The following is a 72,089-nucleotide window of genomic DNA, read 5'->3' as shown; positions in this document are numbered from 1 at the left end:
GAGTCAGACCTCTGGGATTCCGGGTACCGTAGCCCGACTAACCAGTGTCGGGCCAGACAGCCTCCCCTAGCCCGTTAGCGGAGGACTCAGCTAGGAAGGCTAGCTAGGGGTGAATTCCCAGTTGTACGGGTGAGGGGGCCGATACATCCCTCTAGTACTGTAAGCCCTTTGTATAAATAAATACGTGTGCCTTACCCCGTTGTCCACGCGTCTTCAACAACACTTCATCTGGCGTCAGAAGTACCAAGAACATGGACACGCGCCAAACAGCTCGAGCCAGGGAACAGCGGGCGGAGGACGCCGCCGAAATTGCCGAGCCCGAGATGGCTCTACTAGACGACGTGCAGCCGGGGCCGGATGCGGGCTTACCGGAGCATCGCCATGAAGAGGAGCAGCGGGGAGACGACCTGAGGCTGGCTCATGAGAGGCTGGCGGAACTGCTCTACGCCGCTGCCGCTGCGCTGGGGGACATCACACGGCTGGCGGCTGGTGGTCCACCGCGGGGCGAGAGGAACCGGCGTGTGGAGCGTCTTCCCGCCATTTCTGAAGATTTAAATTTTGAAATTCCCGCCATCGACGCAGCGACCGCTAGGGGCGTGGCCAACCTCAACCTGGGGTCCGACATCGGCCGCGCTGGGGCTGCTGCATCAACGACGGAGGAGGGCGCGTCATCAAAGCTGCGACAGGCGATGCCATCTGCCATTCGCGCCGAGACGCAGCCGAGTCGGGGAGGCAGCAGTCCACGGGACTCCACGGCAGCCGCTGCGCTACACCAAAGGCTGCCCCCGCTTAAAGAATTCGTGGGCGCAGAGGGCGACTGGAGCGGCTTTCAAAGACGCTTCCTGGCCCACCAGGAGATGGCTAAATGGACGGACGAAGAAGCTCTCAGCGCCCTGCCGGCGCTCCTGGACGGCGACGCGCTTGCCGCCCTAACATCGGCACCCAAGGAAAGGCGCTCCACGTTACCGATGGCGCTGCAGCTGCTGGGAGGGGTCTACGGACCGTCGGCGGAATGCAGACAAGAGTTCTACGACCGCAAGCGGGGAGAGAAGGAGTCGCCCCTAGCGTACCGAACGAGCCTCCTGGCGATGGCCAAGTCGGCCTTCCCCCGGATGGATGACGACGGCATCGACGCTATGGTAACGGAGAAGATACTCCTCCTGGCCGACGATCTAGACATCGCTGTCGTCGCACAGGAGGACGCGGAAATGACATCGCTCCAGGCGGCGCGGCTCCTCCACGCAAACCTCCTGTTGCTTCGACGCAAAGCCAGCAGGGCATCGGCGGGGCGTGCGGTGGCTGCAGCCACCCTTCCGACGGAGGAACTCTACGCCGTCGACCACCGACGGCAACAGGCGACGAGTGCACGGCCGGGCCAGGACGGGTCAGGCCGTTCCGACCACTCGTCACCTCCGACATCGCTCCCGCGGTGTTATAACTGCGGCGTCCGGGGCCACGTCGCCTCGGGGTGCCGCTCTCCTCGTCAGCGCGGGACGACACCTCACCGGGACGACGGGCCTCATCCCAAGCTCCACCGTCAAAAACCGGCGAGTCGCGGCACCCCACACGTTTGGCCCACACACACACCCGTCACGCACTCAAACACCGCGACGAGAGGGGGGCCGGTATCACGCACCATCGCACCATCACGCACCACTCCGGGTACCCATATCGAACCCGGCCAGTGGTCCGTGCTGGCCGATCGTGTGGTTGCCGCATCGTCGGGGTCGTCGGCCGTTGTAGGATATATCGACGGGGTGGAAGTGCGCATCCTGGTCGATACGGGGGCATCGGCGACTATTATTTCGGAATTAATTTACAATATTCTCCCTGTCCGGAGCCGTCCTTTGATGCCTGTTAACGTACCATTCTATGCGGCTAACGGGGGCTCACTTGGCATCATCGGACAAATTCGTGCCCAAATTTGTATTGGGGAAATTAAATTGTCTGGGCCGATTTTTGTTTCGTCCTCGCTGGCGGTTCCGTGCCTGCTGGGGACGGACTTCCTGGCCAAAATGCCGATTGTAATTTTGATCGACCAGGGGTGCATAGAGCTTCCATCGGGCAGACGCATGGCGTTCCTGCCATCACCAGTTGCGACTCGGACGGCGTTCGCGACGGTGCCGGCGTTCGTGGAGAGAACGGTACGCGTTCCTCCGGGAACGCAAATGTTGGTGCCCTTGAAGCTTCGGCGGCCCCTCGTTAAGGGTGCCGGGGCGCAAGGGGTACTGTTGGGACCGTCTAGGGCCGGGGTTAGTGGACCTGATTTACTACCGGCCCAGACCATAGTGAGAGGGGATAGTGAACCCTTCATCGCGGTCCTAAACGTGGGCTCGCAGACGGTGGTGCTCCCACAGGGGACCGTGCTTGCTCACGCAACGCCGGTGCCGTGTGAGGAGCCCGCCGTAAATTCCGTCAACACTGTCCCTGCGTCGCGACCACGTTCGGACAGCGATGAAGGGTGGCTCGAGGCGCTTTGTGCGGGATCGACGGACCTGTCCGATTCAGAGCGTCAACAACTTAAAACGCTATTGCGAGAATTTTCCGACGTTTTTAGTCGAGATAAATATGATTTGGGCTGCACTCACTTGCTGCGTCACCATATTGACACGGGTGACAGCGCGCCAATTCGCCAAAATCCGTTTCGGTTGAGTCCCGCCGAAAAGGAACATGTCAAATCGGCTGTTGATGACATGTTAGCCGCGGACATCATTTCTCCTTCCACCAGCCCTTGGGGAGCGCCGATCGTCCTGGTTAAAAAGCAGGACGGTTCGTTGCGGTTTTGCGTTGACTTCCGGCGTCTTAATAAAATTTCGGTTGCCGACGCATACCCGCTCCCTCGGATGGATGAATCGCTTGACGCTTTGGCGGGAGCGCGATTCTTTTCCACACTCGATTTACTTTCGGGATTCTGGCAGCTTCCTCTGGATGATGAGTCTAAGCCTAAAACTGCTTTTCGTACACCGCACGGCTTGTTTCAATTCAACAGGTTGCCGATGGGCTTGCACTCAGCGCCGGCAACTTTCCAGCGTTTGATGGAATTGGTTTTGGCTGGACTGCAATGGGAGTCGTGCCTCATTTATTTGGATGACGTTATCGTCTTTAGTAAAACTTTTGATGACCATCTCCAGAGGTTGCGGGCAGTTTTCCTAAAGATGCGGGCTGCTAATTTGAAATTTAAGCCCCAAAAATGCCATTTGTTGCGTGATTCGGTGCGTTATTTGGGGCACATCGTGGGACGCTCGGGTATTGCTACCGATCCCGCCAAAACGCAGTGTGTCAGCTCCTGGCCGACTCCCACTACAGTGGGAGAGGTCAGGAGTTTTATTGGGTTCGCGTCGTATTATCGACGGTTTGTTGCTGATTTTGCAACAATTGCAAAACCCCTGCACGCTCTAACATCTAAAGGGGTTCGTTTCCACTGGGGTCAAGAGGAGGAGGCTGCGTTCCGCTCCCTTCGGGACGCCCTGGTGAAAGCCCCTCCCTTGATCTACCCTGATTTTTCGAAACCCTTTTTGCTCGACACCGATGCGAGCAACACGGGTATTGGGGGTGTGCTTTCCCAGGTGGTTGATGGCGTTGAACGGGTGGTCGCATACGGTAGTCGGGTGTTGTCTCCTGCGGAGCAGAGATATTGTGTTACCCGTAGAGAACTGTTGGCAATTGTTTTTTTCATCCAACAATACCGCCCATATCTGTACGGTCGGCATTTCACCGTCCGCACAGATCATGCGGCACTACAGTATGCCCTGCGAGTTCAACAACCATCGGGACAGTTGTCTCGATGGTTGGAGGTTCTCCAGGATTTTGATTTTGAGACCACTTACCGTAAGGGCGTTCGCCATACCAACGCGGACGCTCTGTCACGCATGCCAACCGCCTCGGAATGTGCATGCCTCCTGGGGTCGGGACGTTGCAGACCTTCAGGGGACGCATCGGTCCCGATCCTGGCAGCCACCGACGATGACGAGCCACTGGCTGATAATTCTATCGAACAACAGGGAAGGGATTCCCTGTTGGGGTTGCCCGTCACTGAGTGGGGGCGCCTCCAAATGGAGGACACCTCCCTCCTCGGGTGGCGTCGTCGCGTCGGGGGTGCTGGCCGGGTGAAAGGTGATTCGGGTGCATGGGAAATGGTACAGGGTCTGCTCATGCACTGGGACGCAAAATCACAGCGACATCGGCTGGTCGTCCCTTCGGAAGTTGCGAGGCAAAGTGGTGTGGGCCGCGCATGAGCGCCTGTTACATCTGGGGACTCTAAAGACCCTCGCACTAATACAGCTAGATTTTTTTTGGCCTGGTATGACAAAGGATGTGGGGGATCTTCTGAGTTCATGCCCGCGGTGTGCGCAGCGGAAACCGCCGGCGCGGGAGTCTAACCCGCCTTTACAATCGATCAAGGTGTCCAGGATAAATGAGCTGGTCGCACTGGACATCTTGGGCCCATTTCCCGCCACCCCCAGGGGCAATAAGTATTTGCTGACAGGTGTCGAGTATTTTACGCGCTGGCCCATGGCCTGGCCCCTTGCCAACCAGTCGGCAGCAGCCATCGTGGACGCCTTTGTTCAGGGATACGTCCTGGACAAAGGTGCCCCGGAACGGCTGCTGACCGACCAGGGTAAAAATTTTTCCAGCAAATTACTTAAACAAGTCTGTGACCTCTTAGGCACAAAGAAAATTCGGACCTCCCCGTATCACCCACAGACTGACGGAATGGTCGAGCGCCTGCATCGCACCATTTCGTCAATGATGGCACAGCAGGTCTCAGATTCCCAGACTGATTGGGACCTGCATATTCAGGGGGTCTTGGCGGCATATCGGATGGCACCTCATGCGGCTACGGGGTTTTCCCCCTTTTACCTTATGTACGGTCGCGAACCCGACCCGCCTGTTCGCGCCCAGCTGCAGATCCCCGACCAGCAAGGTAAAACAAAATTGGCTGACCACGTCAAATTTAATTTGGCTAAGTTAACAGAGGCACGGGATGCTGCGAGGTTAAACTCGGACCTCCGTCAAAAGGCGAACGAGCGCCTCAGGTTGGGTCGAGCGCATGTCATACGGTGGAAACCGGGGGACAGGGCATGGTTGCACTGTCCCCAAGTACCCCTGGCTACCTCCCCAAAGCTGGCGCGACCGTGGCGGGGGCCTGTGGAAGTGGTCGAGGTCCTGCGACCACAGTGCGTGCGCATTCGTTGGGGGAAGCGGCGATGGTTCGTGCACCCCTCTCGGTTGAAACCTTTCGTCGCGGCACACAAACCCACTTCACACATGCATGGCCAGACGTGTGGGGGGTCGACCGACTCACTAGGTCCGTCCCCACCGCGCTCACCTAATGCCTTGCCGGCCGTGCCACCTCCAGGTGCATCGAGACTGACGGGCTCACGCCCGACCACCCCTTCTGGGGATACCAACAGTCACGAGGCATCAGAGGAGACCCCGCTCCCGGACGGACGATTGCCACCTGACGGTCCGCCACCCGGGGTTCCCCCGTGTGAGGGGCCCGCCGCAAGGACACGCGCAAAAATGCGCAAACTGTTGTGAAACCGCAAGGACACGCGCAAAAATGCGCAGACTGTTGAGGAACCGCAAGATTTGTATATATATGTTGTGTTCATTGTGTGTTGTGTGGGAGGGGGGGTGTCCCCTGCCCATTGGTGTGCATTGTGGCTTCGCTACATATTGTATATAGCTCGTTCTTACGGTATCCGTATTTATTCGGGGGGGGGGGGTGCGTCGGATTGTTCCCTTTCAGGGTTGAGGGTTTTGTTGTTGTCATTGTCGTTGTTGTTGTTGTTACTGTTGGTTCCTTCAAGTTAGCGTTCAAAACGTTTTTTTAAGGCACACGCGGGGATCCAGGGGTTGAATAACCTTTATTGAAAGTTGTTGCAGCCGGGACGGCTGCGAGCTGTACAGGGGGGGGTGATGTAGGGCTGTTACAGAGGGTCTGTTTGTGTAGGGCTGTTTACATAGGGGCTAATGGAAAACAGACACAGTGGGCGGGGTCTCCGTGAGCACACGGGGTGGTGCCCGCAACGACGTCCGTACTGGACGGCGTGAGGTGGGGTTTCGATCCTCTAACGGGGTATAAAAAGGGTTGAGCCAGAGAGCTCGGGGCTCAGTCTGAGAGTAGTTAAGAGAAGAGAGAAGACCAGCCAGATAGGCCCTGGACTCCCCCTGGGACGCCGCCCTTGTAAGGGCAGTGCAGGCTGGAGCCAGTGGCGTGGTCCCGGAACCAGAGTCAGACCTCTGGGATTCCGGGTACCGTAGCCCGACTAACCAGTGTCGGGCCAGACAGCCTCCCCTAGCCCGTTAGCGGAGGACTCAGCTAGGAAGGCTAGCTAGGGGTGAATTCCCAGTTGTACGGGTGAGGGGGCCGATACATCCCTCTAGTACTGTAAGCCCTTTGTATAAATAAATACGTGTGCCTTACCCCGTTGTCCACGCGTCTTCAACAACACTTCACCTGTACAGTCGGTAGCGCGTTCTCCGCTTGTGGCAGAGGTTCGCGGTTCGAATACAGCGGGCCGTCCTGGTTATTACTGCGGGTGGTGTACTGACTGCAATAATAATAGTAACTAATAGGGTTCTTCTCATTTTTTCTGGCAACAAAACTGACACCTTTTTCAAGGAATCATGCTTACATTAATCACAATACTTGCAGTAAAATGCCAACTGCAAGTGTTGTGGTTAATGTAAGCATGATTCCTTGCAAAAGGTGTCAGTTTTGTTGCCAGAAAAAAGGAGAGAACCCCTATTAGTATATTTTGGTACTGGCAAAAGAGGTCCCATGATGAAATAATAGTAACACTACATGCTGTCTGCTGCCTTCACAGTGAACGAGAGGATCCCCTGGCATCATTCGCAAGTGTAGGCCATCTTGTGCCGGAGTCAGGGTCCAAATTATCTAACATTTGAATATTTACACCGCAAATGACTCAATTGAAATTACACACAGAAATCATCGCCCCCACCCCCCCCCCCCTACTGGCAGATAAATGTCCCAGATTCACTCTTGCAAATAATAATTAAGAATTACCCAGGTCTCTTTGAGTTGTCACGTGGTTAAGCGAAATAAATTAACCTGAAACGGCAGGTTCCTGAGTATAAATGATGTGCTCCTTCTAAAATACTTCTGGTAACAGAGAAGCATTCGTTTAGCAAGCCTCACTTTAGCTGATGAGAGGCATGAAGGTTGAACCCAATCTAGAGTGTGTACGCTTTAACACATGCTTTTTTTAGTTTTTTTCGGTGAAGTCACGTAGGTAAAAAATTAAAATTAAAATTAATAAAAGTAAAATAAAAATATAACTTTTTATTTTTATTTTATTTTTGATTTTACTTTCATTCATTTTAATTTTAAATTTTTACCTACGTGACTTTACCGAAAAAAATCTAAGAATATGAATCCTTGCAATCACAAAAGCTTCAAATCTAGAATGAACACATGCTGTTGGATAATGTTGGTTGGGAAACGCCCGTTGGCCGGCGGACTGTAAAATACCACTCGTATACGTGGAGGCACAGAACGGAGTTGTGATGAAAGAGCATCACGGTCTTGTACAATTGTAGTGTCAATGATTCGGAGACAAAGTTTGTAGGAGGCAACTTCTTTATTAACAACTTCCACGGTCTCGTACGCACACTCTTCACAGTAGCTCAGCCTAGCCTGTACACAACGCTAGCCGTCTAACACTGACGGCGCTGACTTAGATAGCCAACTACTATCCTTCGTAGCGCGATATCTAGCGGAGACGTTTAAAGACGACGGTGACGAGATGACAACAATGACGACACGAGTCCATTCCCAGAACCGGCAGCCCTGAGCTCTCCGCTCTCGGCTCCTTTTATGCTCCCAGCCTGGCTCCGCCCTGACCGCGCCTCCCTTCTCGAACCCGCCAGCAGGTTCCAGGGGCCTCCAGATGGGGGCCTCCGTGACCCTTGCCCTAGTTCCTCCACTCTGCCAACACGCCGTGCTCACGCTCACCGGCGTGTGCACTGTGTGTCCACCACAGTTGCCACCGTTGTCCACCAGCCGGCGCAATTACACTACACAATCTACAGTGTTGTGAACCCACTGACGTGGCATCACTCCCACTACTCACCATCATCACGAGAGACGCTCACCGCTCTCCTCTGACGAACAAAGTGTCATCCGTGGCAAGCGAAATCACAAACTTGATAAGGAGACGATGCGTCTCCTTCATATATCTGTCTCTCCACATAAAAACAAAATGTAGATTTGTTTGTTTGTTTACACAACCCGTCGGGCGACCACGGCCCTCTGAGGAGTGCATCATTTCAGCAGCGTGGCATCGGTGCAGAGTGACATCCGGGCCGGTTTCGACAGACGGTGCCTCATCGCGCAGCGGAGTCAGGCGTGCCCGTGGGCCAATGTTGGTGAACTGCCAGTTGTTGCAGGCGGCGCCACTGCTCATTGTGGAGGTTCCAAACGACAGCATCATCGACGACCCCACCACTGGTCCGCACGGCTTTGATCTGCCAAGAAAACTACGGCGCACCATGAACTATCTTCAGAATAGCAACTGGGCGCGACGCCACACTTTCCCCAAAAGTGGAGAATCAGAGACAACCCAAAGTGTGACTGCGGCCACGCGAACCAGACAACGGAAGCATATCGCGACCAACTGCATCCTACCGCCTGCTCTTTCCGGCGGGACAGAGCAGTATCAGTCGAGGCTACTCCCGGAGCTATCGCGGGGTTCACAGACTTCAACTTGGACGTGTGATTGGCATAGACTTGCCATACGCCAGAGGAAGGAGACCGTTTTTGACCGAGATCAAAGGGGGTACGTCGGTCCCTGGATTCCTCTGGTCGACCGACGGATGAACTTGCAGACAAATGGAGTTGCTTACGAGTAGACGAGAATGCTGCTGCCCGTCTTACAGACTGGGTGATGTTAAAGTCACGTGACCCTCACCCGGGGCCATCCATAGTGGGGGGGGGGGGGGGATTCGGGGCCCGGGGCAAACCCCTCCGTGTGCCCTCCCCACCCCTCCAAACTGAACCGGATAATATTCCATCTGACACCGTGACGGTGAAGCGTGCTACGCCAACCCCCCCCCCCCCCCCCAAGTGCGGGGCGGTCGCCACGATTTGCCGTGGCACCCTCGGAACGTCTCTGCCCTCACCACTCACCTTTCACCGTTCACCTGACAACAACCATTCACGAGACACCATCCCACTGTGTCGCCATCTTGCCGACACCGAAGGTCAACCGACCAGAAGGAGGGCGTCACCAACTCCACCGGTTTCTCTAAAGATCCTCTCTCGTCCGTGCTTGTCATGTCTTCTTGTTTTAATGTATCATGTAAAGCATGTCTTTTGTGTGTATACATAGAACACACAATGGTGTGCGTTCCCCCTCCAAAACCAAAATGACAGGGCATCAAAAGTAGAACTTTTTACCATTGATTGCTTTCGTGACTTTACCGAGGACCTCAGTAACATCCTGCGTCATCGCTGGAAGTCACGCCAAGCCCTTTTGGACCCATTCGCTAAACCTTAAACAGTGTGAATTCAACCCCGATGTCTGTATGTTGAACTTCTCTCGCACCATCCGTAGCCAACCGTGCTAATCGGAGCTGCGGGGTAAGGACAAGATGAAGCTTGGAGAACTGAATGGAGTTCAAAAGAACTGACAAACAAACACTTTGCAAAGAAGAGCCAACGCAGAAAATCCCCGAGTTTGATCTTCCACGAAGCTCATGGTCCACCCTAAACCACACCCACTGCAACACATCGAGATACCTGATGCACAAATAAAACAAAATTCGTAAAACTCTCGAGTACTGTGCGTCTGTGGTCATCCAGAACGGACGGCACAACGTGTGACGACGCAATGCTCCGATCCACAAATACGGAGACACAATCGAGGCGATGGTACTGCTCCTGACGCGGCCGTCCGGCGTGACCACCTGAAATTGTCGTTGTCGCTCTGCATCTTCATCAGCAGCCATGCGAGAGAAGAAGAAGGGCATCGACCTCGACTCCTCTCATCCAGAGCACGTGGTGCCAACTCCCAAGGGGATGGAGCGGCGGCCCCATAGCATTGTGAAGGGTTGGGGGGTTGAGGGCTGACCCCCCACCCCCATCACCAACCCCCACCTTCTACTGAGGGCTCAGCTCACCTTCTGAAACCGAGTCGTCAAGTCAAAATGTATTTAAGGTACAATATTTAACACCTGTGGCAATTCAACTAAAACACTATAAACCATTTTTGTATTTCGATTTAAAGCTTTCGTGACTGCAGGGATTCATCTTCTTGGTTCTTTCGGTAAAGTCACGTAGAAGGGAAGTAATAAAATAAGGAAAAAATATAATACTAAATAAATAATATGCTAATATAATAATATATTATGTTTTATTTTTATTATTTTATTACTTCCCTTCTACGTGACTTTAGCGAAAGAACCAAGAAGACTATTTTTGTATTTCACCAGGTAAGGCCCACTAAGCTATGTAGGTCTTTTTCAGAAGCAACCTGGCCACAAATGATAGCCAAAACGAAGTGGCTTATTGTGTGGAAATGTATAGCAACCAAATACTCTAAACGCGCGTTGATTCTAAATGTGCAGGGCAAAAACGAAAGACCCGGAGAAAAATCCACGCCACCACGGTGAGAGAGAGAAAACGTGCAAACTCCAAATATACAACAGGCATCAGGGTCGGGATTGGGATCGAACCCATGCTCTCATGTATACCAGGCGAGGAATAGATTTAAAGCTTTCGTGACTGCAGGGATTCATGTTCTTTCGGTAAAGTCACGTAGAAGGGAAATAATAAAATAATACAAACATTTCACGTAATAAAATTCTCACAACGTTTCGGCCAGGTGAAGGACGCTGTCTTTCCGACAGACCTGTTCTTCACCTGAGGACGGCTGCTTGCGTTGTGGCCGAAACGCCGTGAGAGTTTTATTATGTCAAATTTTTAAATATTTTATTATTTCCCTTCGACGCAGTTTTTATTCATACCGCACGTATAGATAGGGAGTGAGAGCCACAGCAGAACGCACCATGCACATCATTGCCGTGGCTCGTATTGTTTATCCCGGGAGCTTCCCTTCCCTGAGTTTGCAACCTCGCACAGCCTCACGCAATAACAGCACGAGCTCAACATAACTTTACTTGCAGCATCACCGTCACGCTCTGTCGCTCGCCGTTGCTTTGCGGCTATGGGAAAGGGGGGGAGGGGTAAAAAAAACACATCTCCACTAGCTTCTTGGTTCTTTCGGTAAAGTCACGTAGAAGGGAAGTAATACAATAATAAAAATAAAACATAATAAAATACAATTCTCACGACGTTTCGGCCACAACGCAAGCAGCCGACCTCAGGTGAAGAACAGGGCTGTCGGAAAGACAGCGTCTGAATGAACACCACCAAGCTTGGCAGCGTATATTTAAGCTGGGTTAGGGGAGGAAGGGCGCCTTGACAAAGGAATTTGCATATCAACATAGGAATTTAGCATATTTATAGAAAATGCAGATATGGGATTAGTCACTACTTGTGGAATGCGTAGGAGGTGGGGGGGGGGGGTCTCAAAGTCATATTATGCCCGTGCATTATGTAGGATATTTTTGTTTTTACCGAGCATGTTGAGACTGATTAAAGAACTTGCATTACACGTTACGCTCTCTCTCCAAGGGGCCGTCGCCTCCCCTATTGGCAGCTGTCTCTGTGCGGCACAAGATGACTCGGCACCATCTGGCTCAGCGACGGGCATTGGCTCTGCCAGTAGTCGGGGTGGGAGATGACTTCTCCGCGAGTAATTTGCGGCCAGATTTTCTTTAAATGTGTTGACAATGTTCAACAGAGATCAACTTTGAGCGGTCATATGCAACTGCGGGAGGGGGGGGGGGGGTAGGGTGGAGGTGGGGCCGGGAGAACGCGGGCAGGAACCCCCCAATACCAGAACAGGGGGAGGAACGCACAAGACTCAGCACGGACAAGCGCCCGAGTCGGGAATCGAACCGGTCCACTCGAGTATTGTTGTTGTGTTGCTGTTGTGTTGTTGTGTTGTTTACGTGTCTGGAGGGAGCGGTCGTGTTGTCGCGCTACGAATTCCGGCGACTCGAGTTCGATGAACGAAGCAAAGTGCCGACTACTCCGAGCATCTTCTCGTGTCCTCTGATCGTAATAAAGAGAAGAGGAGGAGGAGGATGATGATGTTCGCCTGGCGTTCAGCGGTCACTCCTCGCATCCCTCCACCCCCCGAGGCTCTTCTCCACCGTGACCACGGGCGTCATCCTCCCCCTGCTGCTGCTGCTCATGGTGCAGTGGAGCTGGCGTCGGAGGGGAGATTGGGGTGGGTGGGTGGGGGGCAGCGGAGATCGGGGATTCCGTCTTCCCTGATTGTCTCCGGGCGTGATCCAGTTGGGCTGAATGTCGCGCGTGGATCTTGGTCGCCGTGCGAGCCGCTCGCTTCTCGGGATGAGAGAGAAGAGACAGAGAAGAGAGAGAGAGAAGAGAGAGAGAGAGACGCGTGATTCGTGGCGTGCGCTGCTGCGTCTGTGCCACACGCGGCGCTCGCACACCCAAGAGTCGCCGTGGTGGTGGTAGGTGGTGGTGGTAGGTGGTGGTGGTGGTGGGTGGTGGTGGGTGGTGGTGGGTGGTGGGTGGTGGGTGGTGGTGGGGGGTGGTGGTGGTAGGTGGTGGTGGTGGTAGGTGGTGGTGGGTGGTGGTGGGTGGTGGTGGTGGTGGGGGGTGGTGGTGGTAGGTGGTGGTGGTGGTGGTGGGGGGTGGTGGTGGTAGGTGGTGGTGGTGGTGGGGGTGGGTGGTGGTGGAGGGGGTGGGTGGTGGTGGTGGAGGGTAGTGGTGGTGGTAGGTGGTGGTGGTGGTGGGTGGTGGTGGTGGGTGGTGGTGGTGGTGGGTGGTGGTGGGTGGTGGGTGGTGGGTGGTGGTGGTGGGGGGTGGTGGTGGTAGGTGGTGGTGGTGGTAGGTGGTGGTGGGTGGTGGTGGGTGGTGGTGGTGGTGGGTGGTGGTGGTGGTGGGGGGTGGTGGTGGTAGGTGGTGGTGGTGGTGGTGGGGGGTGGTGGTGGTAGGTGGTGGTGGTGGTGGGGGTGGGTGGTGGTGGAGGGGATGGGTGGTGGTGGTGGAGGGTAGTGGTGGTAGGGGGTGGTGGTGGTGGAGGGGGTGGTGGTGGGTGATGGGGGGTGGTGGGTGGTGGTGGAGGGGGTGGTGGTGGTGGAGGGGAGTGTAGGTGGTGGAGGGTGGTGGTGGTGGGGGGGTGGTGGTGGGGGGTGGTGGTGGAGGGGGGTGGTGGTGGAGGGGAGTGGTGGTGGTGGTTGGGAGTGGTGGTGGTGGTGGGTGGTGGTGGGGAGTGATTGTGGTGGGTGGTGGTGGGGAGTGGTGGTGGTAGGTGGTGGAGGGGGTGGTGGTGGAGGGTAGTGGTGGGTGGTGGTGGAGGGTGGTGGTGGTGGGGGGTGGTGGTGGTGGGGAGTGTAGGTGGTGGGGGTAATGGGGGTGGTGGTGGTGGGGGGGGTGGTGGTGGGGAGTGTAGGTGGTGGGGGTAATGGGGGTGGTGCTGGTGGTGGTGGAGGGGGTGGTGGTGGTGGAGGGGGTGGTGGTGGTGGAGGGGGGTGGTGGGTGGTGGTGGTTATGATTCTGTGTAGTGGTTTGGTGAGGATGAGCGATGCTGCCGGACGGCGTTGACCAACACACACGCTGACACACAGTGACACACTCACGCTGACACACACAGTGACACACACAGTGACACACACACGCTGACACGCACAGTGACACACACACACTGACAGACACACACAGTGACACACACACACAGTGACAGTGACACACACACAGTGACACACACACAGTGACACACACACGCAGTGACACACGCACACACACACAGTGACATTCACTGACACACACAGTGACACACACACACAGTGACACACACACAGTGACACACACACACGCAGTGACACACACACAGTGACACACACACACAGTGACACACACACACGCAGTGACACACACACACAGTGACACACACACACACAGTGACACACACACACACAGTGACAGTGACACACACACGCACGCTGACACACACACACACACAGTGACACACACACACAGTGACAGTGACACACAGTGACAGTGACACACACACACACGCTGACACACACACACATAGTGACACACACACACGCTGCCACACACACAGTGACAGTGACACACACAGTGACAGTCACACACACACGCTGACACACACACGCTGACACACACACGGTGACACACTCACACACAGCGACACACACACAGTGACACACACACAGTGACAGTGACACACACACAGTGACAGTCACTCACACACACGGTGACACACTCACACACATACTGACACACACACACACAGTGACACACACGCTGACACACACACAGTGACACACACACACACACAGTGACACACACGCTGACACACACACAGTGACAGTGACACACACACACAGTGACAGTGACACACACACAGTGACAGTGACACACACACACACAGTGACAGTGACACACACACACACAGTGACAGTGACACACACACACAGTGACAGTGACACACACACACAGTGACAGTGACACACACACACACAGTGACAGTGACACACACACACAGCCACTCACACGCGAGACGCTGCGTAGCACAAAAAACGCGAAACCCACCGCCGCCACTCGACTGCGCCCAGAGACGCCGCCGCTGCTGCTGCGCAACGTCCGCTACGGTGGGACACCAACAACGACAACAACAACAACGACAACAACAACAACAAGTCAGCCAAGTTGCGGGCAACTGCGGCGATGCGATGCGGACGATGGCGGTCGCGAGCGTCGCTCCGAGTCGCCTGGAACGCGGCGCGACTCGAGCGAGCGACTCGGAGCGTTGACGCCGAGACGGCGGCGGCGGCTTTGTGAGAGAGCGGCGAGTTTCGTTCAGCAGCGAGGCGGAATAGCCAACGACAACCTGTTGGTGTTGGTGATGTTGGTGTTGATGGTGTTGGTGTTGATGGTGATGATGATGTTGGTGATGATGGTGATGATGGTGGTGATGGTGCTCGCCGGGAGAGGTGAGCAAGTGGCGACACCTCACTGACTAATCCTCACTGTGACACTCACTCACTGTGACACTGACTCACTGTGTCACTGACTCACTGTGTCACTGTGACACTGACTCACTGTGACACTCACTCACTGTGACACTCACTCACTGTGACACTGACCCACTGTGACACTGACTCATACTCACTCTGACATTGACTGTGAGACTGACTCACTGTGACACTGACTCATCCTCACTGTGACACTGACTCACAGTGTCACTGACTCATCCTCACTGTGACACTGACTCACTGTGTCACTGACTCACTGTGACACTGACTCATCCTCACTGTGACACTGACTCACTGTGTCACTGACTCATCCTCACTGTGACACTGACTCACTGTGACACTGACTCACTGTGTCACTGACTCATCCTCACTGTGACACTGACTCACTGTTACACTGACTCATCCTCACTGTGACAGTGACTCACTGTGTCACTGACTCATCCTCACTGTGACACTGACTCACTGTGTCACTGACTCATCCTCACTGTGTCACTCACTCACTGTGACACTGACTCATCCTCACTGTGACACTGACTCACTGTTACACTGACTCATCCTCACTGTGACACTGACTCACTGTGTCACTGACTCACTGTGACACTGACTCATCCTCACTGTGACACTGACTCACTGTGTCACTGACTCATCCTCACTGTGACACTGACTCACTGTGACACTGACTCACTGTGTCACTGACTCATCCTCACTGTGACACTGACTCACTGTTACACTGACTCATCCTCACTGTGACACTGACTCACTGTGACACTGACTCACTGTGTCACTGACTGTGACACTGACTCACTGTGTCACTGACTCATCCTCACTGTGACACTGACTCACTGTGACACTGACTCACTGTGACACTGACTCATCCTCACTGTGACACTGACTCACTGTGTCACTGACTCACTGTGACACTGACTCATCCTCACTGTGACACTGACTCATCCTCACTGTGACACTGACTCACTGTGTCACTGACTCACTGTGTAACTGACTCACTGTGTCACTGACTCATCCTCACTGTGTCACTGACTCACTGTGACACTGACTCACTGTGTCACTGACTCACTGTGACACTGACTCATCCTCACTGTGACACTGACTCACTGTGTCACTGACTCACTGTGTCACTGACTCACTGTGACACTGACTCACTGTGTCACTGACTCACTGTGTCACTGACTCATCCTCACTGTGACACTGACTCACTGTGACACTGACTCACTGTGTTACTGACTCACTGTGACACTGACTCACTGTGACACTGACTCACTGTGTCACTGACTCATCCTCACTGTGACACTCACTCACTGTGACACTGACTCACTGTGTCACTGACTCACTGTAACACTGACTCACTGTGTCACTGACTCATCCTCACTGTGACACTCACTCACTGTGTCACTGACTCACTGTGTCACTGACTCACTGTAACACTGACTCACTGTGTCACTGACTCCTCCTCACTGTGACACTCACTCACTGTGACACTGACTCACTGTGTCACTGACTCACTGTAACACTGACTCACTGTGTCACTGACACACTGTGACACTGACACACTGTGACACTGACTCACTGTGTCACTGACTCACTGTGACACCGACTCATCCTCATTGTGTCACATCCTCACTGTGTCACTGACTCACTGTGTCACTGACTCATCCTCACTGTGACACTGACTCATCCTCACTGTGTCACATCCTCACTGTGTCACTGACTCACTGTGACACTGACTCACTGTGTCACTGACTCATCCTCACTGTGTCACTGACTCACTGTGTCACTGACTCACTGTGACACTGACTCACTGTGTCACTGACTCACTGTGTCACTGACTCACTGTGTCACTCACTGTGACACTGACTCACTGTGTCACTGACTCACTGTGACACTGACTCACTGTGTCACTGACTCACTGTGACACTGACTCACTGTGTCACTCACTGTGTCACTCACTGTGACACTGACTCACTGTGTCACTGACTCACTGTGTCACTCACTGTGACACTGACTCACTGTGTCACTCACTGTGACACTGACTCACTGTGTCACTCACTGTGACACTGACTCACTGTGACACTGACTCACTGTGTCACTGACTGTGACACTGACTCACTGTGTCACTGACTCATCCTCACTGTGACACTGACTCACTGTGTCACTGACTCACTGTGACACTGACTCATCCTCACTGTGACACTGACTCACTGTGTCACTGACTCATACTCACTGTGACACTGACTCACTGTGTCACTGACACATCCTCACTGTGTCACATCCTCACTGTGACACTGACTCACTGTGTCACTGACTCATCCTCACTGTGTCACTGACTCACTGTGTCACTGACTCATCCTCACTGTGTCACTGACTCACTGTGTCACTGACTCATCCTCACTGTGTCACTGACTCACTGTGTCACTGACTCATCCTCACTGTGTCACTGACTCACTGTGACACTGACTCACTGTGTCACTCACTGTGACACTGACTCACTGTGACACTGACTCACTGTGTCACTGACTCACTGTGTCATTTACTGTGACACTGACTCACTGTGTCACTGACTCACTGTGACACTGACTGTGTCACTGACTCACCGTGTCACTGACTCACTGTGACACTGACTGTGTCACTGACTCACCGTGTCACTGACTCACTGTGACACTGACTGTGTCACTGACTCACTGTGTCACTGACTCACTGTGTCACTGACTCAGTGTGTCACTCACTGTGACACTGACTCACTGTGACACTGACTGTGTCACTGACTCACTGACTCACTGTGTCACTGACTCACTCACTGTGTCACTCACTGTGTCACTGACTCACTCACTGTGTCACTCACTGTGTCACTGACTCACTGTGTCACTGACTCACTGTGTCACTGACTCACTCACTGTGTCACTCACTGTGTCACTCACTGTGACACTGACTCACTGTGTCACTGACTCACTGTGTCATTTACTGTGACACTGACTCACTGTGTCACTGACTCACTGTGACACTGACTGTGTCACTGACTCACCGTGTCACTGACTCACTGTGACACTGACTGTGTCACTGACTCACCGTGTCACTGACTCACTGTGACACTGACTGTGTCACTGACTCACTGTGTCACTGACTCAGTGTGTCACTCACTGTGACACTGACTCACTGTGACACTGACTCACTGTGACACTGACTGTGTCACTGACTCACTGACTCACTGACTCACTGTGTCACTGACTCACTCACTGTGTCACTTACTGTGTCACTGACTCACTCACTGTGTCACTCACTGTGTCACTGCCTCACTATGTCACTGACTCACTGTGTCACTGACTCACTCACTGTGTCACTCACTGTGTCACTGACTCACTGTGTCACTGACTCACTCACTGTGACACTCACTGTGTCACTCACTGTGACACTGACTCACTGTGACACTGACTCACTGTGACACTGAATGTGTCACTGACCCACTGTGTCACTGACTCACTGTGTCACTCACTGTCACTGACTCGCTGTGTCACTGACTCACTGTGTCACTCACTGTGTCACTGACTCACTATGTCACTGACTCACTGTGTCACTGACTCACTGTGTCACTCACCGTGTCACTGACTCACTGTGACACTGACTGTGTCACTACCTCACTGTGACACTGACTCACTGTGTCACTCACTGTGTCACTCACTGTGTCACTCACTGTGTCACTAACTCACCGTGTCACTGACTCACTGTGTCACTCACTGTGTCACTGACTCACTATGTCACTGACTCACTGTGTCACTGACTCACTGTGTCACTCACCGTGTCACTGACTCACTGTGACACTGACTGTGTCACTACCTCACTGTGACACTGACTCACTGTGTCACTCACTGTGTCACTCACTGTGTCACTCACTGTGTCACTGACTCACCGTGTCACTGACTCACTGTGTCACTCACTGTGTCACTGACTCACTGTGTCACTGACTCACTGTGTCACTGACTCACTCACTGTGACACTCACTGTGTCACTCACTGTGACACTGACTCACTGTGACACTGACTCACTGTGACACTGAATGTGTCACTGACCCACTGTGTCACTGACTCACTGTGTCACTCACTGTCACTGACTCGCTGTGTCACTGACTCACTGTGTCACTCACTGTGTCACTGACTCACTATGTCACTGACTCACTGTGTCACTGACTCACTGTGTCACTCACCGTGTCACTGACTCACTGTGACACTGACTGTGTCACTACCTCACTGTGACACTGACTCACTGTGTCACTCACTGTGTCACTCACTGTGTCACTCACTGTGTCACTAACTCACCGTGTCACTGACTCACTGTGTCACTCACTGTGTCACTGACTCACTATGTCACTGACTCACTGTGTCACTGACTCACTGTGACACTCACCGTGTCACTGACTCACTGTGACACTGACTGTGTCACTACCTCACTGTGACACTGACTCACTGTGTCACTCACTGTGTCACTCACTGTGTCACTGACTCACCGTGTCACTGACTCACTGTGTCACTCACTGTGTCACTGACTCACTATGTCACTGACTCACTGTGTCACTGACTCACTGTGTCACTCACCGTGTCACTGACTCACTGTGACACTGACTGTGTCACTACCTCACTGTGACACTGACTCACTGTGTCACTCACTGTGTCACTCACTGTGTCACTCACTGTGTCACTGACTCACCGTGTCACTGACTCACTGTGTCACTCACTGTGTCACTGACTCACTGTGTCACTGACTCACTGTGTCACTGACTCACTGTGTCACTGACTCACCGTGTCACTCACTGTGACACTGACTCACTGTGTCACTGACTCACCGTGTCACTGACTCACTGTGTCACTCACTGTGTCACTGACTCACTGTGTCACTGACACGCCAAACTTCTGTGCATCTCACAACACCGAGGACGGAGGATGCGAAACACGCCGATGGGGCACGCAGCGCGTTCCACATTCGTAGACAACCCCCACGCTGATGATTGCGTGACGATGCCCTTCGATTCTCAGACAGGCCGATTGAATGTTTCTTACTGAGAGAGGAGAGAGCGATACGATATGGAAGACGCGTGCCCACGCTGGTGCGAGACGTGTAGAGGCTGCGACATTAAAAATGTGTTTTTTTTCCTTCTCACTAGAATCCTATTGTATGAGTGCGGCTTATGTACACTGGTCGAATATTTCTGCTCAAGAAGCAACAGCACCGGCACCACCTTTAGTAGCGTCCACGCAAGGCAGAAGACCTCCGTCGTGTCGAATGATATCAAACTAAACGAGTTGTTACGTCTCATTTCGCCGGGTGAGCCCCCAACGAGCTACGCGTACTAAGCCTCACTTGAGACAGTAAATCTGTTCTTCACCTGAGGACGGCTGCTTGCGTTGTGGCCGAAACGTCGTGAGAATTATTTTATTATGTTTTATTTGTATTATTGTATTACTTCCCTTCTACGTGACTTTACCGAAAGAACCAAAAAGACAGTACATCTGGCTGTGACGGTCCCACCTGATGACGGAGACTTGTGTTGCCTCCGAAAAGTCGTGATTTATTATTTTATTTTTATCATTATTTAAATAAAGATTAATATTTTTTTATTTACTTATTAGTATTAATTTTTCTATTTTTTTATTTTTTCCTACGTGACTTTACCCCAAAAAACCTAAGAGTATGAATCCTTGCAGTCACGAAAGCTTCAAATCTAGAATTATATTTATTTAAATAATAACACATTTAATTTAAATCGTGATTTAATTGATTTATATTGTTTTATTATTATTATTTTATTAGTATAAATTTTTGTATTTTTTCCTACGTAAGTTTACCGAAAAAACCTCAGAGTATGAATCCTTGCAGTCATGAAAGCTTCCAATCTAGCATACGCAAGCCCCCTTTGTTCAGAAGCGACGTGGCCCACCGGCGAATTGGTCGATGGCTCCGGCACGAAACGTCTCGTCACACGTGGACATGTCGAGCGGTGGTCAAATATTGCCGAGCGCACGTTTGTGAATGTCGAGGGGGTGGTGTGGGGCTGGGTGGGGAAACATTGGAGGATGCCGGACACAAATTCACGCGTTAACTCCAAATATACAGCACGTGTCAGGGTTCGGGGTCGAACCCACGACCTCCTGCATGCCAGGCGAGGCAGTTAACATCTCCTAGCCACCGTGACGATGATGAGATAGAGAGAGACACGCAAACTAGAAATATACAGCACGTGTCAGGGTTCGAGATCAAACCCACGGACCTCCTGCGTATCAGGCGAGGTAGCTAACATCTCGCCAGCGTGTCGCCCCTACGTATCATGATACGTAACAGAATAATGGGGGTTTATATTTATATAAAAAAAATATACAGTAAAACCTTGGATTGCGAGTAACTTGGTCTGCGAGTGTTTTGCAAGACGAGCAAAATTTTTAAAATAAATATTAATTTAATGAACGAGCGAGGTCTTGCAATACGAGTAGTACGTGTATACGCTTTGTCTGCCGAGCGTCACGTGATCACAACTGATATACGAGTGCTTTGATATACGAGTGCTTTGGATTACAAACAAGTTTCCGGAACGAATTATGCTCGCAATCCAAGGTTTTATTGTATATGCAAAAACTGTAAATGTTGTAGAGCAAGTGGGCTCCACGATGGATGCTCTGTCGGGCAGATGCAACGGGACATAGATGGAGTTGGTGGAAGTGTGGCAGGACGACTTTCGTTCGAACGGACGGTAGCCGACGGACGAAGGCGAGTGATGGAATGGCAGCCCAAGGGATACGGAGGCATCCATGCGGGGAAGACGACCCCGATGATGGCAGCGGCAGTAGGCCGTGTTTACGATGCGAGCCAAACTTCTTGGTTCACGTGGCCCAAACGGTGATGCAGCAGTGACTACATTAATACCGATGATGATGATGATTATTATTATTAGGGCTCATAAGACGCACAGCGAATCGAGTTTGTAAGTGGCGTTGTTCCGGTGTATGCGAATGTTGTGGATAAAAATGGCATTTGTCTAGAAGAGCTCGTAACAGTTGCAGACACGATGCAAGAAGCGAGAAACAGTACAAACGAGACGTTAGCAGAAACCACGTTACAACAATACATCATTCAATTATCCCGTCGCCCGAATCGCGATACTGCAATGCACTGACTGGGGAGGGTGAATAGCAACACCTGCTGGGTGGGTGAGTGGGTGGGTAGGTGAGTGGGTGGGTTGGTGAGTGGGTGGGTGAGTGGGTGGGTGGGTGAGTGGGTGGGTGAGTGGGTGGGTGAGTGGGTGAGTGGGTGGGTGAGTGAGTGAGTGGGTGGGTGGGTGAGTGGGTGAGTGGGTGAGCGGGTGGGTGGGTGGGCGGGTGAGCGGGTGAGTGGGTGAGTGGGTGGGTGGGTGAGTGGGTGAGTGGGTGGGTGAGTGGGTGGGTGGGTGGGTGAGTGAGTGGGTGAGTGGGTGGGTGAGTGGGTGAGTGGGTGGGTGGGTGGGTGAGTGGGTGAGTGGGTGGGTGAGTGGGTGAGTGGGTGGGTGAGTGGGTGAGTGGGTGAGTGGGTGAGTGGGTGGGTGAGTGAGTGGGTGAATGGGTGGGTGAGTGGGTGAATGGGTGGGTGAGTGAGTGAGTGGGTGAGTGGGTGGGTGAGTGAGTGGGTGAATGGGTGGGTGAGTGGGTGAATGGGTGGGTGAGTGAGTGAGTGGGTGAGTGAGTGAGTGGGTGGATGGGTGGGTGGGTCAGTGGGTGAGTGAGTGAGTGAGTGAGTGGGTGAGTGAGTGGGTGGATGGGTGGGTGGGTCAGTGGGTGAGTGGGTGAGTGAGTGGGTGAGTGAGTGGGTGGGTTAGTGGATGGGTGGGTCAGTGGGTGAGTGAGTGAGTGGGTCGAATCGATGGTAGTGCTATGGTTAGCGCACTGCGTTCCAAACCAGGTGACCCGAGTTCGAATCCCGCCCACGGCCAATACCAGTGACGATTATCTGAACCGGTCCTGGGCATCTCCTATGCCGACTCAGCGTCAAATGAGAACCCGGTGCGATGTGTAAACATCGGCCAGGTGTTGTGGTGTCCACCCCCTCGTGTGCCGTGCCGGCCTTCATAGGTGCTCGCCAACAGCTCTTGTTAAGCCTATACGGGGGATCTTTGTCTGTGAGTGGGTGAGTGAGTGAGTGGTGTTCTTACAGAGGCGCGACACAGAGAAGAGATTTGGGCATCAGTTTAGTCCAAACCCACATCTCAGGTCATTACGATAACGTTTTGGTCAATGGATTTACTGGGCACGTCATAGATCAGTGGAGTTACCACAACTGCCTTAGGGTCACCATTTGTGGGTACTTTTCTTTTCTACGAATGGGAATATTTTCTGAAAAGCAATTCTGTCACTTTCGTGAAGAAAATCTAACACCGATTTGGCTTCAAATGTTCAGCCTCATTCCTTAATTTGCGATTCTTGTGGGTCTGATTTGGCCATTGGGGGATGATGGATGTTGACTTAGAGCTTTCGCGACTGCAGAAATTCATCTTCTTGGGTCTTTCGGTAAAGTCACGTAGATAGGTTCAAAGAAAATAACAAAAACATTACAAGAAACTACGACGTTTCCATCGCAACACAAGCAATCTCATCAGGAGAAAAAGAGCTGGAAAGGTGCTGAGGCAGAACGGTTATTTTAGTTATTTTATCTACGATAGATATCTTCCCTGTCATCCACCACCGCCGCCGCCGCCACCACCGCTGAGATCACCTAATCAGGCCTAGAGGTTGCGCCTTCGCCGCTTGATGCGGGAACGGCGGTTAGGAGATGTTAACTACCTCGTCCGGTACGCAGGAGGTCGTGGGTTCGATACCGACCCTGACGCCTGCTGCTGTATATTTGGAATTTGCGTGTCTCTCTCTCTCTCGCATCATTATCACGGCGGCTAGGAGATTCATATCCCGTTCCTGGATATTTTACTTGGGCATGGCCCAAACGGTAAAATAACACACAGCGTTTACAGAAAGCCAACGCACACTGATGCTATCTGAATGCAGATTCGCATCATCACCCAGCTCAGAAATCCTCTCTTATCAAGACGCTCATACATCGGGCTAAAACAGTGTCAGATGGTGAAAGTCTAGTGAGAGAGATTAAACATGTTAAAGAAGCACTAAGACAGAATGGCTACAATAATGCTCAAATTAACAGAGCACTAAAAGCCAAATCACGATCGCAAAGCAACACTGCTGAAAGCGATCAGATTATTAAAACAATAAAAATACCATTTATCTCAGGAGTAACTGATAAATTAGCCCGTGTTTTGCAAAAGCAAAACATTACAGTAAGATTTGGTACAGTACACAAAATTCAACAACTAGTAACGTGCACTAAAGACGAATTACCTAAATTATCAACAGAAGGTGTATATCGGATTAATTGTGTATGTGGCAGATGCTATATTGGACAGACAGGGCGTAACGTTAGTGTAAGACTAAAAGAACACCAGAGAAATATTAAACTATCACAAACACAACTGTCGGCAGTAGCAGAACATGCATGCCAACAGGGACACTCAATTGATTTTGACAACGTGGAAGTGTTGTGTAAAACTAGTTACTACTGGCAAAGACTAATTAGAGAATCAATTGAAATTGAGAGAAACAGAAATAACTTTAATCGCTCAGACAGCTACAGGCTTAGTGCGGCCTGAAAGCGTATTATTAAATAAGATACATTACAATTACTTATAAGGGAAACAACCACTAACTGATTACTAATGTAGCATAATCACAATAAAACACATTCCAAATGATTACTAATCTACAACTCGCATCGTAACAATAGCCTGATTACTAATCTAGTATATAATTACAATCACTCCCCCCTTGAATCTTGGCACCTGATGAGTTAATGAGTTAATGATGACGTCACCCTGCTGCTGCTCTATATAAGAACGGGAGACAGCAGAGCCTCACCATTCTGGCGAATTGCCCGATGATGCTGGTTGCAATTACCAGCGAAACGTCGTACTCAAATTGTAAATGTTGTGGCTTCAACACACCGGTGGGCTAAAGCAGTGAACTATTTGTCTTTGTCAACGTGACACTTTTTTACTGATTGGCCGTGTCGGGTGGTGGAGGGTTACGACACATTTATAAATAAACGCGATCTAAACCCAAAAACGTTGATTATGAATAACATTGGTCGCGAAAGCCTACGTGTTAAACTGGCTAGGAGACGTTAACTACCTCGTCCGGTATGCAGGAGGTCATGGGTTCGATACCGACTCTGACGCCTGCTGCTGTATATTTGGAGTGTTGTGTGTGTCTCTCTCTCATCATCATCACGGTGGCTAGGAGATGTTAACTACCTCGCCTGGTACGCAGGAGGTCGTGGTTTCGATACCGACCCTGACGCCTGCCGTGTTTTTGGAGTTTGTGCGTCTCTCTCTTCCCGTGGCCGCGTTGGATTTTTCTCAGTGCCCTCCGGTTTTTCCCTCCAAATTTAGAAACACGCGTTGAGAGCTTTTGGCTGCCATACATTTGCACGTGATAAGCCACTTCATTGAGGTATCATTTGTGGCCAACTCGCTTTTGAAAAAGAGCTCTATAGCTCAGTGGACCTTACCGGGTAAAATGAAACATCGTTTTAATATAGTCGTTTTTAGTTTCGCGGTTCGAACTCAGCGACCACCCTGGTTAATACTGCAGCGTGTGTGTAACACCCATTTGAATCCGCCACCATCTGCTTCACAGTGGACGTTCGGGAGATGCCCTGACATCGTGTGCCATTGTGTGCTTGAAATTGGCCAAATTCGAAAATTATCTGCAAATTATTTAATTGGTGGTAATGCATCGCAATCATTGCCCCCCCCCCAACCCCCCCCCTACCCCTTTTCTGTCATACTAATGCCCCAGGTCACTCGTGCAAATGAGACTCATCCTGGTTTCACCTTGTTAAACAAAATACATTTGAAACGCAGCTGTGAGGCAAGGCACACTCCCCTACTACGCTACATTATACACTGCTGCACGGCACCTCATCCTTAGCTCTCTATTTAGCCACTTGTCACGGGGCAAAGCCATTCTACTATCCACAAATTCACGGATAAGACGAGTTGTTTTCTTGCATAATAGGATGCGATCGCCTCTCATCTGTGACATTGATCATCCACAAACAAACCACCCCCACGGCAATGCAGATAAGATGAGTAGCACTGTACCCTATCTCAAATGGTGTATTTTGAGAAAGCAATGGTTTGGGATTGATGGCCAATTCTCATTTGAGTAACTTCTCATGGAGAAGAAACGAAGCTAAACTATATATTTTTTATTATTTTACCAGATAAGGCTCTTTTTTCAGAAGTGACCTGGTCACACAAATGGTCGCTCAATGAAGTGGCTTACTTATCACGTGGACATTTAAAGCAGCCAAATACTCTGAACGCGCGTTGATTCTAAATGTGGAGGGAAAAGAAACGGAAGACCCGAAAAACAATCCACGCGGCCATGGGGAGAGAGCCATGAAAACTCCAAATATTCAGCAGCAGGCGTCAGGGTCGGGATTGAACCTACGAGCTCCTGCGTACCAGGCGAGGTAGTTAACATCTCCTAGCCACCGTGATGATGATGAGAGAGAGAGAGACACGCAAACTCCAAATATACAGCAGCAGGCGTCAGGGTCGGGATCGAACCCACGACCTCCTGTATACCAGACGAGGTAGTTAACATCTCCTATCCACCGTGATGATGATGAGAGAGAGAGAGAGATGCAAACTCCAAATATACAGCAGCAGGCGTCAGGCTCGGGATCGAACCTACGAGCGCCTGGTCAACCAAACCCCACCTCCAAGTGTGCCACTTCAACCGATGTGTCCAGTTCTCACGATCTAAAACGCCGAGTTCTTCAGGTCATACTTGCGTAGTGCACCATATTTGCTCGTGAATGCATCCGTGCAGTGTGCGTAATCGTGTTTGCTCGTGGACGTGAGTTATTGACCGACATGAGGAGTTGACCTTTCGGGGACCAGGGAGAATGATGTCTGGAACTGCTCTTCCCCAGTTGAAATACGTCCACTGCCGTTGAATCAACAAATCACCCTCATTGACATTCACGTAAGAGCGGCTTCTACACGTGTTTGGGAAGCCTGCGTGTTTAATTGTGAGCGGTTTTCATTAATCGTGGGTTGCCACTTGACGACGATGAATTGAATTACTGCCATTAACATATCTACGAGTATGTACGAGTGAGCTTCTTGATGCGAAATATCGCACGCCATAAATGCGTGTACAAGTCATTCCGTGGAACTTCACAATGAAATTAAAGATTAACTTGAAAACGAATAAAATAATTCATTCGCAACGTGATCAAAACTGGAACAAGCACCAATAAAACATAAATACGAGAAAGATAACTGTTTAGATGTTCTTCTTGGTTCTTTCGGTAAAGTCACGTAGAAGGGAAGTAATAAAATAATACAAATAAAACATTATTTTATTATGTTTTATTTTTATTATTTTTATTATTTTATTACTTCCCTTCTACGTAACTTTACCGAAAGAACCAAGAAGATGAATCCCTGCAGTCACGAAAGCTTTAAATCGAAAAATTGTTTAGATGTTACTTAAAAACAGTGACACACTCTGATTGACTTGAGGATAGAATCCCACACTTTATGGCCGTGAAACCAGAGGTCCGTCATTGACAAGCAGAGTACGTACTGGACACAGAGACACGTGCTGTTGATGAGCATCGTGGCAAAAGGGTTAAATTTGGGGAGGGATGGTGAAAGATCCCCCCTTTGTAAATGCACCCACTCTAAATGCAGAACAAGAGGCGCATGCAACATACCCACCTAGGCGAGATGAATTTAGATGGTGCAGTTGCAAATGGAGAGATGCAGCAGCAGCAGCAGCAGCAACATTCATTGTCAAATTAAACTCCTGATAGCGTAGCTTTCCGCTTCCGAAACGCAGTCTGACTTGTTTGCATTGCTTACGACAGCACCGCTGAACGCTGCAATATCACAGTGTCACTTCGCAGTGACAAAAATCCAACCGCATCTCAAGTCACTTGGCAATCATACAGGTTACGAGGATCTTTGCGATACATTAGATAAACAACAGCGTTCTGGAATAAAGGAAATCTGGCCGAAAATGAAACCACCAAACAAACTCAGAGCTCAGCAATTGCCCAAGCATGATTACACTGGTCAACACACTTTTTCTGGCATAAGGTATTCCAACGGTGCTGATTCCAAATCTGGCATCAGTTTTTGTCTATCACATCAGGTATTTGAGATATCAAATATTGCATTTTCAATAAAAACTGCAGAAGAAAAATGTTAAATAAATGTGGATATGTACATACAATGATATTATAAACACACTCTCCTAAAAATACAGTACCATATTTTAACACTGAAGCAGTCACTGACTCGCAACAACTTGCAATCACAAGTGACAGAGTTAATTTCGGGTAAAATCAATGAAAATGGGGTATGCCGATAGCATAAAAATGAGATGTGATAAAGCAAATCTGAGATCAGATTTGGAATCAGCACCCTGAAATTAGTCTAGAACAGCTGCAAAAGTCCAGGCCAGAAAAAAATGTTTTTTTTTGTTGACCAGTGTCATCTAACAGCTGCAGACGTCAGATCGTAAATTTTGCTTTAAAAAAAATTAAAACTGCTTGCATACAGGTAAAATACATAAATCATAGCCCAGAATGTCACGACCCAGCAAATTCCCGAGGCTCAACCAACCAACGCACCGAGTGTGCAAGCATGAACGCAGAGCATCTCAATACACCACTCAATACAATTCACGAACGCCCTCAGCCCTGAGTCATTTTCAGTAAATCAACACAAACCTACGGATCGGATGACAATCAATGGCCAGAGTTAGGCCCAGGCAAATTTGGGCTACCGAAAATTGGCTGACCAGTTCCCTCGCAAACTCTCACAGAATCAAGCAATCCCCGCCAGTACGTAAGCCGCTCACCGTGGCGGCAGAGTGGAAAGGTTTGACATTTCGGTTAACCCAAAGGGTAAACTCTTTTTCACAAAGCACCGGGGCCAGATAAGAATATAAAACAAATCACACAATGCATTAAACGAAGTAACATCGCGAGGGAAAAACCGAAGCCGCATAAAATCAATGCAACAAAAATGCGCCGTCAAGAAATAAAATAGATGCAGCGAAATATCAACATTGACTTGAAATGTAAACAATCCGGTCTGTCCAAAAGCAAAGAAAACTCGGTATGAAGTACAGCAAATATGTTTCTAAGCAATAAATCATATCTGCATTCGAATGAACGATGTCTTTCTCGGCTTGGTGACAGCATTTGTCGCGTTTGAGGTGACACGATAACACGAGAAAGGTGAGGCCACCATTGAGACGTTTATAGTGTTTGACTATTGCTATAGATATTCTAAGGTTTTCGGTAAAGTCACGTAGGTAAAAATTTTCACGTAGGTAATTAATTTTTTTACCTACGTGACTTTACCGAAAACCTTAGAATATGAATCCTTGCAGTCACGAAAGCTTCAAATCTAGAATTATTGCTATAAATGCCCACATGTTGAGCCACTTCGTTAAGCTATCATTTGTGGCCAAGCGATTCGCTTCTGAAAAAAGAGACACTGGGCCTTACCTGGTAAAATATGTTTTATTAGTTTATAGAAGGCCACCGTTCTCCCACCCTCGCTCCTTTAACGAAGGAGGAGGAGGAGGAGCATCAACGCCGCTTGAACTCTCTCCTGAAGCTCTCTCGTTGTGGCCAGCAGACCGTGGACTTCGGCTTTTAGTCCCGGGACATCTGGCCGTATGCAAGATCAGACGAGAGCACGAAAGGGGATTTAACAAAAAAACATTTTTTTTAAAGGAGTAGCAATTTAAGACGTGGTGACATCTCCTGGGGAATGAGTAAGAGTGGACAGTTGCTCACGAGACTAAAAGTTTCGCGTCGATTTTGTTTAGCCAGGCGACAGCTCCGGACGCCTGGATGAGTGACGTTTGCGAGAAATGTTTCAGGTCAACCAAATTGAAACGAGCATAACAAGTGTGCATGTGGAACTTCTTTCGCACCGTACGTAGCCGACAGCGGTAATCGGAGGTGCGGGGGAAGGACGAGAAACTAAACGCACAGAGCAGTAAAGTGAAATAAAGGACGGCAATGGAGCAGAAAGGAATCGGAGCTAAATCAACTGTGTCGTCATGTGAGACGTTGATAATTATCATGCAGAGATGTAAAGCAATGTTATATAATACATTTCCCATGGTGAAAGTCGCCTTGGTTAGATTATTTTAGACTGCTTATCGTACAATTACAATAAAGTTATATAAACACCTCCGATTAGCACGGTTGGCTAGATACATACACAAGCATTTAAGAGACTAGCCTATAGCCCGTCCAAGAACGGGCGTATTGCAGTAAATCTGAAACATTCAAGCGAAAATCAGACCGCGACATGATATATCCATTGCATCCATTCGTGTGCAATTTGTAAGGGCGCGGTGACACAGACCTATTTCATTTTAAGGTTATAATCCCTTGTTCATCATGACGTCCTTTTTACTTTGATGTCTCAACAGCGCTACGGAGATCACGTGACGGAGATCACGTGACGTCAGGGTTCTGCCTTTGTAGTGAGGGTTGTAAGTTGGCGCTGAGGATGGGGGGAGGAGGCGCCTCGCCCCCCATTGGAGTGACGTCAGCCGCTAATTATTATAATGAGGGGAGGGGGTTCTCCATATGGAGTGACGTCAAACGCTCATGATTATAAATGAGGGGGGGGGCACGTGGAGGATGTCACCTGTTCATGATTATTAATGAGGGGGGCTGGTCGACGTGGAGTGACGTCACCCGCGTTACACACAAACAGACATTCTTGGCTCATCGTAGTAATATAGGCTGGCCTTTGTACTATTCAAGTTCAAATTCATGTATTAGGTATAGCCCTGTGAGCCATTCGGCTCTTGAATCGGTTGCAACCGCAACAAACAGAAAACAAAAACATGAACAAGAAAATATATTAAAGTGACTATGTGCAAACAGAAAATCCAAGAAAAGAAAGCAAAAATTATTATATAATATTATATAATAATATTATGTAATATTATATAAGCAGACAACGATACACATCAAATCCAATTCCAAGTGAAGTTATGATTTTTAAAAATCGACGGCCTAATATGAAATTGTGATTAAGATGAAAGAGTAAACAGCAACGGTTTTCCAGGTGGTTGGGGCATTAACAGAGAATAAGTACTTTACATTAGACATTATTTAATAGGGCTGCGAAGGACTAAACGGTCGCAGTGTGAAAACAGCCATGTCATGGACAATAACGTGAAATAGATTTGCGGTGGCATTGAATGTCTGTATGTTGAATTTTTTTTGCACCGTTCGTAGCCAACCGTGCTAATCGGAGGTGCGAGGAAATGACAGCAAACCCACCGCCAGAAAAAGCCACGTGATCAGGTCTTCTTTCCAACTTCGATCCGACAGTTATTGGCGAGGAAACATCTCCCCCAAGAAGATGCACTTTCTCTCTAACCGTGGTAATTTCACCTCCGGACGTTTTCACATCGAATCGTGAGGCCTTTAATTACTGCCGGTCCCACGCATCAGTTTCCTAGAGTTACTGCTCGGGAGTTGGGCATGCTGTCCTATCATCCAGATGAATCTAGCCGTGTTGCCACTCTGACTGTCTCTGTACCGGTGCAACGACTGAAGCCCTCTCCGTATACGTACATACATACGTATCGTAGATGCCACGGGGCTAAGGTATTCAAGACAATGGAGGCAGCTGCAGACAAGGACAGATCGAACTCCCATTTACGGCAGGCTCACTGGAGGGTTTGAAACTAGGCATTGGGTTCTGGAGCAGAAAGAACGTGGAGGAATGAGGGTGCGAGATCGGAGGGGAAAATATAGCTAGGGTTGGCTCCGTTGAAGGTATTAAAGATGGAAGTGACTTTATGTGGGACTTGATTGGGAGTTAGTGGAGGAATCTGAACATCTGGGTGATGGTGCTGGTGAGTAGTCTGGTGGTAGCATTCGTGGAGGCTATACTGGCGGGGATCTTTGTCTTTGTCAGCAGAGTAGATCTATTGGAATCTGAAAGCGAGGTGTTGGTGAGGCCACAGAGGAGAAATGTCCACAAGCTGTCAGGATTTAGAAGCGGGGGACACACACCGGTCCATCACGTTGAGTACCCCAAGTCGCTGCTCAGCGCGCGGTTCGGAGCAGCCACCAAGAAGGGGAAACCCACAGCACCAGGCTGTAGCTATTCTTAGGTTTTTTCGGTAAAGTCACGAAGGTAAAAAATTAAAATTAATAAAAGTAAAATAAGTTTACTTGATACAGCAAGCGTGCTGTGACGGTTCCACATGAAGACGGAAGCTTGTGTTGCCTCCGAAACGTCGTGATTTTTATTTTATTTTTATTTTATTTTACTTTTATTAATTTAATTTTTTACCTACGTGACTTTACCGAAAAAACCTAAGAATATGAATCCTTGCAGTCACGAAAGCTTCAAATCTAGAATCAGGCTGTAGCTCTCAAGCTGGGTCTACATCCGTGGCAGTCTTAGAATTGGTCTATACGTGATGTACGAAACAATAGCACAATTGGCTCAATAGGGTTTGCCCAAATCACAAGATGATGCTTTTATTCGTACGAACACACACGCCATTTAACACAACCGCATCACCCCAATACTGTATTCATACACTGACTCAAAATCCAGTCCGGCACCAAGTGGAATATGTTCTGTCACAATTGACTCTGTGGGGTTTGCTCAAATAGCGAGGTTATGGTTTTATTCGTGCAGAGACATCCCGCATTCATACACAAACTCACAATCCAGTCTGCAAGATTCTTCATAGACGGCGACATCGCCCGCCTCTCCCCCTCTCATCTCACTCCTCCGTTATGGTCTCTCTCTACTCCACCAGCGAAGGTTGTTTTTGTCACCCCCTCCCCGCCTGGTCTGGCATTCCCTCTCAACAATCATTCACATCGCCAAGACTGAAGGGAAGGCTTCTTCAAAAGCCTGACTTTTCTTCAAAAGCCTGAGGATAAATGTCTCCTCTCTGTGAAGTGTCTTCATTGTCCGGTACTGTGCCCTTTGCTGGTTCTTTCAACGTGAATGTCCAATTATATTGTACAGGTCTTTCGAGATACTTTTATTTAAAAATATATAATTCAATTTATATTATATCGAACACAAATCTCACTTCATAGCTGCCCTTTCCTCCCCATTTTATCCGTCAGAAATGTTGAAGAAGCAACCCCAAAACTGGTGGCTTTATTCAGAGGATGTTTGATGTTGCAAATGTAGCAGATTTTAGCTTTGGTTTCGTTCAACTCGAGATATTTTTAACCGATAGAAAAAGTAAGAATGCACCGGTCCAGGTTATGATGACCACAGCACACAAACCGATAACAAACAGCTGCCTCGCCTTCCGCTTACCTCCCTGAGCCCCCAAGAAGCACACTACGCCATGCTCGTTAATCAGAAGCGCTTTTGACATTTTGACTGTAATGCACGTGACGGTGATTATATTACACAGACTAATCATAGCCCCACGTAATCGCATTTGTATCGATGATACTAAAAAAAAGTACAGTGTCATGTTTTTTGGTTCTTTGTATTCAGGCAGTTTCTCTGAATGTATTCATGTGTTGAGGCTTTGTGTCGATCCATGTGAAGTACCGGTGAAGACGCTTGACGCCGAGGTTGAGGCACACGTATATTTATTTCACAATACGACAGTGGGCATATACACACTCGAGGGGGTATCGGCCCCCTCACCCGTATAACTCGGGATACACCCCTAGCTAACTCTGTCCTAGCCCCGAATCCTCCACTAATGGGCTAGGGGAGGCTAACTGGCCCGACACTGGTAAGTCGGGCCCGGTACCCGGAGTCCCAGACCAGCTCTTACAAGAACACCGGCTCTGGCTTTCGGGACCACGCCGCTGGCTCAGTCCTGTCTGGCCCTGAAAAGGACATCGAACTAGGGGAGTCCAGGGCTCTATCTAAGACGTCTTCAGTCTTCTTCCCTTAGCTTAAACATAACTGCCGAGCCCTTTGAAACATCCCCTTTTATACCCAACCCCTCCCTGAGGGGTGGGGCCCCGGGGGATCATAACGTTCGAACCAGCCCCCCCCAGGGTGTCTGGCTCGGACGTCGTAGAGGGCACTTGCTCGTGCACTTACGTAGCCCCGCCCACTGTGTTTGTTTTCCATAGGCTGCCATGCATAACGGGCCCTCTCTTTAACACCCCTACACATGTACCGTGAGTTACAATTCAAAAATTGCATTATTGGTTCGTGGCTAACACTCAAATATCGTATCAAAAAGTATGATTTGTACAGTATAATTGAAAAAAAAACAAGAAATTATTAAAATTTTTGCCGAAAGCTTCTAAACATTCAACATTTCAAATTCTCATGAAATGCAAAGTCAAGCTTAAGCTTCGCAAATGCAACATGTCCATTCGCTGCGACGGTGCCCAGAGCTTGCAGCCGACGTGGCCACGTGACCCGCGCCCTTCATGTCCCCACGCAGTTGCCTGTGACGAGGAGCCCTCCTGGATGGCCTCGCTGTGAACGCGACAAACCCTCTCTGCAAAGCGTCGCGGGCCACACACACAGAGCGCGGCAGCGGCGGCAGCGGCGGCAGTGGAGGAGGAAGGTGCCCGATGTGGTGATAGCCAGGAGGAGGAGGAGGAGCATGCTGCGGCTAACGGCGTGGCCGTTGCTCGCGTGGCAAGCCCACCTGCTGCTGTGGGCCCTCTCCTCCCCGCTGCATGGCTCCCCGCCGTGCCCCGCCGCCTGCAACTGCACGCTGGGAGCGAACGCGCAGAGGACGGTCAGCTGCAGCCGCGCGGGCCTCAGCCACGTGCCCCACGAGCTGCCCGCAGACACCGCCGTGCTCCTGCTCGACGGCAACCGCATCGGCGCGCTGCCCGCCGGCCTCTTCCAGGGCCTGCTGCAGCTGCGCGAGATGAACCTGTCGGGAAACGTCATCCAGAGCGTGAGCGCCGCCGCCTTTCCCGAGGGCATCACCTTCCTCGACCTGTCCGCCAACCGACTGCTCGGCCTGCCCCGGGAGCTGAAGCAGCTGAAGGCGCGCGTGCGCCTGGACGGGAACCCGCTGCACTGCGGCTGCCAGCTGCAGGAGCTGTTCGCCGTGCTGGACGTGGACGCGCGCACCGCCAACGGGGTGCTGTGCGCCACGGCCGTGGTGGAGAGCGCACGCGGGAGGCCCTTCTTCGAGGTGATGGAGAAGATGAACTTCTGCAACATGCCGCGCAAGACCACCGACGTGGCCATGCTCGTCACCATGTTCGGCTGGTTCGCCATGGTGGTCGCCTACATCGCGTACTACGTGCGCACCAACCAGGAGGACGCCCGGCGTCACATCGAGTACCTCAAGTCGCTGCCCAGCGCGCAGTTCAGAGCGGCCAGCGAGGGGGACACACACAGCACCATGCTGTAGCTGACGGCGTGCTGTAGCTGACGGCTTGCTGTAGCTGACGGCTTGCTGTAGCTGGTGGCGTGCTGTAGCTGACGGAGCAAGGGGGTCCCGACGCGTGGCAGTTTCGGGATGAGTCTGCACGTGATTTACTGGGAAAAAAGGAATAGCACAATTGACTCGGTCACTTTTTGCCCAAATCACAAGGTGACGGTTTTGTTCGTGCGAAACAAAGGCAAAGATCCCCCGTATAGCCTTAACAGACTGTTGGGGCAAGTGCTGTTAGCGAGCACCTGTGAAGGGCGGCACGGTACACGAGGCGGTGGGTCACCAGCACCACGCCCGGCCGCCTTTGTCTCCCCAGTGGCGATGTTTACACACCACACCAGGTACTCATTTGAGGCCGAGTCGACCTAGGAGAGGCCCACGATCGGTTCAGATAATCGTCACTGGGTATTGGTCGTGAGCGGGTTCGTAGCGCAGCGTAGCGCTAACCGCTACACTTGATTCGTACACACACAAAGAAACACAACCACATTGCCCCAATACTGTACTCACATTTATACACTGACTCAAAATCCAGTCCGGGACCAACTCGATTATTTTCTGTCGCAATTGACTCTGTAGGGTTTGCTCACACCAAAAGGTCATCATTGTTTCATTCGTACAGAAACGTTCCATATTTATACACAAGCTCAAAATCCAGTCTGCAAGATCCTCCATAGACTGCCCTGTTCCCAGCCTCTCCCCTCTCATCTCTCTCCCCGTTCTGTCCTCTCTCCTCCACCTACCAATGTCCTCTGTCACCCCCCCCACCGCCTCCCCCTCAACCTGCATATAATGCGGGGGGCAGATTGCTTATTCTCCCCCACTGGTCTGGCATTCCCTCTCAACAATCATTCACGTCGTCTCGGTCCTCCCTTGCCTTGTTCACCATCAAGGCTTGAACCCGAAGTTTTCTTCAAAGCCCAAAAATAGCGGCCTCTTCCCTGTGGAGAGCGTCTTCGTTGCACATTTACGGTGCCACCGTTTCACCCATTCTGCCCTCAACCACATTACCAAAACAACAACAACAAAAACCTTCCGTCTTTGCTGCTTCCCTCCAAGTGCGCGTCCACTTATGTTCTACAGGGTTTTGAGATACTTTTGTATCATTCAAAGTAAATTGTATGAAACAGACAAAAAAATCTCATTTTATATCTCTCCAAATACACTCATTGGCTACGTTGGATGAATATAACATTCACAGGAGCACGACCGCAGCATAGGACTGGGTGTGCTGGCTTCTACTCAGGTTGGTAACTGGCTTGTACCTTTCAAAGCCACGGTGGCGAGATGTTAACTACCTCGCCTGGTATACAGGAGGTCGTGGGTGCGATCCTAACCACTGGCACCTGTATATTTGGAGTCTGCATGTCTCTCTCCCCGTGGTAGCGTGGGTTTTTCTCCGGGTCCTCCGGCTTTTTGCCCTTCCACGTTTAGAAACACGCTCTCAAGAGTATTTGGCTGCAAAACATTTCCACGCGATAAGCCACTTCGCTGAGCTGTCCTTTGTGGGCAGGTCGTTTCTGAAAAAGCCAGTGGGCCTTAGCTGATGAAATCAAATCGTTCCGTTTAAGTTTAGTTTTCTAATCAAGGATGGTGTTCGAAGAAATGCCGATACAGTATCACATGCGCAGGTCGTCTCTGCTGGTATATTAAACGCTGCCGACAGAAATGATGTACAAAATTATTCATCCTTCTATGACGCGTGTCTCCAAGATGTTCACAGATTGCATCGGTTACTTTCAGTGGTGGTGTTTTGACGGGGGTTTGTGCGTTGTGTTAAAAGTCATATTTTTGTAATCTTGACTGTATCAGTGGATATGTTTAAAGAGAGTCTAAGTGCAACGTGGCAGTTAATGTTGACGTCTGATTGATTGTGATCGCCCAGTCAGAATTCAGCTTGTGATTAGAGTATTTTGCCGGGTTCTACGCCTTTTGTGTCACTTGATGTCGTGCATCACAGACACATTGAACACTCATCTTGCCCTGACATTATACCAATCTTACAAGGGATATATTGCTATTTTATGGTAATATTTTTCTACGCTAAATTCGCACCGTCATCACAACCAGGCGGCTCAGCAGGAGAGCGAGCGGGCAACACAATCCCAATGTTGTGTCTCCAAATCACGCTTGGGGTGGGGTTGCCTGAACCCATCATCCCTCTGGGGCTGATAAAGTGAGTACCACTTCGTTTGGGAAAGTCAGCACTAGTTGTCCTACGGATAGACTGGCCTCCACCACACATATGTGGACTTTCTACCATTGGCTCAGGAATGTAATCGTGAGATTAGCAAGGCCCTCTGCTCGTTGGAGCAAGAAATCAGTAACGTTGGACTAACATGGTAACTGTTCTGTACATTGCCTTAACTTTCAGGGGCTTCTACACCACTCTAGACCTTCGTGTAAATGCTTGGCTGCCTCTGTCTCAAGGAGAAGGCCTTAAACGGGTGAAGTAGATCCGCGTCTGTCATGCTGGAGAGTGCTTCATGGTATCCTGAACGAAGCTCGTGGGCGGAATGATTGCATTGCATTTTGTCAGAAAATACAAGTTCAATTTCTAAAATGTGCTTCTCTTTTGTCAACCTCACTCAAGCGGCATCGGCGCGATTTATTTTTAGCATGAGCTACAAAGTAAGATGTCTCTTTTTTTCGTATTGTACATTTTTGTGTCTCGTATGGTATGCGTAGGTTTCGATTTAAAGCTTTCGTGACTGCAGGGATTCATCTTCTTGGTTCTTTCGGTAAAGTCACGTAGAAGGGAAGTAATAAAATAATAAAAATAAAACATAATAAAATAATTCTCACGACGTTTCGGCCACAACGCAAGCAGCCGTCCTCAGGTGGAGAACAGGTCTGTCGGGGAGACAGCGTCTGAAATTGTATTACTTCCCTTCTACGTGACTTTACCGAAAGAACCAAGAAGATATGCGTAGGTTGTTTTGTTTAAAGCCCACTGTGAGAACATCGCTTATTAACAATTGCCTTTTATATATATTGCAACATACATTGTTGGCAATATTTTCTGAAGTGCCTTACTTCATTCCGTACTCTTATTGATTAGGTCAGCAGTTCTCACGACGTGCCTATAACAATTTATTGCAATAGTGGAGCAATCGATACAGTATATATGTCCTGAAATCGTCTTGCACGCAAATTAATCATACACTGCAACATACAGAGCAACAGCTTTAGTCTGCTTACACGGTTAACGTTAGCATTAATTTCAACCGTTTCCACGGCAACCACACCTTTACATAAATATATAAAAACAATATGAACACACTCTTCAACAATAGTGTGTACTTAAAATAACTAAATATACAATCGGTGACGTTTCAAGCAATGGTCCTTATTCATAGCACAGGGACCAAAGGGTAATTTCCCGAAACGTCGATGACTATATATTTTGTCTTATAAAGGCAAGCTTTGGTGGCGAGTGTGTGGAGATTACTAAAGAATTAGTTTGCATTAACATGCTAGCGAATACAATTACGATATAACCAAGGACGTGTCGTTGAAGATACAAAAGTATCTAAAGTATGCAATATTACTAATTCTGGGGGTTAGGAATTCGAAAATTGCCATATGACAGATATCATCATAGCCTTACTGTCATAGTGAAAGGTATTAAATTAAACATGCCAACATTTGATGCAGTCACACTTGGATAGGGCCGATTTGGAGTCTTGGCACCCTGAATGTCGATCACTGCAGCACAGTGAGGCACTGCTAGATTCTTCGATCCTGTTCGATACTGTTAGATTATTGGATACTGTTAGATTATTGGATACTGTTAGATACTGTTAGATTATTAGATACTGTTCGAGACTCTTAAATTTTTAGATACTGTTAGATACATTAGATTGATAGATACTGTTAGATTCTTGGATATTGTTAGATACTGTAGGATTCCTATATACTGCTCGATACTGTTAGATTCTTAGATAATCTTAGATACTGTGAGATTATTACATACTGCTCGATACTGTGAGTTTCTTAGATGTTATTAGATACTGTGAGATTCTTAAGATACTGCTCGATACTGTGAGATTCTTAGATGTCATTAGATACTGTAAGATTCTTAAGATACTGTTCGATACTGTTATAGACTGTTAGATTCTTAGTTACTGTTAGATACTGTTAGGTTAATATAGACTGTTAGATTTATTAGATACTGTAAGATACTGTTAGATTCTTCGATACTCTTCGATACTGTTAGATACTGTTAGATTATTGGATATTGTAAGATTTTTAGATACTGCTCATTACTGTTAGATTCTTAAGATACTGTTAGATTCGGACATACTGTCTGATAATGTTAGATTGTTAGATACTCTAAAAATCGTAGATACTCCACTTAGATTCTTAGATACTCTTAGAGACTTCACTCGGCACGCTCAGTGACTGCCACAATTGTTTCGAGGCCATGCGTGTGAGACATTGAATCGTCGCTGTGCGTGAGTTACCCGAGTGAATTACGTTCACGAAGTGTTTTATGACTGAGTCGAATGACCGCACGAGAGGTTTTTTGTGGGTTAAATCGCGTAAATATATTAATGTGTCGTTAAGACCGCCGCCACCCGACAAATCCAACTTAGTAAGGGTCTCGATTTAAAGCTTTCGTGACTGCAGGGATTCATCTTCTTGGTTCTTTCGGTAAAGTCACGTAGAATGTAATAAAATAATAAAAGTAAAACATTATAAAATAGTAATTATTTTATTATGTTTTATTTTTATTATTTACATTCTACGTGACTTTACCGAAAGAACCAAGAAGATTCGTAAGGGTTGTCACGTAAACAGAAGGTGCCAATTCGTGACTATCACAGCACTAACCGGTGTGTTGGAGAGTAAACGCACAACATTTACAATTCGAGTACGACGTTTCGCCAGTAATAACAACTAGCTAAATCAGCTTTGCAGCTCAACGGATTTCTCCGGCAGTCTTAAACAAAGATTCCGATTCAGCCTTGTGATGGTAGTGCTGAATACTAACTAATTTAAACTTTGTTTACGTGACAAACCTTACTAATTGGCTGTGTCGGGTGGTGGTGGGTTAACGACACATTTATATTTACGCGATTTAACCGAAAAGCCTCTTATGGATACTGCTTGAGTGAGTTGAGTGAGTTGCGAGAGTTGAATGAGTTGCGTCAGTGAGTTGTGTGAGTGAGTTGAGTGAGTGAGTTGAGTGTGTGAGTGAGTTGAGTGAGTGAGTGAGTTGAGTTAGTTGTGTGAGTGAGTTGTGTGAGGGAGTTGAGTGAGTGAGTTGAGTGAGTGAGTGAGTTGAGTGAGTTGAGTGAGTTGAGTGAGTTGTGTGAGTGAGTTGTGTGAGTGAGTTGAGTGAGTTGAGTGAGTTGAGTGAGTGAGTTGAGTGAGTTGAGTGAGTTGAGTGAGTGAGTTGAGTGAGTTGAGTGAGTTGAGTGAGTGAGTTGCGTGAGTGAGTTGAGTGAGTTCAGTGAGTGAGTTGTGTGAGTGAGTTTAGTGAGTTCAGTGAGTGAGTTGTGTGAGTGAGTTTAGTGAGTTGAGTGAGTGAGTTGTGTGAGTGAGTTGAGTGAGTGAGTTGTGTGAGTGAGTTATGTGAGTGAGTTGAGTGAGTTGAGTGAGTTGAGTGAGTTGAGTGAGTGAGTTGTGTGAGTGAGTTGAGTGAGTTGAGTGAGTTGAGTGAGTGAGTTGTGTGAGTGAGTTGAGTGAGTTGAGTGAGTGAGTTGAGTGAGTTGAGTGAGTTGTGTGAGTGAGTTGTGTGAGTGAGTTGAGTGAGTTGAGTGAGTTGAGTGAGTTGAGTGAGTGAGTTGTGTGAGTGAGTTGAGTGAGTTGAGTGAGTGAGTTGAGTGAGTTGAGTGAGTGAGTTGAGTGAGTTGCGTGAGTGAGTGAGTTGAGTGAGTTGAGTGAGTTGAGTGATTGAGTGAGTTGTGTGAGTTGAGTGAGTGAGTTGAGTGAGTGAGTTGTGTGAGTTGAGTGAGTGAGTTGTGTGAGTGAGTTGTGTGAGTGAGTTGAGTGAGAGAGTTGAGTGAGTGAGTTGTGTGAGTGAGTTGTGTGAGTGAGTGAGTGAGTTGAGTTGAGTGAGTGAGTTGAGTGAGTAAGTTGAGTGAGTTGAGTTGAGTGAGTGAGTTGAGTTGAGTGAGTGAGTGAGTTGAATGAGTGAGTTGAGTGAGTTGTGTGAGTGAGTTGAGTGAGTGAGTTGAGTGAGTTGTGTGAGTGAGTTGAGTGAGTTGAGTGAGTGAGTTGAGTGAGTGAGTTGTGTGAGTTGCGTGAGTTGTGTGAGTGAGTTGAGTGAGTGAGTTCAGTGACTTGAGTGAGTGAGATGAGTGAGTTGAGTGAGTTGAGTGAGTTGAGTGAGTGAATTGAGTGAGTGAGTTGAGTGAATTGAGTGAGTTGAGTGAGTGAGTTGAGTGAGTTGAGTGAGTGAGTGAGTTGAATGAGTGAGTTGAGTGAGTGAGTTGAGTGAGTTGAGTGAGTTGAGTGAGTGAGTTGAGTGAGTTGAGTGAGTGAGTTGAGTGAGTTGTGTGAGTGAGTTGAGTGAGTTGAGTGAGTTTTGTGAGTGAGTTGTGTGGGTGAGTTGAGTGAGTGAGTTGAGTGAGTGAGTTGTGTGAGTGAGTTGAGTGAGTTGAGTGAGTGAGTTGTGTGAGTGAGTTTAGTGAGTTGAGTGAGTGAGTTGTGTGAGTGAGTTTAGTGAGTGAGTTGAGTGAGTTGAGTGAGTGAGTGAGTTGTGTGAGTGAGTTGAGTGAGTTGAGTGAGTTGAGTGAGTGAGTTGAGTGAGTTGAGTGAGTGAGTTGAGTGAGTGAGTTGTGTGAGTGAGTTGAGTGAGTTGAGTGAGTTGTGTGAGTGAGTTGTGTGAGTGAGTTGTGTGAGTGAGTTGAGTGAGTGAGTTGTGTGAGTGAGTTGTGTGAGTGAGTTGAGTGAGTTGAGTGAGTCAGTTGAGTGAGTTGAGTGAGTGAGTTGTGTGAGTTGAGTGAGTGAGTTGTGTGAGTTGTGTGAGTGAGTTGCGTGAGTTGAGTTGAGTGAGTTGAGTGAGTGAGTTGAGTGAGTTGAGTGAGTGAGTGAGTTGAGTGATTGAGTTGAGTGAGTGAGTTAAGTGAGTTGAGTGAGTGAGTGAGTCGAGTGAGTTGTGTGAGTGAGTTGAGTGATTTGAGTGAGTTGTGTGAGTGAGTTGAGTGAGTTGAATGAGTTGAGTGAGTGAGTTGAGTGAGTTGAGTGAGTGAGTTGAGTGAGTTAAGTGAGTGAGTTGTGTGAGTGAGATGAGTGAGTGAGTTGAGTGAGTGAGTTGTGTGAGTGAGTTGAGTGAGTTGAGTGAGTCAGTTGAGTGAGTTGAGTGAGTGAGTTGTGTGAGTTGAGTGAGTGAGTTGTGTGAGTTGTGTGAGTGAGTTATGTGAGTTGAGTTGAGTGAGTTGTGTGAGTGAGTTGAGTGAGTGAGTGAGTTGAGTGAGTGAGTGAGTTGAGTGAGTGAGTGAGTTGTGTGAGTTGAGTGAGTTGTGTGAGTGAGTTGAGTGAGTGAGTTGAGTGAGTTGTGTGAGTGAGTTGAGTGAGTTGTGTGAGTGAGTTGTGTGAGTGAGTTGAGTGAGTTGAGTGGGTGAGTTGAGGGAGTTGAGTGAGTGAGTGAGTTGAGTGAGTGAGTGAGTTGTGTGGGTGAGTTGAGTGAGTGAGTTGAGTGAGTTGAGTGAGTGAGTTGAGTGAGTGAGTTGTGTGAGTGAGTTGAGTGAGTTGAGTGAGTGAGTTGTGTAAGTGAGTTGAGTGAGTTGAGTGAGTGAGTTGAGTGAGTGAGTTGTGTGAGTGAGTTGAGTGAGTTGAGTGAGTGAGTTGAGTGAGTTGAGTGAGTGAGTTGTGTAAGTGAGTTGAGTGAGTTGAGTGAGTGAGTTGAGTGAGTGAGTTGTGTGAGTGAGTTGAGTGAGTTGAGTGAGTTGAGTGAGTGAGTTGAGTGAGTGAGTTGAGTGAGTTGAGTGAGTGAGTTGTGTGAGTGAGTTTAGTGAGTGAGTTGAGTGAGTTGAGTGAGTGAGTGAGTTGTGTGAGTGAGTTGAGTGAGTTGAGTGAGTTGAGTGAGTTGAGTGAGTGAGTTGAGTGAGTGAGTTGAGTGAGTGAGTTGTGTGAGTGAGTTGAGTGAGTTGAGTGAGTTGTGTGAGTGAGTTGTGTGAGTGAGTTGTGTGAGTGAGTTGAGTGAGTGAGTTGTGTGAGTGAGTTGTGTGAGTGAGTTGAGTGAGTTGAGTGAGTCAGTTGAGTGAGTTGAGTGAGTGAGTTGTGTGAGTTGAGTGAGTGAGTTGTGTGAGTTGTGTGAGTGAGTTGCGTGAGTTGAGTTGAGTGAGTTGAGTGAGTTGTGTGAGTGAGTTGAGTGAGTGAGTGAGTGAGTTGAGTGAGTGAGTGAGTGAGTTAGTTGAGTGAGTGAGTGAGTTGTGTGAGTTGAGTGAGTTGTGTGAGTGAGTTGAGTGAGTGAGTTGAGTGAGTGAGTTGTGTTAGTGAGTTGTGTGAGTGAGTTGTGTGAGTCAGTTATGTGAGTGAGTTGAGTGAGTTGTGTGAGTGAGTTGTGTGAGTGAGTTGAGTGAGTTGAGTGAGTGAGTTGAGTGAGTTGAGTGAGTGAGTGAGTTGAGTGATTGAGTTGAGTGAGTGAGTTAAGTGAGTTGAGTGAGTGAGTGAGTCGAGCGAGTTGTGTGAGTGAGTTGAGTGATTTGAGTGAGTTGTGTGAGTGAGTTGAGTGAGTTGAATGAGTTGAGTGAGTGAGTTGAGTGAGTTGAGTGAGTGAGTTGAGTGAGTTAAGTGAGTGAGTTGTGTGAGTGAGATGAGTGAGTGAGTTGAGTGAGTGAGTTGTGTGAGTGAGTTGAGTGAGTTGAGTGAGTCAGTTGAGTGAGTTGAGTGAGTGAGTTGTGTGAGTTGAGTGAGTGAGTTGTGTGAGTTGTGTGAGTGAGTTATGTGAGTTGAGTTGAGTGAGTTGAGTGAGTGAGTTGAGTGAGTGAGTGAGTTGAGTGAGTGAGTGAGTTGAGTGAGTTGTGTGAGTTGAGTGAGTTGTGTGAGTGAGTTGAGTGAGTGAGTTGAGTGAGTTGTGTGAGTGAGTTGAGTGAGTTGTGTGAGTGAGTTGTGTGAGTCAGTTGTGTGAGTGAGTTGAGTGAGTTGTGTGAGTGAGTTGTGTGAGTGAGTTGAGTGAGTTGAGTGGGTGAGTTGAGTGAGTTGAGTGAGTGAGTGAGTTGAGTGATTGAGTTGAGTGAGTGAGTTGAGTGAGTTGAGTGAGTGAGTGAGTCGAGTGAGTTTTGTGAGTGAGTTGATTGCGTGAGTGAGTTGTGTGAGTGAGTTGAGTGAGTTGTTTGAGTGAGTTGAGTGAGTTGAGCGAGTTGAGTGAGTGAGTTGAGTGAGTTGAGTGAGTGAGTGAGTTGTGTGAGTGAGTTGAGTGAGTTGAGTGAGTTGTGTGAGTGAGTTGAGTGAGTTGAGTGAGTGAGTTGAGTGAGTTGAGTGAGTGAGTTGAGTGAGTTGAGTGAGTGAGTTGAGTGAGTGAGTTGAGTGGGTTAAGTGAGTCAGTTGTATGAGTGAGTTGAGTGAGTTGAGTGAGTTGAGTGAGTGAGTTGAGTGAGTGAGTTGTGTGAGTGAGTTGAGTGAGTTGTGTGGGTGAGTTGAGTGAGTTGAGTGAGTGAGTTGAGTGAGTTGAGTGAGTGAGTGAGTTGTGTGAGTGAGTTGAGTGAGTTGAGTGAGTGAGTTGAGTGAGTTGAGTGAGTGAGTTGAGTGAGTTGAGTGAGTTGAGTGAGTTGAGTGAGTGAGTTGAGTGAGTTGTGTGAGTGAGTTGAGTGAGTTGAGTGAGTGAGTTGAGTGAGTTGAGTGAGTTGTGTGAGTGAGTTGAGTGAGTTGAGTGAGTGAGTTGAGTGAGTTGTGTGAGTGAGTTGAGTGAGTTGAGTGAGTGAGTTGACTGAGTTGAGTTGAGTGAGTTGAGTGAGTGAGTTGAGTGAGTGAGTTGATTGAGTTGAGTGAGTTGAGTGAGTGAGTTGAGTGAGTTGTGTGAGTGAGTTGAGTGAGTTGAGTGAGTGAGTTGAGTGAGTTGAGTGAGTTGTGTGAGTGAGTTGAGTGAGTTGAGTGAGTGAGTTGAGTGAGTTGTGTGAGTGAGTTGAGTGAGTTGAGTGAGTGAGTTGACTGAGTTGAGTGAGTTGTGTGAGTGAGTTGAGTGAGTTGAGTGAGTGAGTGAGTTGAGTGAGTTGTGTGAGTGAGTTGAGTGAGTGAGTGAGTTGAGTGAGTGAGTTGAGTGAGTTGAGTGAGTGAGTTGCGTGAGTGAGTTGTGTGAGTAAGTTGCGTGAATGAGTTGAGTGAGTTGAGTGAGTGAGTTGAGTGAGTGAGTTGAGTGAGTTGAGTGAGTGAGTTGTGTGAGTGAGTTGAGTGAGTTGAGTGAGTGAGTTGTGTGAGTGAGTTGTGTGAGTGAGTTGAGTGAGTGAGTTGAGTGAGTGACTTGAGTGAGTGAGTTGAGTGAGTTGAGTGAGTTGAGTTGGGTGAGTTGAGTGAGTTAGTTGAGTGAGTGAGTTGTGTGAGTGAGTTGAGTGAGTTGAGTGAGTGAGTTGAGTGAGTTGAGTGAGTTGAGTGAGTGAGTTGAGTGAGTGAGTTGTGTGAGTGAGTTGAGTGAGTTGAGTGAGTGAGTTGTGTGAGTTGTGTGAGTGATTGAGTTGAGTGAGTGAGTTGAGTGAGTTGAGTGAGTTGAGTGAGTGACTTGAGTGAGTTGTGTGAGTGAGTGAGTTAGTTGAGTGAGTTGAGTGAGTGAGTTGAGTGAGTTGAGAGAGTTGAGTGAGTTGAGTTGTGTGAGTGAGTTGAGTGAGTTGAGTGAGTTGAGTGAGTGAGTTGAGTGAGTGAGTGAGTTGAGTGAGTGAGTTGAGTGAGTGAGTTGTGTGAGTTGAGTGAGTTGAGTGAGTTGAGTGAGTGAGTTGAGTGAGTGAGTGAGTTGAGTGAGTGAGTGTGGTGAGTGAGTGAGTTGAGTGAGTTGAGTGAGTTGAGTGAGTGAGTTGAGTGAGTGAGTTGTGTGAGTTGAGTGAGCTGAGTGAGTGAGTTGAGTGAGTGAGTGAGTTGAGTGAGTGAGTTTTGTGAGTGAGTTGAGTGAGTTGAGTGAGTTGAGTGAGTGAGTTGAGTGAGTGAGTGAGTTGAGTGAGTGAGTTGAGTGAGTGAGTTGTGTGAGTTGAGTGAGTTGAGTGAGTTGAGTGAGTGAGTTGAGTGAGTGAGTGAGTTGAGTGAGTGAGTTGTGTGAGTGAGTTGAGTGAGTTGAGTGAGTTGAGTGAGTGAGTGAGTTGAGTGAGTTGAGTGAGTGAGTTGAGTGAGTGAGTTGTGTGAGTTGAGTGAGTTGAGTGAGTGAGTTGAGTGAGTGAGTGAGTTGAGTGAGTGAGTTTTGTGAGTGAGTTGAGTGAGTTGAGTGAGTTGAGTGAGTGAGTTGAGTGAGTGAGTTGAGTGAGTTGAGTGAGTTGAGTGAGTGAGTTGAGTGAGTGAGTTGAGTGAGTGAGTTTAGTGAGTGAGTGAGTTGAGTGAGTGAGTTGAGTGAGTGAGTTGTGTGAGTTGAGTGAGTTGAGTGAGTGAGTTGAGTGAGTGAGTGAGTGAGTTGAGTGAGTGAGTTGAGTGAGTTGAGTGAGTGAGTGAGTTGAGTGAGTGAGTTTAGTGAGTTGTGTGATTGAGTTGAGTGAGTGAGTTGAGTGAGTGAGTTGTGTGAGTTGAGTGAGTTGAGTGAGTGAGTTGAGTGAGTTGAGTGAGTGAGTTGAGTGAGTTGTGTGATTGAGTTGAGTGAGTGAGTTGAGTGAGTTGAGTGAGTTGAGTGAGTGATTGAGTTGAGTGAGTGAGTTGAGTGAGTTGAGTGAGTGAGTTGAGTGAGTGAGTGAGTTGAGTGAGTGAGTGAGTTGCGTGAGTTGTGTGAGTGAGTTGTGTGAGTTGTGTGAGTGAGTTGAGTCAGTTGTGTGAGTGAGTTGAGTGAGTGAGTTGAGTGAGTTGTGTGAGTGAGTGAGTGAGTTGAGTGAGTGAGCTGAGTGAGTTGAGTGAGTGAGTTGAGTGAGTTGAGTGAGTTGAGTGAGTGATTGAGTTGAGTGAGTGAGTTGAGTGAGTTGAGTGAGTGAGTTGAGTGAGTTGAGTGAGTGAGTGAGTTGTGTGATTGAGTTGAGTGAGTGAGTTGTGCGGGTTGAGTGAGTTGAGTGAGTGAGTTGAGTGAGTTGAGTGAGTGAGTTGAGTGAGTTGAGTGAGTTGAGTGAGTGAGTTGTGTGAGTTGTGTGAGTGAGTTGAGTGAGTTGAGTGAGTTGTGTGAGTGAGTTGAGTGAGTTGTGTTAGTGAGTTGAGTGAGTTGAGTGAGTGAGTTGAGTGAGTGAGTTGAGTGAGTTGAGTGAGTTGTGTGAATGAGTTGAGTGAGTTGTGTGAGTGAGTTGAGTGAGTTGTGTGATTGAGTTGAGTGAGTTGAGTGAGTTGTGTGAGTGAGTTGAGTGAGTTGAGTGAGTTGAGTGAGTGAGTTGTGTGATTGAGTTGAGTGAGTGAGTTGAGTGAGTTGAGTGAGTTGTGTGAGTGAGTTGAGTGAGTGAGTTGAGTGAGTGAGTTGTGTGAGTGAGTTGAGTGAGTTGAGTGAGTTGAGTGAGTGAGTTGAGTGAGTGAGTTGAGTGAGTGAGTTGTGTGAGTGAGTTGAGTGAGTTGAGTGAGTTGTGTGAGTGAGTTGAGTGAGTGAGTTGAGTGAGTGAGTTGAGTGAGTGAGTGAGTTGTGTGAGTTGAGTGAGTTGTGTGCGTGAGTTGTGTGAGTGAGTTGTGTGAGTGAGTTCAGTGAGTTGAGTGAGTTGAGAGAGTGAGTTGAGTGAGTTGTGTGAGTGAGTTAAGTGTGTGAGTTGTGTGAGTGAGTTGAGTGAGTTGAGTGAGTTGAGTGAGTGAGTTGTGTGAGTGAGTTGAGTGAGTGAGTTGTGTGAGTTGAGTGAGTTGAGTGAGTGAGTTGAGTGTGTTGAGTGAGTTGAGTGATTGAGTTGAGTGAGTGAGTTGAGTGAGTGAGTTGTGTGAGTTGAGTAAGTTGAGTGAGTGAGTTGTGTGAGTGAGTTGAGTGAGTGAGTGAGTTAGTTGAGTGAGTTGAGTGAGTTGAGTGAGTGAGTTGTGTGAGTGAGTTGTGTGAGTGAGTTGTGTGAGTGAGTTGAGTGAGTTGAGTGAGTTGTGTGAGTGAGTTGAGTGAGTGAGTTGTGTGAGTGAGTTGAGTGAGTTGAGTGAGTGAGTTGAGTGAGTTGAGTGAGTGAGTTGTGTGAGTTGAGTGAGTTGAGTGAGTGAGTTGAGTGAGTGAGTTGAGCGAGTGAGTTGTGTGAGTGAGTTGTGTGAGTGAGTTGAGTGAGTGAGTTGTGTGAGTTGAGTGAGTTGAGTGAGTTGTGTGATTGAGTTGAGTGAGTGAGTTGTGTGAGTTGAGTGAGTTGAGTGAGTTGTGTGAGTGAGTTGTGTGAGTGAGTTGAGTGAGTTGAGTGAGTTGTGTGATTGAGTTGAGTGAGTGAGTTGTGTGAGTGAGTTGAGTGAGTGAGTTGTGTGAGTGAGTTGAGTGAGTGAGTTGAGTGAGTTGAGTGAGTGAGTTGAGTGAGTGAGTGAGTTGTGTGAGTTGAGTGAGTTGAGTGAGTGAGTTGAGTGAGTTGAGTGAGTGAGTTGAGTGAGTGAGTGAGTTGTGTGAGTTGAGTGAGTTGAGTGAGTGAGTTGAGTGAGTTGAGTGAGTGAGTTGAGTGAGTTGAGTGAGTGAGTTGAGTGAGTTGAGTGAGTGAGTTGAGTGAGTGAGTGAGTTGTGTGAGTTGAGTTAGTTGAGTGAGTGAGTTGAGTGAGTGAGCGAGTTGAGTGAGTTGAGTGAGTGAGTGAGTTGAGTGAGTTGAGTGAGTGAGTTGAGTGAGTAAGTGAGTTGTGTGAGTGAGTTGAGTGAGTTGGTTGAGTGAGTTGAGTGAGTTGAGTGAGTGAGTGAGTTGAGTGAGTTGAGTGAGTTGAGTGAGTTGAGTGAGTGAGTTGTGTGAGTGAGTTGTGTGAGTGACTTGTGTGAGTGAGTTGAGTGAGTTGTGTGAGTGAGTTGATGGTGAGCTGTGTGAGTTAGTGGAATAAGTAGCGTGAGTGAGTTGCGTGAGTGAGTTGCTTGAGTGAGTTGCGTGCATCGCGAGAGTTGCAATGCCTCCACTCCGACACGTGCTGCGAGCGCTCTGCACTTTCCCTGTAGCCCATCGCACAACTCCGCGTGCTGATCGCCCTCTCCAGCAAGCCAGCACCACGCCCGGCCGCCTTTGTCTCCCCCAGTGGCGATGGTTACACACCGCGCCAGGTGCTCATTTGAGGCTGAGTCGACCTAGCGCGCTGGCCACTACACCACCGCACCCATAGTCGGACTGACAGACAGACACTGTGAGCAACAGTTGGCTGGAACACGAGTGCCACGTGCGTGTTGAACGCGTGGCACGCCCGCGTCGTCGTGTTCTATTGAGCGACTTCTCCGTGACACGAGTTTTGTCCCTGGGTAGGAAGTGTTATTGTACTATTGCTTATGCCTCGAAAGTAGAGAAAATGTCTGTTATTCCCCACAAACTTTGCTTTTGTGACCAGGACTTTACGTAAAGGAATGACACAAGTGCACACAACGTTTTCGCATTGAAAATAGGTACATTTCAAAATGTCAATGTCCTGGTCACAAAAGCAAAGTTTGTGGGGAGTAATAGCCATTGTCTGTACTTTTTAGGCATAAGCAATTAGGAAATAACATTGACTACCCAGGAACAAACATTTAATACGTTTGTTACACATTGTTATTAATGGAGTGGATTGTGAACTTTTATTTTGTGTCCTGATCACAAAAGCAAAGTTTGTCGGGAATAATAGACATTTTACGTACTGTTAAGGCATGAGCAATTAGAAAATAACACTTACTAGCCAGGGACAAAATCAAGCTTTTTTGGTGCACAGTGATTTATGCTCAGCAATGTAAACGAATAGCAGCGAGGGGGCTGCGATGTTACTCCGGCCGTGCCATGGACAACACCGTGGGTTGTTGGCAAACCGTGCGTGGCTCCAGAGCCTTGCAGGACAACGTCACGGCTCTTTAAATATTGAGTTTGTATCATCGAATTCGAAAACAAATCTCCGTTGTTGTTGTTGTTTTGGGTTTCCTACTTCTTACTCTTAGGTTTTTTCGGTAAAGTCACGTAGGTATAAAAATAATAAATAGGCTGATAAATATAAAAAATATTTGAAATGATAATGGAAATAAAATAATAAATCACGACGTTTCGGAGGCAACACAAGTCTCCGTCATCAGGTGGGACTGTCACAGCTAGATTTGTGTGGCCTCCGAAGCGTCGTGATTTATTATTTTATTTCTATTATTATTTCTATTGTTTAATATTTATTTATGCCACATTATTTATTTATTTTTCACCTACGTGACTTTACCGAAAAAACCTACGAGTATGAATCCTTGCAGTCACGAAAGCTTCAAATCTAGAATGAATGCCAACTCCTTCATTAACCTGACCCTATACACAACAAAGACCCCCCCCCCCCAGCCCCGTGTAGCCTCCACGGGCTGTCACGGGACATCTGTGAGTAACAAAGAGCTTCAGAGATCATCGGATTCCTCCTCCTGCAGTCCGCCTTTGTCTCCCCAGCGCTGATGTCTACACAGCAGTCGCATACATCACACCAAATACTCATTTCAGGCTGAGTCAACCGAGTAGAGACCCAGGACCGGGGCTAAAACAAAGACAAAGATCCCCCGTGTAGCCTTAACAGCCTGTTGGGGCAAGTGCTGTTAGCGAGCAGCACCTATGAAGGTTGGCACGGTACACGAGGGGGTGGGTGGCCAGCACCACGCCCGACCGCCTTTGTCTCCCAACAGCGACGATGTTTACACACCGCAGCAGGTACTCATTTGAGGCTGAGCCGACCTAGGGGAGGCCCACGACCGGTTCAGATAATCGTCACTGGTGGTGTTTGTCCGTGAGCGGGAATCGAACCGCTACCAACGCGACCTATTCCCCGATGCTACGAACGCGCACTTACGAAACGGAGAGTGACATCTTTTAAATTGACTTGGTTTGACCCGTGAAAGCCGGGTCATTACCCCCCGCGGATGGGAACCGTAATTCTAATTGGCGAGTAATATACACATTGATTAAACAATAATCATCGCAATTTACTGCCGAGTGTCGATGCAGGCCTCCGCAACGCCCTGTCGGTCACGGTGGTCGACCATACTTCCCCACTTGTGGTCAGTGTGGGTGGGTGAAGGATTGGAGAGAAACTGCGGAGGGGAGCGGTAGCGTCGTGGTCAACAAACCCAGCCGCCCGGGTGACCTGAACCGGTCCTGAGCCCTCCCCTGGGTCGACTCAGACTCAAATGTCTGCGGTACCTGGTGCGGTGTTTAAATATCGCCACTAGGGGAGACAAAGGCGGCCGGGCGTTGTGATGGACACCCAAACCCCTCGTCCTGCACTTGACCAACCATCTGGTAGAGGCTATACAGGGGATATTTGTCTTTGGACCAATTCAGATGCAGCCGGGAATTAAACTCAGCTGACATCAAAATGCGCAACTTTCAATAAATATAGACAACACGTTCTACTTAATTAAATATACTTTTTAATAAATGTTTTCTCCTACAATATCAGAGTGCAGCGCCACATTAAATACGCACTACAATGACAATAGTTTAAAGCGATTTGAAGCATGTTTTATTTATTTTGGGGGGGGGGGCAGAGCTTTGTGACGTCATATTTGAGGGGGGGTCTGACTTTTTGTGACGCCGTGTGACGGGGGGGGGGGGGGTCAAAAATCGTCAAAAATCGCGTGACGTCATTTATGGACGGCCCCTAAGCACAGCGCCATTATACTGATGAAGCTGGTTGCAATCACCAGCGAAACGTCGGACTAGAATTCTGAAGAAGTAACTCATTGCAACGTTTTGTTTACGTGGCAAACCTCACTGATTGGCTGTGTCGGGCGGTGGTGGGTTAACGACACATTCATATTTACGAGATCTAACCCCACAAAAACAATAATTATGAACTGTATAGTAATTTTACAATTAGTTGCGTGTACAATATCGCAATCTGGTTGTCAAATGTTTGACATGTCCCCTTGGGAACACATCTATATTGTAATTTGCAGTGCCAGATGGTCCTTTGGTTTGATAAATTAAGAACAAACATGGAATATCTTTGGGTGTATTCATGCGCTATTGATTGGTCATGTTAATGCACTCCGATCGTGTTTTTGTATTGTTTGTTGTTGTAACTTTCTGACCCGCCCCTACTGGAATAGAGTTCCATAGCGCAACGGATTTCTCGTGGATAAATCAAGATTCTGATTCTAACTAAAGATTCGGATTCTGTTAATGCTATTGAAAAACACCCTGACTTCTCCATTCCCATTAACACTGGAAATCACCAGGGTAACGCGTTTCGTTAATTGAGAATTCGATTTGAGGTTTTTTTGCTGTTCAAGAAATAATTTTAAAGATTTACAGTTCATTCAGTGTCACATTGGCCCGTACATTCAAATACCTTCATGGGTACCGCGTTTTGTGCCGTGTGGCAGAAGAGAGCCTACGATGTATAATATTTGGATATTATTAAAAATTCTGACCGCGTTTGCAACACACGGACAGATATCCATCGGATCCAGATGCAAACCATTATATATCCTGCACCTCTGAATTACAGAACTCATGACGCACCAGGGCAGTGCCAGACCGAGGCACCTACTTTAGCGTTCCGTGTTATTTCAAGGCTCAAAGAGTCAGCATTTATAGGATTCTCATGTTAAAATGTTAATGCCCCGAATTCAGAAAACCAATGTCATGCTGGGAGGATAGCGTTGGGAATGTTAAAATATCACTTGGTATTCCAAACCATTTGCTGCTTTATATTTAAATTAAAAGCAGGAATTAGTGAATTCACTGAAAAGATACGGTCCTTTTTGTGATTCAAAGAATATCACTTTGTTAAATCATAATTCGTTTCTTTTTTTTGTTAATTTAAATGGTTCACATTTGGTTAATTTTAACTTGACAGTAAAGGGTTTTTTGTGTGTGTTACACTTGAACACAAACTGCAGAGGGCAAAGCAGCAAAATCCATTTCAGTATTGTACTATACTATGCCCCACATCTATGCACCTCACCGTCATCAACCTTCATTGACCAGCGTAGTGAAGTATGGTCAAACAACCCCCACGGCGTGGGGAGGCCCCCCATCCAGCTTGCGGATTGACAGATATGCACATGAACTCCGCACCCAATACAGTGTTTTCTCTAGGATATATTGTCAACACGAGGCATGAACTCTCATCGGGTTGTATTCCTGATGTTTGCAATAATCTGAACAATCCAAAAATCAGGCTGAGACAGGAAATATTGGACAGTAAAAAAGAAGCGATTGTTTCAGATTTATCTGAAATAGATGTCAACGGTAGTGACATGGCTTCAATGGCAATACTTGTGTTCTTGCACATAAAGTGTCAATCTGACGTACAGTAATTTGGACGATAGATTAAGTCACTTTTGATCACACTCGTTAAAATATAAAAATGTGTACGTGCCATTATTATTTTACTGATTAAATGCTATTACATAAAGAATTAAAGTTGAAATTAAAACATTAAATTGGGCCATGAAAATTTCATAAATTAAACACGTACCCCATCCTAAATCTCTATACTGTACGTATATAGTGCTCCATCTATGCGTGTGTTTGTTTGTTTACCACGCGGTCCCATCAGCGATTCAACATGCCATTGACGTGAAGAATGCCCTGGGTCAAAGGCCCAGAGGGTATAGCAGGGCGTATACACACACACACTCAAGAAGCAACGCATTAATATGACATAATAAAGTCCATAACTTACTTTAGCATTACATATTGGTCCACGCTGCGACATCTGTGTCATTAGATACCACGTGTCTAAATGCTAATGTGACCGTCGATTCAAATCTTAAAATTCTAATTCAACAGATGAATAATATAGGCGACAACCGACACAGCCAAAATCCGCATGCAAATTAGGTTTCGGCAGCATGACCCCAAGCGTCACAGGCAAGACAGATCTTCCACGACTCATTCCCTTCCCGTTTCTTCTTCAGATTTTCAGCGCTCCTTGAAAACGTGTTTGTCTTTCGTGAAATTCTCATTAAAAAAAGAAGGCAATATTCCACTTTGTGTATTCATAACTAATTTTCCCCCCCATCTGCAATTGTGGAATGCTTTGTTGTGGTCTGCCCGCCGAGTTGCCTTTGAGTAAAAGCCCATTGAGCTAAGAAGCAATTTTTTTCAGTGGGAAATACTCTTCTGATTTTACGCAAGCAGAAATCGGTAACAATCCGACTCATATACACCTGCTGGTTTTAGTTGTTTGTTATCGTCCATTCAGACATTCTTATTCCATTTCGCACCTCCGATTAGCAGGGTTGGCTACGTACGGTGATGAAAGAATTTCAACGCAAATACTTGCAAACGCACAAAGTGACATCACAATGGAATCAGCTCGCAAGGCTTTTGAGTGGGTGGGTTTTCTCTACGGCACTCTGTTTTCCACCGACATTAATGCAATTAATCTTGATTTGAAGCTTTCGTGACTGCAGGAATCCATACTCTTTGGTTCTTTCGGTAAAGTCACGTAGGTAGACAAAATAATAGATCACGACGTTTCGATAGCAACACAAGCCATCGTCCTCAGGTGAAACAAAACAGCAGGCGGACTGCTGAGGCCAGAGGAAATGTAGCGAGAGAGCTACTGCCACCAGAGGTGATATACGTTTGTGGTGGGTACACCCAAGGGTAAGTGGGCGGGCCCAGAGATGGAATTTGTGAGTAAATGTAAGGCAGAGGTCGCAAACGGGTTTTGATTCCTTACCCGTACCCGGCCGCACCAGGGTCACAAATGGGTACCCGTACCCGGCCGGGTACGGGTACCCGTTCCTTACCCATACCCTACCCGAAATGAGTGACAAACGGTGACTCACCAGTGACTCACGGTCTACCCGTACCCGTACCCGGCCGCACCAGGGTCGCAAATGGGTATTGGGTAGGGTACGGGTATCGGGTACCCGGTTGCGACCTCTGATGTAAGGCGAGCAAGCGTCAGCTAATCCGAGGGGGGAGGGAGGGGAGGGGCTGCCATAACGGGTGAGCGGGTGGGGATGCAATTCACAGAGGGCTCGGCCGCAGGAGGAGAGAGAGAGGGGGTGGGGCATAGATCATCGGTAGCAGGGGGAGAGAAAAGCTGTGTTAGTGAATGTGACTCAGAGAGTCGAGGAAGCTACTAACATAGGCAGGCAGGAACGGGACATCACAGCCAGTTATGACCTAAACTGGTGAATAACGTCCTTCCAATGATTGCTCAGTTTGCACCCATCTTCTCGGTTGAACTCGTGTCTGTGTTTTTATATCTGGATGGCTTCATGGACAAATCTTTGATGGTAGCCCGAAGGTTTGCAGAGTACCTTGGTCTCGGAAAAAAACAATATCATGTGAGCCCACCGCGTTAAAACAGTGATCAGCCACGGCAGAGGTGTTGGTTCTGCCGTGTTTCAAATCTGTCTTGTGTTCGCGAACACGGTCTGAGACATGTCGTTTCATTTCCCCAATGTAACTGCTGCCACAGACACAACTTAGTTTGTGGACACCAGGGTATTGCATGTCAGGAATGACATCCTGCACATATGGGATAAAATCACGGATTTTGTGTACTGTGTTGAATCGAACCTGGATCTTGTGTTAAAGATTTTGGAAATATTTTTGGTATTACCTGCTATGTATGGCAAGGTGATAGTTTTGATTTCGTCCTCAGATGGTTCTCTACCCATGGTTGGGGCTACAGCTTTGCGGATTGTGCGGCCTGAGTATACATTCATCTTGAGGGCTTGGTGTACGTGCTCAAGCTCACTGGCTAGGTGGTGCTGGTCGGAGATGCAGCGGGCCCTATGGTGTAGTGTTTTTATGAGGGAATTATTCTGGGCTGGATGGTGGTGGGAGTCAGGTTTTAGATAGGAATACGTGTGGATGGCTTTTCTGTAGACAGAGTGTCCCAACGAGCCATCAGGTCTCTTCTCAATCAAAACATCCAGGAATGGTAGCTTGCCATCATTTTCCACTTCCACGGTGAATTTGATGGATGGGTGTATGGAATTGATGTGGTTTAAAATTTTGTTCAGTGCTGGCAGGCCACGTTGCCAAATGATGAACGTGTCATCTACGTATCTCTTCCACAAGGAAGGACGTCGGGTGGATGTCAGGATGGCATCTGTTTCAAATGTATCCATGAAGACATTCACTACCACTGGTGATAAGGGAAACCCCATAAGGGTACCTTCATTTTGTTTGTAGAATGTACCATTCCAGGTGAAGTAAGTGTTAGTAAGGCAGTGCCTCACCGAAGTTGGTACATCAGGATTCAGTCCTTGTTGGACCAAGTCTTCAATGATTTCAATGGTGTCAGGCACAGGTACCTTGGTGAACATAGAGACTCCATCAAAACTGACAAGCAAATCATTTTGAGATAGTGAGATGTCCTTGATTAGATAAACCAAGTGAGCTGAGTTAAGTACAGCTGAGGTGGTCTTGCCTTTGAATGGAAGCAGGGTCTCAGACAGAAATCGGGCCAGTTTGTAGGTGGGTGAGTTAATGGTGGATACGATAGGACGGAGTGGAGTACCTTCTTTATGGATTTTTGGAAGGCCATGAAATCTGGGTGGTCTAGCAGCCGAAGGTTTTAGAGAGAGCTGTTTGGTCGGTTCGATTAGACAAGTCGAATTAGTGATGATATTGTTGGTTTTCGTGGCCAAGCGGTTGCTAGGGTCTCTGTTGATTTTGGTATAACTGCCTTTATTAAGAAGGTCCTGAATTGTGTTGTTGTATGTGGTTTTATCCATGATGACAGTGGCATTGCCCTTGTCGGCTGAGAGGATGACAATATCATCTCTTCTTTTCAATTGAGCGAGTTCAAAACGCTCATCCTTGCTGATGTTACTAATGAGTTTATTAGATTTTTTAGGGTAGCAGCGATTTCAGATCTTGCCACATCTGCCGGGATGTGTCCCAAACCTTTGAGGGCTACGTTGACCTGAGCAATTATATCATCCACTGGGATGTGTTTCGGGGTGACTGCAAAAATTAAACCCTTTAGCTAGTACCGATTTTAGGCTGTCAGAAATGGGGCTGTAACTCTGATTGATAACAGTCTTGTTAACTTCTAACTTTTTAATGTGTGGATCTGGCTTCTTTTTGACAGGAGGCTAAATTTAGCAATCAGGTTAACTTTACATTTGGTTGACATTGTAGCGGCTGAAGAAACAGTCATGTTATCTACATGATCCCAATCAGATGTGGACATTCTATCTGTTAATGCTAAGTGTGATTGTAAAAGAGTCTTGTCTAAATTATCAAGTTCAAATCGGAGCAGTCTTATTCTTTCTGAGATTAGAGCTAGGCTAGCCCTGAACAAGATCCGTTTTGCGTTAGAGAAAGTGACCGCGGCAGATGTGAGTGTAAATGCGATCGGTATCACCTTGGTGTCACGGCATCTCTTGAGAAAGGTGAGCGACTCGATCAGGTGAGCCTTCTTGTCTCGAAGTCTGTTAAATGCTCATACAGTTGCGTAGAAACTCTCCCCGTAGAGGCGGTTCAATCTTGATTTGAAGATTTCGTGACTGCAGGAATCCATAATCTTTGGTTCTTTTGGTAAAGTCACGTAGGTATTAATGAAATTGTAAAAAACAGGTCTCTAGACAAACAGAGGGGTTTCAAGTCTATTAATACCGAAACCCCATTACAACCGAAACTCACAAACGCGCGTGTCTGTGCGTTATTGAAACAGGATTTCCTGTGTAAAGGGCAGTTTTAATTAGTATTACATATACGATTTATATTTTAAATAGCTGTCAATAAGTGTGTATAAATATCGGCACAAGTTATGCATGTAATAGCGTGGCCTTGCAAATAAATGAGATAAACTGAAAGCTCTTCGTTTGCACCGGAAAGCATTTCAGTGAAACATACTGATTGGAAATGTCTGGGCCAAATTTGTAGAAGACAAAACTGCAGCATACGCACTTTAAATTTTTACATTGTGTAATTCAAACGAAACGAATGTATTTTTCTGATAGGAACATGCAGCACAGTTTTGGTTTATTCAAATACGGTTTCTTTTTTTCTAAGGTGCTTTCAGGCGGAGTGAGAAGAACTATTTAAACGTAGCAAGTTCGTCGCATTGTAAAACCTTTTTACACCAATCGCTGTCAGAAAATGTCACGTTACAAGGAATATCCTGTCACATAGGAATTCTTCAGAACGTTAGGTAATTAATTAGTCGCGGGGGGGCGCCAGGTCCAACTAAATGTGAATGTTATTTGTTGCAAAAGTGTTTTTATTTATGGCAAACATTGTTATAATGAGCTTTGGCTGTATTTTATTTCATGTTCTTACTTTCAAGACCATTCCCCGACTATGCAGATTCTGTGATGCCGCTGCCGCGAAGCCGCTCGGCGGGCGCCCCGTCTACGACCTCGCCACCACCAAGCGACGGGGCCGACACCGCTTCCCCCTCACCGCCCCCCACATAAACACACCCTCACACATTCCCCCCCCCCCCCCCATAGAGCTCCGAGGGGAGGTCACCTGGCCGACAGGTTTTCACTCGAAAGCCCTCATAAGGATAATTTTCACGGTTTCCTGTGGCCAGGGAATTGGGCGATCTCCCCCGATGCTAACTCGCACCGCGGCGCTGTGACCTGGGTTGAGATTACATGGTCACGGCGGGGGCTATCCAGCCACCACGGTTAAAACGCACCCCCACACACGGATCGGCAGGCAAGCAGGGGGGCGCAGCCACGAACGAAGGGAGAAACCAGGGTGGGCGGCTGATTAGCATAGCTAATGTGCTGGTGGACCGCCGTCCGCACCGCAGCCAGCGGCGGGCCCTTTGTTATGGAAACCGGGCGGCGGACGGCGATGCAGATCGATTGCGGCTGAGCAAGCACAGCAACCTGATTGGCCGAGAAGACCCTCGGGTTGGCGGCAGCTTTCTTTGTTGTGGGTTAACCATAAAAGGGGGGTGCAGAAAGGTAGAAGCTCTCTTGCTCCTAAGGTCAGCGCCCGGGATGGTCCCCAGTTTGGCCACTCGAACGTCCGTGCGATGCATCGAAGTGTGCAGCGAGGACGAGACCACCGGAGCGCCGTACACATCTAACTGTGAGTAAGAGGAAAGAGAGTATTGGAATTAAGTCTAGAGAAACCAACACCGCTTAGAGCCCATCAAATTAGATAAATCGGGTATAAACCCTCCGGCGATAGTGTATGCCTGTCTTGCCGATCCTTACTGACTCAACAGTGCATCACAGTCGGCCGGTAATAAATCATTAATCACTAATCGCAGCCTCGTGTGGTTTCGACGATCGTGTGAAAGCGCGTGGTGCTGTGTGTGTGTGTACGCTCACAGCGTGTGTAGTCAGTGCTCCACGGGTGTGCGCTTCCTCTTGCTACTGCGGGCCCCCGCACCGCGTACGGGCTAACCCCCCTTGTCCGCATGGTGGGGAAGCCGACCCAGTAAGCATTGAACGTTGGGCCAACGGTTCCAACCACATGCTGACGTTGAGCCAACGTTGCAAGTTTACTGGGGGACCTACCAACCTTCACCACCCTGCCGACCATTGCTGGCAGGAGTGTGGGCTCGAACCTCCAATAGCATCATCTTCTGGGGAGCTTGATATTGAGAGAATATTCAAGATCACTTCAAGATTGGAGGCCTTTCATGAAGACCAGATAGTCACACGTTAATAAGATGTAAATCACCATCTTGCTGTTGGTGACATATATAAAAAAAAATTGTGAATGTGTCTCTTCGAAATGTTTAGCGTACTTCCAGACATGCAACAAACTTGAAATTTGGCATGTGGGTAGTTTCCAGAATGTACACCAAGCAAAAAGTATAAAAATAGACTTTTATATTTTGGGGGGGGGGTGGGCGTAATAATGGATATATTTTGCACGGCAAGTGAGCGGTGACGTCACATCTGTGATGTCACCCGCATGCGGAAGCGTCACGCAATGTGCCTGCTGACGTCACGCACCCCCCCCCAACCCTCCACGTAGGCCGTGTATTAATCCAAGACAAGAATCCAAGTCTCGGGTGAAGCCGGGTAGTAAAGCTAGCAGAATATAGATGTATCTGGGGGCCATTCTGTCCAGCTTGCCCTTGTCTCTATGTGTCGACCACTGACTTTCGTGGTCTGGCCATCTGCTATGACTGAAGCAGGCTGCCCTTCGTTGATTTTTTTTTCACCCTGTTGATCACGGCACACGGAGCCTGAAACAAAATGAAAGGGGCTGGCTTGAACTTAACGCATCTCCAGCAGGGACACAGTTGGAAAAAAACAGCAGGATATGTGTACCCTAGGACAGTTATTGAAGGCAGAACGAGATCTAAATGAAAATAATGATAAGATGGACGTGAGCAGAATTGAGTGTTTAACGTGTTAATGAAAAGCAACATACTAAGGTTTTTAATCGGTGCACATTAACTTACATGACAATTGCCTTTGAAATGTGGACATTGACAAAGGAATGTAGCAATTTTTGTAAAGTGCACAAAAATACGTGTAGAGATGTATGCTTGGAATTGCATTGCGAGACAGAGACGCAAATAAAGACTTGGTTTATGAAAAAAGCAACGACAAATATCTCTTTTACCGAACGAGTTGCTAAATGTACTCTCATACCAGAAACTGTGTGATAAACCATCTCCCGTTGTCCCCATCACACCGGAAAGTGTGTTTATTCCCTCCACAAATCTCTCAAAGCGTTGAGAACCTTAACCTATGGGGTTCCATATTGATGTGTATAAGCTTGAGACCAGGTCTCTGCTAGACATGCATTCGTTGTATCGCCATTCCCAAATGTTATCCCTCAAAGTGCTCAACCATTACCAGCCCCATCCACCTAAGCCATCTCCACCCTCACCTCCTTCTCCTTGACTACTTTGCATCCTTGTAATTTCCTTGCACCTCTATAGAGAAAATGCATTTGTTGCTATGGGAATTGCCGGAATACATACATCTCAAGAGGATAGGAGCTGTTCACAAGGTTGCATTGCATAAGCATAAATTAATGATAATTGTGCTGTGCCATTAGTCAGTACAGAATGGAATACATGCATCATGATAGAGCTATAAAGTCGAAATATTTAAATGAGAAAAATCCCAACTGCAATCATTTATATGCGAAATTAAAAAAATACTATGAATCGTAACTCATAAACACGATGCCATGGGTAAATGTGACATGTACAGAAATGAGTCTGAAAGGTGAGACTGCATAATATACATACAGCAGTCATCTACGATCTTTCACTCAAAGTCCAAAAATGTGACCAAGTTAAATACTATAAATGCAATGGTGGTAATGAAGGTGCATCGCTGAGATATTTCATTGGCCACATTGCTAAAAGAAATGAACGAATCGACATATTGGCGGCACACCGGTGAAGCATAACACCCCGGTCCTCATGAAACAGTCTGACATCGCTGCTGTTGCCCTTGAGTGGGCTGCAGACAATCAGACGTCGCTTCAGATTCAGCAGCTGATTTCCCCATTCGGACGTGTGACATGGGTCGTAATCTCCTAATGCCATCATCCCCCAACAAAAAGAAACATTCGCCTTCTGACTGCTTCAACATCACGAGAAATGATTTTGACGCACCCCCCGAAAGATTTTACGACCATGGTTTGCGAATTGCGAGAAAATTGTAAAAATTACTGGAAAAATTTTGCTTTTATATATATATACCGTGCAACCGTGTACCGCCAGTACGTTCACGTGGAGGAAAAGTCAACGTGGTGCTTTTACGTTCTCACAGCAGCTTGTCATCCGAGTGCGGTTTTCGGGGGTTGGGCTGCTTGCGTCTTCACGAGTTGAAGGAGGAGCGGGAATATATTTGTGCGCATGGCGAAAAAAGCTTGAGGGGTAAAGAGAATGCTCAGCATGCAGCCCGACGGTTGGTTTTAGTTCAATTTGGCGAAGGTCAACTCTGCCAGCCACAGGTTGAAAAGATAACTGTGAAGCAAGCCACTGAGGTGCATATCCGCAGAGCGCACTATACTGGTAGGAACCTTCTGGTGACACCAGCCCACAGGGGATTATTGTGTCCGTCCGTCGTGCAGGGAGGGGCTGGGTGGGGAGGGAGGGACTCCGTGGGGATTGGAGGGTGGGGAGGGACTCCGTGGGGAGGGGCTGGTCATATTCTTAGGTTTTTTTCGGTAAAGTCACGTAGGTAAAAATTTAAAATTAATAAAAGTAAAATAAAAAATAAAATAAAATGGTCACCCCGTGGTGCCATTATAAAACTCAACGTTTAACCTACTCACGCCGGCTTGTGCCCGCCCTCACAGTCGGGCATATTAGCGGAATACACCACGCCGCCGTTGACCCTGGCTATTGACCGAGCAATCCAACGTTCCTACCAGCTCCCTCCGCAGGAATGTGTTATATGCCTGTGTGTAGTTGTAATAAGAGCCTTTCAAAATGTCTGGAAAAGCCTGTGATGTCAGTTATTTGTCGATACTTGCTTCTGCTGTTGCAGGGGATGCTTTAGCTTGTAACAAGATACTAACAGCACAGTTGGATATTCTCGTCTTGTTGGTGGTGCACGCCTGTAATCCAGCAATGCGGAGGTGGGGGTTGGTTGATCACACACATGTCGTGAAACCTCCCTTCCCATGGATATCCAGGAGGTGGTACAGCAAATGTGGAATCCACCTGTTCAAAATGTATGGGGATAAAGCGTTGCTCCGTCGCATGCATGGGAAGGGTGCCTTTCCTTGTAGTGGTTGGTGAAATGAATTGGCCATGATCCAGTTTGAGCTGAAAACGGATATGTAGAGTAAGTTTGATTGCGTGAGTGTTTTCTAAAGGTAACACACACAGAGGAAAATATCAATATATATTATTCAGTCACACGCAGCTGCAATGGTGAAATATTCTGCGCTAATCTGAGTGAATTGCCAAAACGTACTTGAGCATTAATTCAGTTTTGTTTGTAATTCAGATGAAGCGTTAGAATGACTTGTGCTGCAACATGGATATCACGAAGTGTTCTACTGTGTAAAAAAAATCGGATGTCAATTCTCAAAGCAGAGATGAGAATTGGAGCAATTTCATAAATTAAGCCATGATGAAAAATGTAATTTCCCCCACTCCCACTCAACAAAATTCAATGATAATGAGGTGTTGTCTCTTTACCTAGACTTTGATGCACACATACACACGTGTGTGTGTGTGTACCAGTGGTGCTTTCTCATCGTGAATGGACATCCCACTTTACAGCCTCTGCCCTCTCCAGAAAGGTTCTGTGCTTATCAGACCTTTTCTACTACATGTGTTCACACACACACGCACACGCGTACATGGCCGTACGTGTTAAAAAGGTCAAATCATGATTGAAATATATAGGGGTATGATGAAATACAGGAAAATATGTATTCACAACAAATAGCGACCTACTGTGGATATGTATTCAGAAATCAATGAGACGTGAAAGATGTATTCAAAGGGGATACAATACACATTGAAGACATTGGAGACATATTTAGGAGAAAGATAGAGGTACAAGCACGTGCGTTCAGCACCTACCCAAGCCATACTGAGGATTTGACCCTTCAGTGTGAGAATATTTTCTGATAGAGCTGCATAATTAACTATACACTATGTACACGTGTTTGGTTTTGTGTCATTCTTGCTTGGTCTGCTGCTCGAAAGGTTATCAGCAATGTCTGCTTCATCACGCATTGCTAAAGTCTGCACGATTTTATATTCCATCTTGGCTGGCTACGGGCGTGTTGCAATTTTCGCCAAATGGCCTGCTAAAAGCAATGTCAAGAAGTGGGTCAATCAATTTAAGGAGGGTACAAAAGGTATCGTTTAAAAAAGAAGAAAACAACCTCAACACATTCTCTTAGGTTTTTCGAGACCTTCTGGCTACCATCAAAGGTTTGTACACGAAGCCATCCAGATATACAAACACAGACATAACTTCAACCGTGATGATGGCTACAAATTGAGCAATCATTGGAAAGATGTTATTAACCATGTCAAAAAGATTTAACTACGCATATTTGTACCATCTTATTTGACAGGTACTAGTCTACTTTACCGAGTGTTGACATCCCCAGCTGCTGCTATTTTGTGTTTGGATTGTCAGCCAACACCGGCCGCAACCCCGAGTTGAGGTGCACCAATTGTTCCCTATTAGCCCCCTCCCCAACGTTCCATTCATTGGCTACCACATTCAGATAAGCCCCTCCCCCCTCCCCCTTAACTTGTATTTAAGATCTTGTCTCTTGGATTTTTCCTCACTTGATACAGTAAATTTTAGCTGTGACGGTCCCACCTGAAGACGGAGACTTGTGTTGCCTCCGAAACGTCGTGATTTAATTGATTTATTTGCATTTATTATTATTTTATTTCTATTATTATTATTATTATTTTTTTTACCTACGTGACTTTACCGGAAAAAAAGAGTATGAATCCTTGCAGTCACGAAAACTTCAAATCTAGAATGACATTCGTCAATAACATTGCGGCATTCAAATAAAAAACTATATATGTACATGTACACAGCAGGTGACGTTTCAGGTAATGTTCCTTCCTCATGGGGTGTTGAGTTTTTCTTTATTGTGCTTGTGTGCATCACTGCCAAAAATAGCATCACTTAACTTTTTTTCAACAAAAATATCAGAGGCCATGTAAAAAAATGCCAATGAACAGAAGTGAAAAAAAAGAATTTAGATACCGTTAATGCATTGGTGATTGGTTTCCAAATTGTGCAGTGAATGGTGTATGTCCTAACTATGTAATAATCATCCTGGCAGCTTTACTGAAAAAGAGTTTTGAGGTCGTAAACATGTTATCACTGATCACAATCGTCAACGATGGAATGCTTTGTCTCTGATGTGGCGAAGAGCTGCAATATTCGACACAAAAACTGCCGAGTTCGAAAATTTGGCAGACAATCAACATGCATTTAATCCAGAAAGAAAACACAGCAATATTACAATCGTGTGGTAGTAGTTTAATTCGCACACTGCGAATCCAAAGTTAATGGGCTAACGTGCAACAATTAGTGCAACTAATAAAATCAATGCACTTGACATACGCATACAAAAACAAAGATCCCTCTTATAGCCTGAACAGACTGTTGGGGCAAGTGCTGTTATAGAGCATCTATGGTGTGGCCAGCACCACGCCCGACCACCTTTGTTTCCCCAGTGGCGATATTTTTTCACACCGCACCAGGTACTCATCTTGAGGCTGAGTCGACCTAGGGGGAGGCCTAGGGCCGGTTAAGATAATCGCCACTGGTATTGACCGTGAACCGGACTCATACTCGGGTCGTCAGATTCACAGCACAGCGCGCTAATCGCTGCACTACCGCTCCCCAGCACCACATGCACACAGTAGAAACCACAGTGTGTGTGGCAATTGCTTCGATAAGTTCAACCTTGAAACTGTGTTCTTGGTTCTTTCGGTAAAGTCACGTAGAAGGGAAATAATAAAATAATCAAAATGAAACATAATACAATACAATTCTCAAGTGAGAATTGTATTTTATTACTAGCTGTACTACCCGGCTTCGCCCGGGACTTGTATCTACCACGGCCGGCCGCCTTTGTCTCCCCAGTGGCGATGTTAATACGCTACAGCAGTTACTCGTTTGAGGCAGAGTCGACCTAGGGGAGGTTCAAATAATCGTCACCGGTGGTGGCCGTGAGCGGGAATCGAACTGGGATCGCCGGGTTGGTAGCGCAGCGTAGCGTTAAGCACTACACCCACCGCTCCTCACACACCACACACGCACAGACACACACACAGACACACACACAGACACACGCAGACACACACAGACAGAGACACACACACACACAGCACGCTAACCACTACACTACCGCTCCCCACACACCACACACGCACACACACAGACACACACACAGACACACACACAGACACACACACACAGACACACACACACAGACACAGGCAGCACGCTAAGCACTACACTACCGTTCCCCCTACACAACACACGCGCGCGCGTCCATAGGTACACATACACGCGCTTGCTGCAGACACACACGACTTTCAGGGTGCGTACGGCAGTAAACGACTGAAATAATAAAGCGGCAATGCTGTGTAAGGAACGCCTTAGACCCGCATTACACATTTGTGTAATGCGAGCGTAAACACACAAACACACACAAACACATACACAATATACACACACACATACATGCAGACACACAGACAGACACATAACACACATACATACACACACATACAAACACAGAAAGACATACACACACATACATAGACACACACATACATACACACAAACACATCCACAGACGTACATACACACATACATACAGGCACGCAGACATACACATAAACACATACAAAAAAACCCACATACATACACACACACATACATACACACAAACACATGCACACACATACATACACACATGCATACAGACACACAGACATACACATAAACACATACACACATACACATGACCCGGCTTCGCCCGGGACTTGGATCCACCACGCCCGGCCGCCTTTGTCTCCCCAGTGCCGATGTTAATACGCAACACCAGTTACTCGTTTGAGGCTGAGTCGACCTAGGGGAGGTTCAAATAATCGTCACCGGTGGTGGCCGTGAGCGGGAATGGAACTCGGTTCGCCGGGTTGGTAGCGCAGCGTAGCGTTAAGCACTACACCCACCGCTCCTCACACACCACACACGCACAGACACACACACAGACACACACACAGACACACGCAGACACACACAGACAGACAGACACACACACACACATAGACACACAGACAGCACGCTAAGCACTACACTACCACTCCCCACACACCACACACGCACACACACAGACACACACACAGACACACACACAGACACAGACAGCACGCTAAGCACTACACTACCGTTCCCCCTACACAACACACGCGCGCGCGTCCATAGGTACACATACACGCGCTTGCTGCAGACACACACGACTTTCAGGGTGCGTAAGGCAGTAAACGACTGAAATAATAAAGCGGCAATGCTGTGCGAGGAACGCCTTAGACCAGCAACACATTTGTGTAATGCGAGCGTAAACACACAAACACATACAAACACATACACACACATACATACACATACATACACATACACACAAACACATACACACAGACATACACATACACACAAACACACACATACATGCACACAAACACATACACAATACACACACACATACATGCAGACACAGACAGACACATAACACACATACATACACACACATACACACACATACATAGACACACACATACATACACACACACATACATACACACAAACACATGCACACACGTACATACACACATACATAGAGACACACAGACATACACATAAACACAAACACACATACACATGACCCGGCTTCGCCCGGGACTTGGATCCACGATGCCCCGCCGCCTTTGTCTCCCCAGTGACGATGTTCACACACGACAGCAGTTACGCTTTTGAGGCTGAGTGGACCTAGGGGAGGGCCACGTCCGTTTCAAATAATCGTCAGCGGTGGTGGGCGTGAGTTGGAATCGAACTGGGGTCGCTCAAGCAGCTTAATGACTGTTTGTACAAAGAACATATAAAGAATCGATTATAATAACCAGGCAAGAGTCCACATTATAGACTGCCAGTACACGCACTCAGCTTCATAAGCAGGCTAGAGTGTACATGATAGAGTGGCAGTACGCTCACCGAGCTTAATAAGCAGGCTACAGTGTACATGATAGACTGGCAGTACGCTCACCCAGCTTAATGAGTATTTGTACAGTGAACATTAAAGTAATCGATTGTTGGCGCGTTGGGTTTAAAAGTAATATTAATAGCACACATTGTGGTGGGGGTGTAGTGAAGAGTAGGAAAAACTTTGATGAATTTACCTCAGAGTGGCGTGGTGGGTGTCGAGGCCTAGTAGCGTGCAAAGCCTGCGGCCTCGCCTAAAATTGTCGGCTTGGAAGAGGCAGGGTACGGGTGGCGTTCCTTCCCCCCCCCCTAGCGCTCCAACAATACTGTGTAATGGCTATTATTTAATTAAATACGGAGCTTATGAAAGTGGCGAAGGCGTGGCTAGCCGTTGGCAGGGGCAACCGCCGTCCAATGAAAGTGCGTATGGGCCAAAGTCCACACACACACACACAGACAGACAGACATGAACGATTTTATATATATAGATTCTTATTTCTCAAATGAGAATTGTATTTTATTATGTTCTATTTTTATTATTTTATTATTTCCCTTCTACGTGACTTTATCGAAAGAACCAAGAAGATGAATCCCTGCAGTCACGAAAGCTTTAAATCGAAACTTTAAACTGTGAGCAAAGTTTAAAATGATTGTGATTTTCTGCTAAATCTAAAATCTGCAGACTATTGCGCCCCCTATAGAGAGAGAGAGAGCACGATTCCGAAATTGCTATGGTCGGTCGACGCTTCTCCGTGCTGAGAGGTCATTTTTTTTGTTGGGGGGGTGGTGGTTTATTCTTCCACGCTGAGATAAGAGATGGAAAGATTCAGAAATGTGTATTCGGGTGCTGGGATTGAACCGTTGGGATCGGAATTGCAAGACCAACGGTGCTCGCCACGTGTACCGACCGCTGGCACCCAGTAAACATTGAACCCTGGGGTCAGCGGTTCCACGCGACACATGCCAACGTCGCATGTTCACCAGGGTGTCGCTCCTTATAAGGCTTATATAGATTTTAAAAAAATAAACTCAAACATCTTCTTGGTTCTTTCGGTAAAGTCAGAATTATTTTATTATGTTTTATTTTTATTATTTTATTATTTCCCTTCTACGTGACTTTACCGAAAGAACCAAGAAGATGAATCCCTGCAGTCACGAAAGCTTTAAATCGAAATTTAAACTCAAACTTATTCGCAAATACGTGGCTTCGCAGTGCTCTGCAGAAGGGGCATTTCCCGAAACGTCGCCCATTATATATGTTTTCCTCTTAAGGGCCACAGTGTTTTTGACGAATTTGTTGAGTAGTTTTATTTATTGTAGTGTCTGTGCATGTACAGCAACGCAGCAGCAACAGCAGTAGCATCAACCACCGAATACTTAGTTTCATCTTTTATTAGAAATAAGGAAACACGTCTCTGTTATTAAACCCATCAATCGTCTCTACCTCAGGCTCGGTAACCTTTCAAAGAAGAAGATATTGTATTTGTAACGTTTTTGTCTTTGTACACAAACCCAGCAGTGGGTCGACGGGGCTTAACAATAACCACACATTCTGACTTAAAACAAAACTGGAATAAACGGGGTCTATTTCGTTCACCCCCCCCCCCCACCCACATCTTAGTTATTCTTTAACAATGCGGGTTGACTGTTGAACATTTTGTTTTGACCACTGACACATTCCCAAGTTACCCAATTCCCTGCAATATTTAATCAATCAATAATCTTTACGTTAAATTAAAGAAATAAACGTCTGCCCACAGGGTTTCATAATTAGATTTATTTATACTGAAGGAGGAATCCGATTAGCTATAAATCTACTCACCCTACAGATGTCCATTAAGGGCGGGCAAGAACGTTAAAAAAATTATATTAGTGAAAAGTACAAGAAAGGCAACCATATCACCCGAAAAAATAAAAATACAACTAAACCATCCCCATCCTTCGAGGCAAAGCCTATTCAAGGTATTAACTTTTTTTTCAGAAGCAACCTGGCCACAGATGATAGCTCAACAAAGTGCGGCGTATCATTCGCACATTTATAGCAGCAACATAATCTACAGGATCTCAATGCGTGCTCCTAAATGTGTAGGGAGGACCCGGCTGATTGATGCTGGTTGTAATTTACTGTGTAATTGTGAACGTCTAATTGGCACGCTTTGTTTGCGCGGACAAAATCCCTTACTAATTGGCGATCTAGCCCAGAAGCATCTCTAATTATTATTACTGCCGACAATACACGTGGTGGGGGAGCTTTGTCTTTGTGTACCCCCACCTAAGATGGCTGCCTGATTTACATAGCACCGGGGTGGGGGAGCTTTGTCTTTGTGTACCCCCACCTAAGATGGCTGCCTGATTTACATAGCACGGGGGTGGGGGAGCTTTGTCTTTGTGTACCCCCACCTAAGATGGCTGCCTGATTTACATAGCACGGGGGTGGGGGAGCTTTGTCTTTGTGTAACCCCACCTAAGATGGCTGCCAGATTTACATAGCACGGGGGTGGGGGAGCTTTGTCTTTGTGTACCCCCACCTAAGATGGCTGCCTGATTTACATAGCACGGGGGTGGGGGAGCTTTGTCTTTGTGTAACCCCACCTAAGATGGCTGCCAGATTTACATAGCACGGGGGTGGGGGAGCTTTGTCTTTGTGTACCCCCACCTAAGATGGCTGCCAGATGTACATAGCACGGGGGTGGGGGAGCTTTGTCTTTGTGTAACCCCACCTAAGATGGCTGCCAGATTTACATAGCACGGGGGTGGGGGAGCTTTGTCTTTGTGTACCCCCACCTAAGATGGCTGCCAGATGTACATAGCACGGGGGTGGGGGAGCTTTGTCTTTGTGTAACCCCACCTAAGATGGCTGCCAGATTTACATAGCACGGGGGTGGGGGAGCTTTGTCTTTGTGTACCCCCACCTAAGATGGCTGCCTGATTTACATAGCACGGGGTGGGGGAGCTTTGTCTTTGTGTACCCCCACCTAAGATGGCTACCAGATTTACATAGCACGGGGGTGGGGAAGCTTTGTCTTTGTGTACCCCCACCTAAGATGGCTGCCTGATTTACATAGCACCGGGGTGGGGGAGCTTTGTCTTTGTGTAGCCCCACCTAAGATGGCTGCCTGATTTACATAACACGGGGTGGGGGAGCTTTGTCTTTGTGTACCCCCACCTAAGATGGCTGCCAGATTTACATAGCACGGGGGTGGGGGAGCTTTGTCTTTGTGTACCCCCACCTAAGATGGCTGCCTGATTTACATAGCACGGGGGTGGGGGAGCTTTGTCTTTGTGTAGCCCCACCTAAGATGGCTGCCAGATTTACATAGCACGGGGGGGAGGGGCGTGGGAGGGGTTCTCGGGGGGGGGGGGGGGTGGAGCGAGGGGTGGGGGCGCGGGGGAGGCTCGGGGGGGGGGCTCTAGCGGATGTGACGTCAGTAGGGGGACTCGAGGACCCGGATGCTCGCACATCTGCCGCCATTTTGTGAGTCGTGATCGCCGCCATAGCAGTCACGGCGCCTACGCGGTTCGCGATTTAAACAAAACAACAATTATAACAACACCCGCCCTAGGGCCAGAGATTAAACAATGAGCGACGTGGAGGAAGGAGGATACGACGGCGGGGTAAATATCCCTGCGGTTTTTGTTTTGTATTTACACCACACAAAGAGCGACGGGACTGTGGTTATTGTTGTTGCAGGCCCAGTAGCGAT

At 47.8% G+C, this 72,089-nt stretch overlaps 2 protein-coding genes across 6 annotated transcripts in view; both read left to right on the top strand.

Moving 5' to 3' along the window:
* Positions 1-12,530: 12,530 nt before the first annotated feature.
* LOC133345757 (leucine-rich repeat-containing protein 3-like) lies at positions 12,531-38,127 on the top strand. The gene is made up of 3 exons (XM_061556723.1): positions 12,531-12,576; positions 14,710-15,087; positions 34,686-38,127. The coding sequence occupies exon 3, from the start codon at positions 34,851-34,853 to the stop codon at positions 35,616-35,618; it is 768 nt and encodes a 255-aa protein (XP_061412707.1). The 5' UTR covers positions 12,531-12,576; positions 14,710-15,087; positions 34,686-34,850; the 3' UTR covers positions 35,619-38,127.
* Positions 38,128-71,837: 33,710 nt separating this feature from the next.
* Positions 71,838-72,089, top strand: part of LOC133345869 (transformer-2 protein homolog alpha-like) — an 11,496-nt gene continuing 11,244 nt past the window's right edge. For all 5 annotated transcript variants that reach the window (XM_061556925.1, XM_061556923.1, XM_061556924.1 and 2 more), the window contains exon 1: positions 71,838-72,000. In XM_061556925.1, coding sequence (XP_061412909.1) covers positions 71,965-72,000 — 36 coding nt within the window. In that variant the 5' untranslated portion in view covers positions 71,838-71,964. The remainder of the gene's footprint in view (positions 72,001-72,089) is intronic.

The sequence above is a fragment of the Lethenteron reissneri genome, chromosome 23, assembly GCF_015708825.2.
Source record: "Lethenteron reissneri isolate LAM-NWPU_2019-01 chromosome 23, ASM1570882v1, whole genome shotgun sequence".
Lineage (NCBI taxonomy): Eukaryota > Metazoa > Chordata > Hyperoartia > Petromyzontiformes > Petromyzontidae > Lethenteron > Lethenteron reissneri.
The sequence above is the reverse complement of the archived record's forward strand: the minus strand, read 5'-3'. Positions and strand labels throughout refer to the sequence as shown.

Coding starts and splice junctions, on each gene's coding strand:
- LOC133345757 (XM_061556723.1), top strand. CDS start 34,851: ATGCTGCGGCTAACGGCGTGGCCGTTGCTCGCGTGGCAAGCCCACCTG.